Raw genomic sequence first — 72,089 nt, 5'->3', positions numbered from 1 at the left:
CCCGAATCATACACGGGCGATTAGGTTTTTTACGTTTGGTGGCTCGGGGATAAAGGGGGAGCCCTGCAGCATTCCGTCTGTGTCTACCATCTCGGAGTTTATTTCACAAGTCTTTTAAAGGAATAGGTACTTCAATGACACACACACCTGTATAAACGGGCGATGAAAATGGAATTTAAAAGAATTTCAGAATAAATGAATTTATCAATTAAAGTTTTTATTTGACGGCTTTGGATGTTATTGGCGTGTGGTCCGACATTATTTTGTTTTGACATTGGTATTGAATTGGCGGACGTTCAACCTTGAAATTCTTTGTGGAAGGAATATTGGGCTGAGGTTTTTCATTGATAATTCGCACTCATCTCTCATGTTCCAGTGAGTGACATCTTCATCTTGATGCTGATGATGCAGGTCACTACAGCAACTGGTATTGTGTGGAGTACATCGCAAATATTGCATTCCTATAATGTCTTCGAGCTAATTTTATTATTTTCAGGAGGGTAAAAGAGTCAGGTATTACAATCGGTCACACGTCACGTCTTAAGCCCTGGTCTCGTCTCGCACAGAGACCAGAAACTATGTTCAATAAAACAATCCCCCTATCATATTCTGATCGCATTCTCGACTGTCTCCTGCCCCCCTCTACCACCACCAACCCCTCCTTTGAAATTAAGGTACTCAAATCTAGAGACTTCATGTGCCCTTTTAATACTCGCGGGTTAACCTTTAAAACATATTTAATCATTCTGTTTCAGAACATATTTTCAGAAACTATATGTTACTCTGGTCATAATGTATAATGTGTCTAATTTATTTCTGTATTTACACCCAAGTGCATCTATTTGTACAATATTTTATCATATCTTAATATATTCATTAATCTGAATTTCAGGAAGCCTCTGATAAAACCAAATACTTTCCCTGTATGTTTTGCAAGAGATATTCTATGATTTAGACTTCATGTATTTCTCAATGTCTATATTTTACATTAATTAGTGTCTTCTCAAACATAACAGTAAAAGTCCCGTTATTCGACGGCAGTTACCAAGGGAGATAACCCGTGTGGGCTGAACACGCACCTGTTTTGACGGGCCTGCTGGTCAGTCTGACCACCCGGCAACATACGGAGGGCGAGGTATTGTAAACAGATTCATCTTGTCACGAATTCCTCGCCTATTCAAAATGTTTTAATTCCGTGGAGTGACCCTTGGCCAGGGGAAATTTTTGTGAAATTTACGCGAGTGTTGAAGAGCACGTGCTGGACATTCTGGTCAAGTGGCGCCCTCTCTCGGGGGAGTCGTGGCATCTCGAACGTGTCTGATATTGTCAGAGTCGTTTAAGAGATCAAAGAAAAGACGATTCCCGTACGATGTAATACTCACTGAGTCAAAGAGTTGAATGATAACACACTTGCACAGCTGATGATGGCCGACATTGATTGGAGGCCTGACATTACCAATAATAAACAACATTTAAAGCCCCCATCGAGTGCGAAATACGCTTTCTGTCGGAAAGGGCATGTTAGATCTCCAAATCGTCGTCGTCATCATCATCAGCAGCATCATCATCATAATCAGCAGCAGCAGCAGCAGCATCATCATCAGCATCAAATCAATCAAATCAAATATATTTATTGTGCAAACGTTCCATACAGGAACAGTGACAATATCTATAAACTACATGAACAAGATATATAATGAATCACATATATATGATGAACAACAAAGCATATAATAATACAAATGAGTATAATAATAATAATGGCTTAGCACAATCAGATCTTCTATATTTGTTTAAAATTGTACATGTGGTAGCAAATAATTTCTATAGTATTTGGATCATTATTTCTAAAAAGAAGGTGAAATGTTTCAGTGGGAGTAAGTCTGAGAAAGTTATTAATTTTAGAGGAAGGGGAGTTAAATAAGGACTTTCTTGCATCTGAGTATTTCGTGCAACACATGAAATGGTGTTGTTCATCCTCAAGGACAGAGCATTTGTCACACAGACGGTCCTCCAAAGGTGTAGGTGGTCTTGTTCTCCTACCCAGTTCAATTTTTTTAGTCTGTGATTACTCAGTCTTAGTTTTGTGAAGTGGATACGGTGTTTTTTTATTTTGCAGTGTTGCAGGTATGGTTCAAAGTTGATTTCAGATTTAAATTTTCTATATGTTCTAAGTTTGTTCCTTGAATTTAATGCGTTTGGATTATCTTGAAGAGATGAGTGGAACATGTCTGTAAATTTCAATTGGAGGTCCTTCAGTATAGAGGAGGAAGTAAGATTACTTTCCTTGATGTTAAACTTATCTAAGAGGCAACCGAGTTTATAGTACCATCCAATTTTGTGTTTGGCAATCTTTATTGATTCATTAAAGGCATGTTTTAAAATGGTATTTGGAGATTGTAAAATATGATTGTAGAATTGAAAAATTGATTTAATTACTCTGAATAATAGGGGAAACAAACCAAGTTCTGCTCTGCATGCCCAGTTATGCGTTTGCTGAGAAACTCCCAGGGTACGTTTACAGAATTTCGTTTGTAATTTTTCAGGTGGGAAGGAATCTATATGTCTCAGCAGAACAAAATCAGTTCATCATCATCAATGCCCCGAGACGGACGTCGCTGTACGAGTACATATGACATACTTTTAAGAACTATGGAGCAATACGTGCACTCCTCATCAAAACTTCAACTTCTTGTAACACTACGGAACAATTGCTTCGGAACAGAAACAAATATTTGGACATACTTCGGTAAACTCAACACGAGCAGGAATGTCCTCTTTTCGCGTGGGTGCTCAGAAACTTGAAATAGAAAAGAGCAGACTTCGTAAATTATGCCCAATGAAGATGATATTAAAGGTGAATTTCATATTATGTTGGCCTGTCCACATGACTTACAGTGCACACAAATTGCATACCTCATTACAAAAAAGTAGCTAGTATCGATGCAACTTTAGGGAAAGAAGATGCCCCAAAACATAAGTTTATCAAACAACAGTGAATCAGAATCATGGGATGTCATGTTTGTATAAAACCACACATCAATGTTGACACTATTGATAAAGGAAATTGATTTAAGACGATGTCTTTCTTCACAAACACGTCTACACCCCGAGACAATCATGTTTGATGTACCCATGGCCCGAAAGACAATCATGTTTGGTGTACCCATGGCCCCCAAGACAATCATGTTTGATGCACCCATGGCCCCAAGACAATCATGTTTGGTATACCCATGGCCCCAAAGACAATCATGTTTGGTGTACCCATGGCCCCCATGGCTCCCAAGACAATCATGTTTGATGTACCCACCCCTAAGACAATCATGTTTGTGTACCCCAAGACAGTCATGTTTGGTGTACCCATGGCCCCCAAGACAGTCATGTTTGGTGTACCCATGGCCCCAAGACAACAATCATGTTTGGTGTACCCATGGCCCAATCAATGACAATCATGTTTGGTGTACCCATGGCCCCAAAGACCCAATCATGTTTGGTGTACCCATGGCCCCAAGACAATCATGTTTGGTGTACCCATGGCCCCAAAGACAGTCCCCAAAGACAGTGTTTGGTGTACCCATGGCCCCAAAAACAGTCATGTTTGGTGCACCCATGTACCCATGCCCCCAAGACAATCATGTTTGGTGTACCCATGGCCCCAAAGACAGTCATGTTTGGTGTACCCATGGCCCCAAAAACAGTCATGTTTGGTGTACCCATGCCCCCAAGACAATCATGTTTGGTGTACCCATGGCTTCCAAGACAATCATGTTTGGTGTACCCATGGCCCCAAAGACAATCATGTTTGGTGTACCCATGGCCCCAAGACAATCATGTTTGGTGTACCCATGGCCCCAAGACAATCATGTTTGGTGTACCCATGGCCCCAAAGACAATCATGTTTGGTGTACCCATGGCCCCAAAGACAATCATGTTTGGTGTACCCATGGCCCCAAAGGTTTGGTGTACCCATGGCCCCAAAGACAATCATGTTTGGTGTACCCATGGCCCCAAAGACAATCATGTTTGGTGTACCCATGCCCCAAAGACAATCATGTTTGGTGTACCCATGCCCCCAAGACAATCATGTTTGGTGTAGCCAGATGATGTAGAGACGACAATTTGTGTATTTGTAGGCGCTATTTATCGACGTTTGAATTGCAAGCTTGGCAAAATGTCTGTTGTCGTGACGGTACGGTTTATAGTTTGAAATTATACACCGTTGTAGCGAACACATGGAAATATATCAAACGTCGATAACCAATAAAATTCAAGTACGTTGCACCTATGTTGAGGCATTATGTTTTTATGACAGTTTTTTCTTTCTCGATGGCAATAATACCATTCTTATTATTCCCAGTGTTTTCCTTCTGCTACTCGTGTTCTTCAAGTGGTTCTGTGAACTGCCTTCTAACACGGTACCGATTCCTCTGGACATTTGTTGGATCGCTTTTCCCGCGGGAGGCGACTTGGTAAGCCGATATCACTGTGGGGCTCCCTGCAGTGTGCCGAGTGTCCGACCAGTAATTCGACCACCATGCCGGACATGTTGCTTCCATCACCACTCCCTGACCAGTCACCATGCGTCCATTCACAGGGTCCAGTTACATTGACATTTGGTTCTTGGTTCGAACCCAGGTTTTGCTAATGATTCATAGCTGTAACGGAAGGCGAACACTGCTGTTGAGCATTGAACTGTTGTTTGCTTTTCTTTCAAGCAACCTGCTGGCACTGTCCAGTTTGTTATTGTTTCTCTTGAGGAAAGTAATATTTCTTTAGATGGGGGTTGTCCTGGCACTGAAGTTTCTCTGTGGTAATAGAAGTCAGTGAATAATTGAGTATTGCTTTACAACGCTTTTGCTATGTTCCAGCAATATCAGGGGCGGTGGGGTAGCCTAGTGGTTAAAGCGTTGGCTCGTCACGCCTAAGACCCGGGTTCGAATCCCCACATGGGTACAATGTATGAAGCACATTTCTGGTGTCCCCCGCCGTGATGTTGCTGGAATATTGCTAAAAGCGGCGTAAAACCATACTCAGTCAGTCAGTCCAGCAATATCAAGTCGGGGGACCGGATGACCGCAATACATTGTACCCATGTGGGGAATCGAACAAGGGCTTTCGGCGTAACGAGCGAACGCTTTGACCACTAGGTTACTCCTCCACCCCCATTTGCAAAGATTGATACTCATGACCTCAATCACCAGATTGTCTGGTCCAACCGCGGCATAAACAACAACCAAAACGCAAAACAGTCATCCGCCGTGCTAATATTAAGCAATTGAGTGATATACAGGTTAACACACAAGAATACAAAATTTTAATCAAATTTAAATTTAAATCTTTATTTCCGTTTTTATAACACTAACCTTGTTATATACACTCAAACATTGTGCTTTAAATACAACTTAATAACACCTCAATGTTAAAGTTTCAAATACCATTCAAACCCTTGTATTTACAAAGCTTGATCTGTTAAGGAATGTTTGGCGTTTCATTTAACGATCTTTAACCTTTACGCATATACAAACACGATATCAGTGCATTTCAAACTCCACAATTAACATGGTTTTATTGTATGCTGACATATATACGAAGAGTTAGAAGATAATATGTATGTTTTTTATTCAAGAACGGTTAACCAACGAACTACCTCAAAATCACCCTCAAATACAATCGTCTCCTGAATCGAGGTCAGCACGGCCACGAGGTGAAGTACTGAAGTTTACTATATTCACATTAATTGGCAAGTCGATAAATAGTACACACGTTCCATTCCGAAAACCTACTTATCGTGTTGATCAAAGCTTGGCCAGAGAAAAGAAACTATGCTCCATAATTAGTTCCCTTTCTGAAAAAACACTATCCGGTTACCATGTTCACAATGCAAGCGGCCTGGTCGTGTTTGGACGGCAAATATAGCACTTTATCAACAACACCCTTGACCAATTATCCAAATTAATATAAATGGATATACTTTATCAACAATGGTAGAAACGGAGTTTTCCCGAATGCAAGGAAGCCCTTGAAAGGGGAATGTATGTGGAAACATACTCCCTTAATGAAGACCAGAGCTCGGTGCCTTTGAGGTAAAAGTCTGTATTTATCTGCATCATCAAGGTAGACCTGGTTCGCATGAGAACCTTGCTTCACTTTTATTGTTAAGTACCTCAGTGCTGAGCCAAAGCCAAGAGTGCCAGAGCTAATGGCGGGATATTCAACGCACGGGTTTTAAGATCGGGTTTCGTCCGAGTCTTACGGTCCGAACAATACTGACAACTTTTGTTTCGTATTAAAAGCCGGACCCTATAGCTGAGGGTATTTGAATCCCCTGGGAACGGCTTAAGACCCGGACGTTTCCTTAATAAACCTTGATGTGATGCAATCAGGACCTTGTTATTAGTCAATTCGAGGTTGTGAAAGGATCTGTGGGTCAATAGAAGGTGTCTCCTTGTATTAGCATAGGCTACCTTAGGTGTCACTGGGCGTGCCCCTTGTGGGGAGGGGAGGGGACTCTCAATTAGGCGCCTATTGACTCCTGTGTTTATCCCCGTGGGCAGTGGTCACTGTATGGACACTGTATGGACAGAGGAGACACAGGACTCTGGGTAAATAAGGAACGCGGACTGATTATATAAACAACTGAGTTGTTCGTCCGGAGTGTTAATTTGCAAGACACATCTTGAAATGTAGTTCTGGTAATGGACGAGATGTCTGGAAACCCATTTTGAGATTACGTCACACAACTACTACTACTACACCTACTACTACTACACCTACTACTACTACACCTACTACTACTACTACACCTACTACTACTACTACTACTACTACACCTACTACTACTACCTACTACTACCTACCTACTACTACACTACTACTACTACTACCTACTACTACTACTACACCTACTACTACTACTACTACTACACCTACTACTACTACACCTACACTACAACTACTACACCTACTACTACTACTACCTACTACTACTACTACTACTACTACTACTACTACTACTACTACCTACTACTACTACTACTACTACTACACCTACTACTACTACTACTACACCTACTACTACTACTACATCTGTCTCACAGTCCCTGAACCACATTATTTTCCCCACTGCCAAGCCCTCTCTGCATTGCTAACGCCCTAAATAAAGCAAGTCTAGATTTCCTCAGGTTCAGGAATCTCTGGTCTCCCTGGCGCTCCTTTTCAATCTAAATGGGCTGGTTTGTTACTATCAAAATTATATATATTCAGCTACTACTACTACTACTACTACTACTACTACTACTACTACTACTACTACTACTATGTCATCATTTGCTTCTGCTAATACTACACTTGCTTCTGTCGCTGCTGCTACTACTACTACACCATTTACTGGTTCTTCTTCTACAACGTTTGCTATTACTACTACTACTACTACTTCTACTACTACTACTACTACTACTACTGCTGCTGTTGCAACATCATCATTTTCTGCTGCTGCTGCTACTACTACTGCTACTACATTTTGCTGCTACTGCTTCTACTACTACTACTTCTACTACTTCTGCTACTACTACTACTACTACTACTACTACTACTACTACTACTACTACTACTACTACTACTACTACCCGTGAAGGTCCGGGTTAGAACGAGCCGTCAGTAACCCATGCTTGTCGTAAGAGGCGACTAACGGGATCGGGTGGTCAGGCTCGCTGACTTGGTTGACAGATGTCATCTGCTAACTACGCAGGTCGATGCTAATGCTGTTGATCACTGGATTGTCTGGTCCAGACTCGATTATTTACAGACGCCATTTAGCTGGAATTTTGTGCGGCGTAAAACTAAACTCACTCACTCACTACTACTGCTGCAACATCATCATTTGCTGCTACTACTGCTACTACCACTACTACAACTACTATTTCAAACAGATTACTACTTCTTGGAATAACGGATTCAATGCATGAGCAACTTTGTCACTTTCTGGTTTTAGAATGGCATTAATTAAGTTCCTCTATACGCTCTGAACAACCTATGTTTTGGATACCGTTCTCTTTGAACTACCCCGAGGACAGCTATAAAAAAAAGTCCGTTTGGCTCAAAAGCGGACCGATGAATTGCAATCTAACTCGAAAACCTATAAACATAAAATACTCAATGAAACACTGATCATAATGAAAACGTCAGACCAACTCTGAGAGGTGTTTGCAGAATTTATGTCCTAAAAATAAAAAAGTTGTTTAACAAACTATCATTAAAATATCGACACAGTTCACTATTTGTTACGAGGGAGGAGTGGAGAGAAAGGGACAGCCGGGTGTGCGAGAAAGGATGGAGACGGCACAGCACAGGTTAATGAATCAATAACTTTGTCGGCACTTGTGCACGTGCTTTCTAACACCTGGCTGTCCCTTTCTCTGCACTCCTCCCTCGTAACAAATAGTGAACTGTGTCAATATTTTAATGATAGTTTGTCAAACAACTTTTTTAATTTTAGGACATAAATTCTGCAAACAAATCACAGAGTTGGTCTGATATTTTGATTATGATCAGCGTTTCATTGAGTATTATATGTTTATTAGTTTTTGAGTTAGATTGCAATTAATCGGTCCGCTTTTGAGCCAAACGCACTCTACAATCTGTTTGAGAATCCAAGAGTCGGCAAGGTTTCTGTAGATCATATCTACACTGTACATACTCCCCGTCAGCCTGGGCCTCGCCATGTGTCACTCCACCAAACACACCACCACAAAGTCTAATACAATGTCCGAATATAAAGTAAACTACAGAAGCTTTGATGTCCCGACCACGAGCGATACCAACATATAGTTTGATCTCGTGATTAACGCCACTAATTACAACCCACCTAACTGTTCCCCATCTCTACACCTGAGCTTACCTGTACCAGGTGAGAACGCAAGGTTCGTCTTTGTAGTTACCGCCACTGCATAACGCTAATGTTTCGAGTGTTTCTGTGTCTCGTTGTCACTGACAGCAAGCTAAGCTCCTCATCACGTTCGTCATTATTTGATGGTCTATCTTCAACATGATGAGCTGAACTCCTAACAGCGTTGATGAAGATGGCGACATTGCCAGCTGAGTGATAACGACGGTACGGTGGAATCGTATACTTCACCGCAGTGTGAGGAACGTTTGTGATGTACGTATCGGTTACAGAGATACACCTTCAAAGAAAATTATAATATTCAGAAAATGAAAGGATGGGTTGTTCCTATGTACACAGCGTAACATGTCATTGCTCTGAACAGAAAACAATGTGTTTATGACGCGTACAGGTCGAAAATGACAACAAACAAATCTCAAAACAACAAAAACTCATAATGATAATAATAAAATTGACAGACAGACAGGTTACTTATTCATTATTTAGTCTCTCTGTCTATAATAATAATAATATACGAAGACGATAATGACAACGATGGTGATGATGAGGATAAATAATGAAGGAATGATGATGATGATGATGATGATGATGATGATGAAGATGATGATGATTATCATGATTATGATGATAGGGCAAAACTGGACCCACGATGTCGTTCCCTGCATTGATAGGGGTTTAGCCAGGTTCCAGTGTGGTGTATGATATACAACTTCATGAGAGTGATTAAAGAAGATATGCCCTTATTTAGTCTTTATGGTAATTTCTATGGGTATTGTTTGACGAAAGAATTTATGCCAAAAAGCCAACTCTTTCATCGTCTTCTGTGACCTTCTGTCATTTCGATTGCATAACACGGACGTCAAATTTGACGGGGGTATAAGGGCGGGCTGTCTACCCCACCCCACCCGGCGAGCTAATCCCACCCTCACCCACCCTGTATTTTAGGGCTTTTTTTCTGACACTCTCAATTGTCGCAGAAACTACAGTCTAACAATACAGAAGCTTACGAGAGTCACTCAATGTTTAAATCTGTCAGAAGGAAGAGCAGTACTTAGATTGGGACAGAGAATGTAGGCCAAAGCTGAGATGGTCTTTGTAGGGGCAACGAAGCAGTATAGAAAATATTGAGTAATTGGACAGGCTCTCTCCTATATCACTGTGGGGTACAGGTCCTGAATACGTGAATGCTATGAAAAGGGTACATTCTTTCCTTGGCCACAGAGGTCGGCCCTGGCGATATCTGATAGATGTGGCATCCAGTGATCCTGCAATTGTTTTGTCACGGTTGAATCTGCGATTGCCCGTGACATCTTCCACTTGATTAGAGCTTAAGTGACTGGGATCGCGTGACGTGGACCGTGACGGGCGATGGGGTGTCTTCTTTGTTGACCTTACTGCTATCTGTGCAGATCTGTCTATCTATCTACCTATCTATCTATCTATTCTAGGAATTCTTCCATTCTTCCAACAAGCTCCTCGTCTCCTCTCTCACTCCCTCTCCTTCACTTAACCCCTCCCCATCCAAGTCCATCCAATCATCCATCCTTCTATTCTGTTGTGCTTGTCGGGACCCTTCCTTCCAAAAAAACAACATAACTCGTTCTCTCTCTCTTGATCACTGGATTGTCTGGTCCAGACTCGATTATATACAGACCGCCGCCATATAGCTGGAATATTGCTGCGTGCGGTGTAAAACTCAACTCACTCACTCACTCACTCCCACCCCCCTCTCATCTTGCCTCAATGTGTACAAGTTGACATGTGGTATTTTCAGAAGCTCTAAGAGGGGGATAATCCGATTTTACGGCCTTGGTAATCCATTAAAGGATCTTAAGTTTGAACTTCCGGGGAGAATGTCATGGTAGCCGAAAATCTCAGATCCTTTCAAAACACAATATGTGTCCAGAGACTGAGCTCTAGCGACAACAAAAACTCTTTTATCAACTGTTTATGGACTCGTTCCTGTCCGCGTACTGTAAGTGACATGAGTGGGTGGCATTACCCATATAGACAGCTGTATATGGTGACAAGAGACATTGGACGGGTGTGAAAAGTAACCTCTACATAACTATAGGTAGAACCGCAAATGTGGCGACCATCAGATCAAACAAGAGACATTAGACGGATGTGTTAGGATAACTTAACATAAATTTATCATAAAAACTATCCTGTTCCACAGGAGATATTGCTTGTGTGAGATCAAACGATCTGACAGTAGATTTTGTACAATGCCCTTACAATGCTATGACGTCATGAACTTCAGCGTTCAGAGATGTACATTTTTTTATTGAAAAAAATGAAGAGTGATTTTTGATGATAAATAGAATCTCACTCTCGTGTCTACTGATATCAATTATATCAACACGAGTTGATAAAGTTACAAATATCCGAGGATATTTTTACTTTTATCAACTCGTGTTGATATAATTGATATCAGTAGACACTTGGGTGAGGTTCTCTTTATATATGGTACTGCTAATGATGGCGACCATCAGATCTAACAAGAAACGTTAGACGGATGTGTTAGGATAACTTGATATAAGTATACATAGTACAGCTACTGTCGCGACCATCAGATCTAACAAGAGCCTTTAGACGCGTGTGTTAGGATAACTTGACATAAGTATACATAGTACAGCTAGTGTGGCGATCATCAGATCGAACAAGAAACGTTAGACACATGTGTTAGGATAACTTGATATAAGTATACATAGTACAGCTACTGTCGCGACCATCAGATCTAACAAGAGAAATTAGACGCGTGTGTTAGGATAACTTGACATAAGTATACATAGTACAGCTAGTGTGGCGACCATCAGATCTAACAAGCTACATAGTACAGCTACTGTGGTGTGGCCTTTAGACGTGTGTGTTAGGATAACTTGACATAAGTATACATAGTACAGCTACTGTGGCGACCATCAGATCTAACAAGAGAAATTAGACGTGTGTGTTAGGATAACTTGACATAAGTATACATAGTACAGCTACTGTGGCGACCATCAGATCTAACAAGAGAAATTAGACGCGTGTGTTAGGATAACTTGACATAAGTATACATAGTACAGCTACTGTGGCGACCATCAGATCTAACAAGAGAAATTAGACGTGTGTGTAGGGATAACTTGACATAAGTATACATAGTACAGCTACTGTGGCGACCATCAGATCTAACAAGAGCGTTAGACACATGTGTTAGGATAACTTGATATAAGTATACATAGTACAGCTACTGTCGCGACCATCAGATCTAACAAGAGCAATTAGACGCGTGTGTTAGGATAACTTGACATAAGTATACATAGTACAGCTAGTGTGGCGACCATCAGATCTAACAAGAGAAATTAGACGTGTGTTAGGATAACTTGACATAAGTATACATAGTACAGCTACTGTGGCGACCATCAGATCTAACAAGAGCCATTAGACGCGTGTGTTAGGATAACTTGACATAAGTATACATAGTACAGCTACTGTGGCGACCATCAGATCTAACAAGAGAAATTAGACGTGTGTGTTAGGATAACTTGACATAAGTATACATAGTACAGCTACTGTGGCGACCATCAGATCTAACAAGAGAAATTAGACGCGTGTGTTAGGATAACTTGACATAAGTATACATAGTACAGCTACTGTGGCGACCATCAGATCTAACAAGAAAAATTAGACGCGTGTGTTAGGATAACTTGACATAAGTATACATAGTACAGCTACTGTGGCGACCATCAGATCTAACAAGAGAAATTAGACGCGTGTGTTAGGATAACTTGACATAAGTATACATAGTACAGCTACTGTGGCGACCATCAGATCTAACAAGAGAAATTTAGACGCGTGTGTTAGGATAACTTGACATAAGTATACATAGTACAGCTACTGTGGCGACCATCAGATCTAACAAGAGAAATTAGACGCGTGTGTTAGGATAACTTGACATAAGTATACATAGTACAGCTACTGTGGCGACCATCAGATCTAACAAGAGAAATTAGACGCGTGTGTTAGGATAACTTGACATAAGTATACATAGTACAGCTACTGTGGCGACCATCAGATCTAACAAGAGAAATTAGACGCGTGTGTTAGGATAACTTGACATAAGTATACATAGTACAGCTACTAAGCATACATAGTGTGCGACCATCAGATCTAACAAGAAATTAGAGACATAAGATAATCCCAGATAAGTATACATAGTACAGCTAGTGTGGCGACCATCAGATCTAACAAGAGAAATTAGACGTGTGTTAGGATAACTTGACATAAGTATACATAGTACAGCTACTGTGGCGACCATCAGATCTAACAAGAGCCTTTAGACGCGTGTGTTAGGATAACTTGACATAAGTATACATAGTACAGCTACTGTGGCGACCATCAGATCTAACAAGAGAAATTAGACGCGTGTGTTAGGATAACTTGACATAAGTATACATAGTACAGCTACTGTGGCGACCATCAGATCTAACAAGAGAAATTAGACGCGTGTGTTAGGATAACTTGACATAAGTATACATAGTACAGCTAGTGTGGCGACCATCAGATCTAACAAGAGAAATTAGACGTGTGTGTTGGATAACTTGACATAAGTATACATAGTACAGCTAGTGTGGCGACCATCAAATCTAACAAGAGAAATTAGACGTGTGTGTTAGGATAACTTGACATAAGTATACATAGTACAGCTAGTGTGGCGACCATCAGATCTAACAAGAGAAATTAGACGTGTGTGTTAGGATAACTTGACATAAGTATACATAGTACAGCTACTGTGGCGACCATCAGATCTAACAAGAGAAATTAGACGCGTGTGTTAGGATAACTTGACATAAGTATACATAGTATAGCTACTGTGGCGACCATCAGATCTAACAAGAGAAATTAGACGCGTGTGTTAGGATAACTTGACACATTAGACGGATGTGTCAGGTAACCCTGTCAGTAAAATTACTGTAATAAGTAGTGCTAATGTTGTGACTATCAATCCTAAGTTAGAAGACGAGTGTGCTGTGTAACCTAACATAACTATGCCTGGCGATGTTTCTGTTCATAATGTTGAGAGCTAACAGCGTTCAGTGTACGGATGAGTTAGGCTACTTAATGTAACTTTGCCGGACGGTGGCAATGAGGTGACCGCTAGAATTCACAACAGAGAATAGGAACGGATGAGGGAGTCAACCCTGACGTACACCAATCTGTATCAAAATCCACTGTCGCCACAATATAAGCTTTACTTATAACAGAAATTGGATCATGGACACATAATGGCAAATTCGCGTTAATATCTATTTGAAGGAGAAATATAATCATCGTGTCAAATGGATTATGATACATCATTTCTCTGAAAATCTTTAACACATATGTACTATATCACGAGCTTAATGCTGTCAACTGAAAATTATAATGCATTTTTTTTATTGCCAACAATACATACTTGACCCACACAAAAGTAATTCATGCACTGACACCAACGGCCTTGTCTACCTGACACCGGAAGTCACGTGACCAGTGTCTGTCATTGTATCCGATTTGACTGCATGCCATTATCTGCGGGATATATAGTTGTTTAATTCTGACTTAGTCCTTCCGGCTTTGTAAGGAATAGATGGAGTGGACATCCTTAAGCCGAGGTGTATGTTACGATTAAGTAACCGGTTACTAACCGAAATAGTTAGATGGACGTTTTATGGGGTGGAACCCTTAAACTAATGACGCTTAAAGTTCACACTTTTCGGTCGAGCGGGATTTTATACTAGGAAAACTGTGGGGTCCCGATGGAGGGTATTGTTTCATTAAAATGTCAGTTACATTTTTAAAGAAAGGATACGTTTTATCATCGTTTTGATGGGTGCAAGCTGTTATTTGATTTACGTGTCTCTTAGCTGGCTGTTGTCTGGAATGTCCATGACATCTGTTGCCAATGGTCAGGTGGTTAGAGGTCACACCGTTGACAACGGGTTGTAATTTCTATTGCATAAAGCATGCTTCAGTAGCCTGCCTTAGTTAATATTCAGAAAATGATCTTTGGCATTTGACATTCCTTTTATTCAGAATAGGCGTGCTTTATAATGAAATATCTCAACAGCTGTTGAAGCGTTGGTCTGGCAAATGCGAGTCAATCAGTCAATGGTGGTGTTCATGAGTGAGTGTATGAGTGAGTATGGTTTTACGCCGCTTTTAGCAATATTCCAGCAATATGGGCTTCACATATTATGCCCATGTGGGGAATCTAACCCATGTCTTCGGCGTGACGAGCGAACACTTTAACCACCAGGCTACCCCGCCCCTGTTCATGATGAAGATGCTAGTGATGTTGATAACGAAGACGGGGATGATGATAACGATAATGCATGGTTGCGATGCTGATGATAAGGATGATGTTGATACGACGATGGTAATATTGATGATGAAGCCTGTAATGTTGACGATGATGCTAGCGCTACTGATGATGACGACGACAATATTGGTGTAGAGGATGAAGATGATTATGTTGACAATGGTGTTAATGACGTTGATAACGGTGACAAGGGTGATTTCGACGATGGTAGCGATGCTGGTGATGAAGATGGTGATGTTGTCGATGATGATGATGATGATGATGATGTCGTCAAAAAGAGAGACAGCGTTGGGGGAAGGCTAGTCTGTAGTACAGACCCTGAAGCAAATATATCCAAGAAAGCCAACGCAAATCTAGAAAATGTGGCAAGTCTAGATTTCCTCAGCTGAAAATGAAGAAAGTCTCAGGACTCCTTTTCATTATATTTTATTTTTGTTTTACTATGAACTTTTTTCAGTAAAATATGTTCATTTCAGAAACTAGTTGTTAGTCTAGGGGAAGGCTAAATGGACGAGATTCTACAACGTCAGAATGACACCTAGCCTTGTGGTGAAAGTGGTCGCTGATCAAGCAGCACTCCCCGGTTCTATTCCCACGATATTTAGGCTTCCTTTAAACTCATAAAATACATGTGAACACTGACATTGACGTGATATTTTAACACTTTAAGACTCATTAATCAAATGACTTTTACGAAATATCAAGTTTGAACGAAACCTGTTTGTAATTAGTTGAAAACCCGGAGCTACAATTCCTTCATTGGAATATCTCGACAATATTTTATGAGCAAATAATCGCCATGACCCATGTGCACTTAAAAAAACAGAAAAGACTTCGTCGATGACTAGTCGGCAAGTTGAGTGAGGCGGTGCCATTATGAGGGCCGAAACAGCCAGCGATGAGGGGTCAAGAATATGGTTCAACAAGCGTGTTACAAACCTAATCCTCTCTGCAATGATTAGACAGACATCAATCAACTGACCAAGTCTCTATATAGGCTGACCGTGCCTGACCCACCTCGTAATGGGCCAGAACTTCACCCACATTGTTTTTGACACAATGGATGGGTTTACTAGTTGGATTTATGATCTAAATTACTAAAAAATGTTCTTGTAACAATGCCATTTAAGGGAAAGTTCGTTTTCGGAATGGCTTTTTGAGTACATGTCGAACTTTAGTGACACTTTTCAAACAGTTGGTTAATGAAACGGGCAGCGCTACATTAAGCCTGTTGACCGCTTTAACAAGTTGGTCGGACGCTAAAGCACATGGGTTGTGGACAGCAGCCTTTATGTCCGGACGTATTATTCAATTATGGGATAAACTGACCAAGCCAGTGTTTTCTTAACGACTTGCTCTGAAAAGCTGGCACGATATACTCTACTCGGTATGGAGGTAGATTACAGGGTGCATATCAAGTGAAATCTCGTTTATACGGACACCTGCTGGTCCGGAAACCGTTTTATTAGGACGACAATGATGATGATGATAATAACTACAACGACGACGATAGTGATGATGACGAAGATGGTGATCATCATTATTATCGTATCAATGTCCTTGAGGGGCGGTGGGGTAGCCTTGTGGTTAAAGCGTTCGCTCGTCACACCCAAGACCCGGTTTCGATTCCCCACATGGGTACAATATGTGAAGCCCATTTCTTGCGTCCCCAGCCGTGATATTGCTGGAATATTGCTAAAAGCGCCGTTAAACAATACTCGCTCACTCAGTGTCCTAGAGCGATCTCGGGAGTGCGCATCAACAGGGTTCTAGTTTGCCAGATGTGAGAATAATAAACAATAATACAATTTCAGATTTTGGGACCACTATCAAAATGTAAATGTATTAATGCATGTTTCAATTTTGTTTCGCAAGCTTCCAATAATATTTGGAGCAGTCACCCACCCGCGCTGTCAAAGCAAATACTTCCGTCTCAGTGCATTGAAAAAACCCCATTGAAACTGCTTTCAAATTCCAAAAGTCCCTTTAACACAAACCTGAAATTGCAGGTCATATTGAATAGGTTCCACTTGGCCCACAACTAAAGAAACGCAAGAAACAGTTATGACGATCCAGATAAATATTTCAATAAATCAGCACAAGTCGTTGCGATGCATCCATATGCATAGAGAGTCGCGTACCTTCTTTCATTGTGAGGTATGAATGTCATAGTGCGATTTGTATGAACACATATGGGTAGCCACAGAGGGAATTTGTCCTATTTGATTGTTTAAAGCTACATTTATCAGTATTCAGCTATATCTGTCAGTGTCTGCAGATCTGTCCTCTAGGACAATCATAGGCCCGCCATATCCAGGGTTTGCATCTGTCAGTGTCTGCAGATCAGTCTTCTAGGACAACCACAGGCCCGTCATATCCAGTGTTTGCATCTGTCAGTGTCTGCACATCTGTCTTCTAGGACAATCACAGGCCCGTCATATCCAGTGTTTGCATCTGCATCTGTCTTCTAGGACAATATCCCGTCATATCCAGTGTTTGCATCTGTCAGTGTCTAGGACAATCACAGGCCCGTCATAGGACAAGTATCTGTACACAGGACCCCGTCATATCCAGTGTTGTGCATCTGTCAGTATCTGCACATCTGTCCTCTAGGACAACCACAGGCCCGTCATATCCAGTGTTTGCATCTGTCAGTGTCTGCACATCTGTCCTCTAGGACAACCACAGGCCCGTCATATCCAGTGTTTGCATCTGTCCTCTAGGACAACCACAGGCCCGTCATATCCAGTGTTTGCATCTGTCAGTATCTGCACATCTGTCTTCTAGGACAACCACAGGCCCGTCATATCCAGTGTTTGCATCTGTCAGTATCTGCACATCTGTCTTCTAGGACAACCACAGGCCCGTCATATCCAGTGTTTGCATCTGTCAGTGTATGCAGATCTGTCCTCTAGGACAATCACAGGCCCGTCATATCCAGTGTTTGCATCTGTCAGTATCTGCACATCTGTCTTCTAGGACAACCACAGGCCCGTCATATCCAGTGTTTGCATCTGTCAGTGTCTGCACATCTGTCCTCTAGGACAATCACAGGCCCGTCATATCCAGTGTTTGCATCTGTCAGTATCTGCAGATCTGTCCTCTAGGACAACCACAGGCCCGTCATATCCAGTGTTTGCATCTGTCAGTGTATGCAGATCTGTCCTCTAGGACAACCATAGAGCCGTCATATTCAATGTTTGCATCTGTCAGTATCTGCAGATCTGTCCTCTAGGACAACCATAGACCCATCATATCCAGTGTTTGCATCTGTCAGTGTCTGCAGATCTGTCCTCTAGGACAACCATAGAGCCGTCATATCCAGTGTTTGCATCTGTCAGTATGTATGGATATGTCGACATCAGTTTCAACTGATGTGTCTTTAACAAGGCATGATCTTTCACGTCTCCATGGTGCGGTGGGGTAGCCTAGTGGTTAAAGCGTTTGCTCGTCACGCCGAACACCCGAGTTCGATTCCCCACATAGGTACAAAGTGTGAAGCCAATCTCCGGTGTGCCCCGCTGCGATATTACTGAAATATTGCTAAAAGCGGCATAAAACCAAACTCACTCACTCACTCTTAACGCAATGAATACATGTGAACCACCTATCCACGAAACAAATTAAAACTGCTGACTACACATCAATTATTTTGGGGTTGCACTGGTCAATGGAAACGAGTATAATATTTGAAACGACAGCTATAGGACGATTTGGGTAATAAACCCAGACTGCATGTGACTTAAATACATTAACCACATTATATCATGTACGGCCAACGTGCCATGTTGACCTCTGCATCCACCCCCGATCACAAAAATGCGGAATTATGTCAGAGGTTTGTTGGGTCGTGGAGATAGTCTTAACAAACCCGAGGTCTTGAGATCTGGCTACAAATATTTAGCACAAGGTCCCGTGATAGGATAGATAGTTAACAATACGTCACCTTCTATATACCTTTTCTATATATACACGTGAAGATCGTGGGAAGGAAACCTCAGACAGCCCGTCTCCGGCATTGCTACATGCATTAACACACATCGGTGTGAATCATTTCATTGCATAGGTAAACAGTTTCAACAGCGGTTTTTTCATAAGTGAATCTTTATTTCATTTTAGTATGACTCAATGGTGGCAGAGGTCGGACCGGGCCACACTGGATTTGGAAATTTAATTGAATGTGTTTTGGGAGATGCATGACACGAGCAGGTTATTTTGCTGAGTAAGCAGCAAATAGAAGTACACACGAGCTGGTCGAGGTGGTTGTGACGGCGTGGCGGTAGGGTACAATCGACACGCTACCAAGCCATGTCTTGTCATAATGCTCTCTTTACATTGGGGGCGGTGGAGTAGCCCGGTGGTTAAAGCGTTCGCTCGTCATACTGAATAGCCGGGTTCGAATCCCCACATGGGTACAAAGTGTGAAGCCCATTTCTGGTGTCCCCCGCAGTGATATTGCTGGAACATTGCTAAAAGCGGCGTAAAACCAAACTCAGTCAGTCAGTCAGTCTCCACATGGGTACAATGTGTGAAGCTGGTTTGCCCCGCCGTGATATTTCTGGAATATTGCTAAAAGCGACGTGAACCTAAACTCACTCACTCACTCACTCTTTTACATTGCTCCGAGTTCGACACACTGACTGTGACGCTACCGCTAGCGTTGTCATATATGACTCTCATGACATAGTCTCTATGTATTGTCAAATGTGAGAATTAACTGTATTTAAGGCGTCTGATGTCGCGTATCTATATGACAAGCGCCTTTGTAGTGTGTTTTATGATTTTTATGCGGTTTGTTCCTGTTCTTTGAATGGATTTGCATTGGTTTTCTTTAGGTTGTGTTTGTTCCTGCAGCCATTCGATCACTCACTCCGCGCTATCACTCAATAACTGACTGTCACAGTAAGTTGCTACATGTTTTAAATATTGGTAAAATGTTTTATGCAAACCCTTTTTAGATAACATACGGTAATCGATAAACAATTATTCAGTGTGAGGAGCATGGTAGTATAACGTTAAAATATCGTATTCACCACTCACTCACTCACACGCTCGGCCACTCACTCACTCACATCCTCATCCACCACTCACACCCATTCCCTCCACAACTGTCGAAATAAATACATTGCTTGACAGATTTCAACCCAATAGAAAATACATATACTTTGAATTAAAACCCATACATTCGATTAACTGTACTGAATGCAGCCTTGCTCTAAGGGTGTGTTGAATGGAGCCCATGGATATATAGTAATTTAATCCTTTAAAGAGGCAAGTCCAGATAAGAGGACATTACGCCTGTTTGTTATTTTTATTTCTTTAAAAAGTGTTCTTTAAAATTATTATTTATTACCTTAGAGGCTTGTGCAAAACTAGGTTAGGTGTTCATAGCGCACCCACCGTCCCCCCTCACTCCGTCATTCAGTCGCCCCCTTCACCCCTTCCCCCCACACACCCTCACTCCGTCAATCACTCACCCACCTCCTCACCCACTCCTGACCAAACATTACACGCATTGCTAGACAGATTGTATATATCCATGCATTACATATTCAAGACGATAACATCGACTACACTTTTCACCTCCTACTGAACCGTGGTCGAAACAAACAAATTCGAGTTAAAAACGTTATTTATGAGAACGTATTTCTCGAAGACGGCACATGGAATTAATATTTTGCAAACAAAAGCATGTCTCATATCTCTCATGAGACACTGACAGACGTATATTTTATTGTCGGACACACTGAAATACTTAACGCCTACAGGAGCAGAGCCCTTAAAATATATATGCTGAACTCTGGAATTTTCCACAGCCAACCGTCCACAGAGTAAAACCACACTTTCTTTGAAACTCCGTAGGTATTCTGAAAATATGAAGTAGTCATTACTTTTGCCCATAACGAGGTGAGAAACAAATCAAAACTCATGCATCAGCGACCTTGTAAAACCCAAAACCCTTTTATGCTCCTCGCAAATGGCCACAACTCATTCGTGGCTTGACAAGCGCAGGGAGTCTAATACGAAACACTTTCCGGTGTAAACATGTTCACATGTGAACGGCCACTGGACAACACCTTCACACTGCCTCGCCGCATCTGTGTCAATATTTACTTTCTTCGAGAAACAGTAAGACACAACTAGTACGAAGGGGAATAGAACACAAAGTCACCTTTGACCTTGACATCAAATGTCACTTCCGGTGACTTAAAGCGAGGCCATTTTTAATTGAGCTGTTGGAAAAAATAATATGATTTCTTAGCATTGAGAGTAACGTTTCTGCTTTCGTGTTTTTGTTTTGTGTTCGTACATGACCCGTGGTGTTGGGTTTCCAGGAAGGTGAGAGGACCTTCGAATAGTCAATACGAGTAGGAATGCTGAAAATGTGTACTTGCCCGCCAGGCTGTAGCTAGTAATATTGACTGTAGTTGGACAAATTGCCGCCCTTGCAAGATTCGGGGTTAAGATATGACTAATGTTCGCGTTTTTACAAGAAAATAGTGTTTATAAATCGGCGTTAGACCATCATCATCATCATCATCATCATCATCATCATCATCATCGGCATAATCATCTTCGTCTTCATCTTCTCGGGGCGGTGGGGTAGCCTGGTGGTCAAAACGTTCGCTCCTCACGCCGAATACCCGGGTTCGATTCCCCACATGGGTACAATGTGTGAAGCCCATTTCTGGTGTCCCCTGCTGTGATATTGCTTGAATATTGCTAAAAACGGCGTAAAACATACTCACTCACTCACTCTACATCTTCTCATGTGATTGATTCTCACTGACATGACACATGTAATATAATCATCACTGCAGTTTAACCCCTATGGCAAGAGGCTATATACTTTACTTTGTTAGTTTATAATAAATATAAAAATGTATAAAACGTAATATAAAATGAAAGATTCTATGTTACATAAGTTCAGTAACTTGACACATCTCCGTGCTTTAATATCGGAAATTCCCTTATCTCGAACGACAGAAAATGCAATGTTTTCGATAGTCCAAGGACTTCGAGTTTACAGTGTTTCGTTTGCTTTGCTATTCAATCTGTCATTGAATATAAACAACCCATCATAGCATAATCCCGGAAAGTGTACACTGAAAACCGTTAGCCGCTTCTTGCGGAATTCCCATCATTACTTCTGTCAAATTTCCTCAAAGCATATTAGCTGAATTCAGGGCGAAAGGTGTACTGAAAGTGAGTGCTTCCTTGCCTCGAAGGTTCATGTTTGCGCATATGTTACGGACTTTACGTATATAGGGACCTGTTCGGTCCATAGCTTCCTGAGGCACCGGGATGACTGACACCTGAAGTCATAAACATACCATAACTCTCATATCACCCGTCTTTATCGTCATGAAATACTGTCACGGGGCATACTTGCCATAGTAAGCAGATCCACGTAACTCGGCCTTCCATAACATAACATAGTTGAACTCGAGCCGGTTATATTTACCTGCCGACTACTCCTGGTATAAATCGCCATCATGGACACTGATGACACATTAGGGTTTAGGTTTAAGTGGTTTTTTAAAAGTAGGGATATGTTATTGTTTTATGTCCGACTTTTATCGCTAGAGCCATGTACCTGCACGAGTGAGGGATATGTTTTAATATTAGGGCGGGGTCAGCTGTTTCGTGGTTCCGTCTTAATTTTGTGTGTTGCCATGGCCGATGGTTTACGGACATGATGATACTTAGTACATGCGTACTGATGAGCGAGTAAAATTTAGTCAAACATTTAAACCCTCACTCATTCCATGATTGCAAAAAATAGATGATGATGATGATGATGATGATGATTTATAATAATAAACGTACTGTGACTCGTAATGATTTGCGATATGATTTGCGGTGTGATTTTGGTGTGGTGATGATGATGATGATGATGATGATGATGATGATGATGATGATGATGATGATAACGATAACGATGTGACAAAACTGATGTGACCATCGGCTATCATTATATCAGCCTCACCAAGAAATCATTCAGATCTCGGGTTCTCGTCAAAAGGATGGGGTCACTTTTATATCTGGAAGAGTTAAGAAGCACTTTCGGGAAATGTTGAGTGAGTGAGTGAGTGAGTGAGTGAGTGAGTGAGGAACAGGGACAGTGCTGTTGGGTTGGGTTCATTTTAGCTATGAGGAACCTTTATTGACAGGTAATTGAAAATTTCATATATTCCGTAGTAATATTCATTTGTGCATCCGAGAAAATACAAACGTAAATACTGTACCACAAAACGTTAACCCTCCTGTTTCCAAATTACAGATTCCGGTTCCTGTATTCAAAAACATAATACGCCATCTTGATAACCTTGAAAGTAAAATACCGAATCATGTTCACAACATTTCATCCATATATCCTTGAACCCGCAAGAAAGTACATTCAATTTCACGGTCGTCGCAGCCACGTGTAAGAGAGTTGTCTCCCTTCCACCAGGTGCCCTGAAGTCATGCAGCACTTCTCAGGATGTGAGTGGTCCGGTCTAAGACGTGGAGCGGACGGATCAACGCTCAGAGGTCCTTCTTAGCCTCAATATGGTTTGTTTTGGCAACATAACATCCACCTCCTCTAGTATTTCATGATAATAATCCTGGTGTACCTTAGCAGCAGTGTATTTGGTACGGCCATCGCCAGGTAATGCTGTGAGACAAACATACAGGGGAATTTCCCAGCTGTCAACAATATAGGCTCAACCAGCGACCATATACTAATAGATGGGTGTGTAGTCTCTGGCTTATCCAATGTCCAGCTTGGGCCATGCAAAGCAGTGGTTGACCTGATCCCCGCTGCTGACACGTTCGCATCCACTTTGGCATTGTGGTCAGATTTGTTTATCGCTTATTCAACGATAGTCGATGAACATGAGAACAAAATAATACGCACTTCAAAACAGGATTATCTGTCGATACTAAGTAAGATGTTCCTAATGTTTCATATTTGTGGATAGTTGTGCTTACAAGTAATATTTGTGGATACATAGACCTTAGTTTCATCTTGAGAGCGACTGTGTCTGATTTGGGGCTTTGTTTGTGGGGATTTTCTTCCATATGATTGGGTTTTTTATTTGTTGTTATTTTAATAGTGGTAGTAGTAGCAGCAGCAGCAGCAGCAGTAGTAGTAGTAACATGTTTGGTTGGTTGTTTACCTTCGCATCCAGCAATATTCCAGCTATATGGCATCGGTCTGTTTTCAATCGAGTCTGGATTGTCTAATCCAGTGATCAACAGCATGAACATCGATCTACGCAACTGGGTTACGATGACATGTGCCAACCATGTCATCCCGTTAGTCGCCTCTTACGACAAGCATGACCAATTCTAACCCGGATCTGCACGGGCCTGAAGCTGATGATGCTGACTGGTCAAGCTTTTGGTCAAAGCGGTGCCTAATACTGCATTATAATCTCCCAGGACCTGCTACAGAACTGACTGAGTTTGGTTTTACGCCGATTTTAGCAATATTCCAGCAATATCACGGCGTGGGACACCAGAAAATGGGCTTCACACATTGTACCCATGTGGGGAATCGAACTCGGGTCTTCGGCGTGACGAGCGGACGCTATAACCACTAGGCTACCCCACCGCCCTCTAAGGTGATGTAAGTGCAGTATGCGTACTGCCCAAAAAATGACGACCATGTAGATTGATTATTCCCGGCTGACAAGAGCTGGTATTTAAAAGAATATCGTGGATCTTACATGACAATACCTACTTCAAGAACCATATTCATTTCCTCCTCGCACTCATCCCCCTTTGTGATTGCCGTTATCGTGGAGGCGTTTATCTTGTACACTCCGAACTCTGTGCTGGGAAATTCCATTAATCTACCTGTAAGGAGACATTACATGCAACAGGTGACACCTCCAGCACTGGCAGGTATTGTCTGGTGCATGTATACAGTTAGACTACACCTGTTTGTTCATCAGCACGACAGTATCTGTAGCGCTACGGCGAACCTCAGGAATGTGGATCATCGATAACCTGTGGTATGTCACAAAATATGTTAAATGTTGTTTTCCCAATTCCAAATAAAGGTTTTCGCCTACGTATGGAACCAAACCCCTATTTTCTGCAGTTGTGCGAACACACTAACCATTCGACTAACACATCCTTTAGAGGTGTCCGGTAGAAACAGACCTAGGTGGTCAAATGGTGTCTGGATGACTGCATGGATGGTCGTTGCTCACTGCCAATTGGATCGGTAAGCCCAGGCCTAGTGAGTGAGTGAGTGGGTTTAGTTTTACGCCACACTCAGCAATATTCTATCTACATGGCGGCTGTCTGTAAATACTCGAGTCTGGACCAGAAAATCCAGTGATCAACAGCATTAGCATCGATCTACATACAACTGGGATACGATGACATGTGGCAACCAGGTCAGCGAGCCTGTCCACCCGATCCCGTTAGTCGCCTCCTACGACAAGCATGGTACTGAAGACCAATTCTAACCCGGACCTTCACGGGTTCCCAGGACTAATAGTCTGTATCCCGGACCTAGAGAATAAATCAAGAAAGGAATCCGACTCAAGTCAAGAATGATTTGTAAAGTCTATATTCTGAGAGAAAGGCTAGCTCAGGGCCAAAATAGAATTTGGCAATGATATTATCGACTACGTTGTCAAAGCCTATAAACTCAATGGTAATCAACGGTAATCATCGAGTGCTCATTTCAAGCGCTGTTTAATCCATAAACGATTAAATTATACCGATAATCATGTTATATATGATACACGAAGCCATTTTGCACATAAGTCCTGACTGATAGGTGTAACAGTAGTGTCCTAAGGATGAATGGAATACCATGGTGATGTAATCAGGTCACGTGTTTCGCTATGTCTTCCAGCCTCTGTGCATCGCTCGATGCCTTCCTTTACGTTAACTGTAAATTGGGACAATTTTTCATGTACCGTGAGTGTCGAGCCGATGACAGTAGGTGACTGTACGGCATCTTAGGTATCTGGGTGTATATGGAAGATACCCGGTCATGTAGGAACGCTGGAATGTCGGGGGTGGCCAGTGACGGGTGATGGAGAGGCGTGAGAACGCGAGATGTACCCTTACAGCGGCCATGTGTGTTGTGGCGATATCTATACTAAACACCATTAGTCGGGGAGAGGTAGAGTGAGTGGAGGGGAACTGATTGACTGTATGGGCTGCGCTGGTGACAGTCCTGCTGGTGAATGGGGAGGTGACAGCATTGACGAACACGATTCGGGAACAACAGAGCAGAGAACAGCAGTACAAAGAAAAGTCAGCTCGACGTTATTTTAGAAACAGAGTGAGTGAGTGAGTTTAGTTTTACGCCGTTTTAGCAATATTCCAGCAATATCACGGCGGGGGACACCAGAAATGGGCTTCACACATTGAACCCATGTCAGAAAGGTATCTGTAGTTCGGACCAGTAAAATCATGTTGTTAGATCACAGTATGACGTGGCCTGCAGTAAAATACCCACATCGTCTACGGGGATATGACCGAACTTTAGCGTTGATATTTCTGCTCCTCAGTTGCATATGTATACATGGTAATATCTATATGATCAATGCTCTTCACAATATGTGAAAAAACCCAGCGATGACGGCGCATTATGTAAAATAAACCCATTAACAACATTTGCGATCAAAAGAACAGAGTACAACCAACATTGCGTACTGAAAGGTCGACGTACAGCCAACATTTGCGAAAATCATAAGATCAGCATATACAGTATATTGCTTTGGTCACAAGATCAGCGTACATTTGCGGAAGTCCAAGATTGGCGTGCACTGTACGTCTTGTAGGTCACTAGATCAACTTACAGCGTACGTTGCGTAGATCACTGGATCAGCTTATAGCGTGCTTTGTGTAGATCACTAGATCAGCTTGCAGCGTACGTTGCGTAGATCACTTGATCAGCTTGTAGCGTACGTTGCGTAGATCACTAGATCAGCTTGCACCATACATTTGCGAGAGTCCAAGATCGGCGTACAGCGTACGTTCCGCAGGTCAAATGGTCAGCTTATAGTGCACGTTCCGTAGGTCGCAAGATCAGCGTACAGCGTACGTTGCGTAAGTCACAAGATCGTCGTACAACTTACAGTCTAGTCAAGTGACCTCACGTTCATCTGAATATAAATGCATGTACAATTTGAATCTCATACACCCGACTCCGCTTGTCTTAATCGTCTTACACTGGGAGCGGTCGGTCACTCTGTGTCACTGGTCTGATTGTCTGGCATCGTATCACGACATCGTGTACGCCGACAACTAATTTACGTACCCCCAGACTCGTCTATTTAACGACTACCTGAATAAATCTGGAATCTTGCTGACTGTTCATGAGCAACATTTACTCATTGTTATGATTAGCGACAGACAGATCTTAATGAATATAATCACTCCCAAACAGCCTACAAGATCTTTTTATTTGAGGTTACTCGTGGACTTACGTTAAGTCTCTGAATGTACATGTATATAACTGTAGACACAAAGAACAGTTGGAATGACAGAAGTCCCAGTGAGGCGGGAGATTTAGTCTGTCTCACAGACCCTGAACCACATTATTTCTCCTGCTGTAGTCTGTCTCACAGTCCCTGAACCACATTATTTTCCCTACTGCCAAGCCCTCTCTGCAATGCTAAAGCCCTAAATGAAGCAAGTCTAGATTTCCTCAAGTCTCCCTTGGGCTCGTTTCAGTTCAAATGTGTTTGTGTTTTGCTGTCAAAATTATATATATTCATAGACTAAGCATTAGTCTACGGGACATTCTGAACCTGAGGAAATCTAGACTTGCTTTACTGTAGTCGTCTCACAGCCCCTGAACCACATTATTTTCCCTACTGCCAAGCCCTATCTGCAGTGCTAAAGCCCGAAATAAAGCAAGTCTAGATTTCTGAATCTCTGGTATCCCTGGGGTTCCTTTTCAATTTAAATGGGTTTGTTTTATTACTATCAAAATTATATATATTGTATATTCAGAGACTAAACGTTAGTCTACTCTTACTGCCTAGCCCTGTCTGCAATGCTAAAGCCCTAAATGAAGCAAGTCTAGATTTCCTCAAGTCTCCCTTTGGCTCGTTTCAGTTCAAACGTGTTTGTGTTTTGCTGTCAAAATCATATATATTCATAGACTAAGCATTAGTCTACGGGACATTCTGAACCTGAGGAAATCTAGACTTGCTTTACTGTAGTCGTCTCACAGCCCCTGAACCGCGTTATTTTCTCTTCTGCCTAGCACCTTTCAGCAATACTAAAGCCCTAAATGAAACATGTTCTGAACCATTTCATTTGGGTCTCCTTTTCAGTTTGATTAGAATTATATATTTCTATCAAAACTATACATAATCAGAGACTAAGCGTCAGTCTAGACGGAGCGGGGTCAGTAAGTGTATCTGGCCAATCAGGGCTGTAGAAATATGGACGAATATGACCACCGAATGGGGTTAATGGGAAAACGGTTCTTGTTGGTATTTAGTCTAAACAAACAAGGCCACTATTTCTATTCAAAATAGCTCAATTAAACTGTATTTTATAAACATGCCTGAAATTGGTGTTTCAAATTGTTTAAAGAAGCCTCTGCATTTCCAATTGACACTGGCTGTTTTTGTTTACTTAAAAAACATAGAACGATGTGTGCTCCCTGCCTATTTAAAGCTGTTTCTCTTCATTATTATGACATCTTCTTGAGAAACAGATTCTGAAAAAATCATTCTAACTGAAAAAATCAATGAATGTGTATATCGTACAGTTGCAATCCACGGTTATACTTCAACGATGCATCATCAGCTTAAGATGGGAAAATGGCGGCAGAAAAAGGTGACCTCTCTCAGTGTCAATATTTTTTTAGACAACAGCCCCAGTAGCCTCTGACACTTGCCACCAGAGGTCGCGTTAGCCTTGACCTGTGACCCGTCTTGGGCAGACGGTGATTAAAATAACAACACGGAAGTGTTACGTAGACGAAGTCTGAACACATGCGCAATACATTACTTTTATTTGATTGTGAAAAAAGTACCATGAAAATTTATACTCATAGAGACGAATAAGGCAACACATGAAAGTACAAGTGTTCCTGTATTTATTTCCAGAATTTCACTCACAGTGCAATACATACCTTGTGAAGAAACCTGGAAAAGAATAAAGGAACACTTGTACTTTCATGTGTTCCCTTATTCGTTTCCATTTGTATATATACAAGTTGATACTTTACCATCCTTAAAAGTTGTTTCAATGCAGACACAGGCACTAAAACTATTCGTCTAAAGACGAAAATTAAGGCAAGTGTTGCATTATAATGCCAACAAATTCATATTGTGGTATTTATCTGTGACGTATCTCTATCCACCGATGGACACAATCTCTGTGTCCTGATATCTCCGTGTCGGCTTTTACGTCCCTATATGAGTGTGTTGTTTTCAGTGCTCAGATCCATGTGTCCCAATCGCTGTTTCTTGTTTTCTGTCCTCCAGTCTCCGCTCTGTCTTCCATATCTGTTTTTCCATTCTATCGTGTGTGTGACCCGTCGTTGGGTTTCCAATCTTCGTGCCCTTTTGGTCCTGATCCATGTGTCCCTTTGGTCCTGATCTATGTGCCCTTTAGTCCTGATCCATGTGCCACTGTGATCCCAATAATGTACCATTGTGGCCATGATCCTTGAACTCCTGTGGTCCTGGTCCATGTGCCACTGTGATCCCAATACATGTACCATTGTGGCCCCTTGAACTCCTGTGGTCCTGGTCCATGTGCCACTGTGATCCCAATACATGTACCATTGTGGCCATGATCCTTGAACTCCTGTGGTCCTGGTCCATGTGCCACTGTGATCCCAATACATGTACCATTGTGGCCATGATCCTTGAACTCCTGTGGTCCTGGTCCATGTGCCACTGTGATCCCAATACATGTACCATTGTGGCCATGATCCTTGAACTCCTGTGGTCCTGGTCCATGTGCCACTGTGATCCCAATACATGTGGACCATTGTGGCCATGATCCTTGAACTCCTGTGGTCCTGGTCCATGTGCCACTGTGATCCCAATACATGTACCATTGTGGACCCTTGAACTCCTGTGGTCCTTGAACTCCTGTGGTCCTGGTCCATGTGTGGACCTGATCCTTCTACCCTGTGGAAATGTGGCCATGATCCTTGTGCCCCTGATCCATATTCCGCTGTGGTGCGGACCCACTGTGGTCCTGTATGGTCCTGATCCATTTGCCCCGTTTTGTCCTGATCCATTTGCCAGTGCCTGATCCATGTGCCCCGTGATCCTTGTGCCAGTTTTGTCCTGATCCATGTACCCCGTGGTCCTGATCCATTCCAGTTTTGTCCTGATCCATGTGCCCCGTGGTCCTGATCCATGTGCCAGCCTGATCCATTTGCCCCTCGTTTTGTCCTGATCCATGTGCCCCGTGGTCCTGATCCATTTGCCAGTTTTGTCCTGATCCATGTGCCCCCGTGGTCCTGATCCATGTGCCCCCGTGGTCCTGAACCATGTGCCAGTTTTGTCCTGATCCATGTACCCCCGTGGTCCTGATCCATTTGCCAGTTTTGTCCTGATCCATGTGCCCCCGTGGTCCTGATCCATTTGCCAGTTTTGTCCTGATCCATGTACCCCCGTGGTCCTGATCCATGTGCCAGTTTTGTCCTGATCCACGTGCCCCCGTGGTCCTGAACCATGTGCCAGTTTTGTCCTGATCCATGTACCCACGTGGTCCTGATCCATGTGCCCCCGTGGTCCTGATCCATGTGCGCCCGTGGTCCTGATCCATGTGCCAGTTTTGTCCTGATCCATGTACCCAAAGGTCCTGATCCATGTGCGCCCGTGGTCCTGGTCAATGTGCCAGTTTTGTCCTGATCCATGTGCCAGTTTTGTCCTGATCCATGTGCCACTTTGGTCCCGATGAACAGTATCTCAGTTGACATTTGACAAGGGTCATCGGCGGGCATGTAAAACATATTTGTATGTTGTGGGAATCTCAACCCATTTGAAACTTGCTTGATTAACAACCCATATAGGTATATTATCTCATTTGTATAATAGCACACTGGGTGAAAGGATTTTGAGTAAATATGTAATCTTTTGCACTGTGGACATAGCAGATCCAATCGATTTTTTTGGGACATCACTTCCGTAGTATAACAATCTCTTGAGTATGCAAGACACCTGCGGAATGGGAACCTGTTTTCATCATATACGACCAAAGGAGGTGATGTACGCCGACTTTTGTCATTTCCATGCCAGCCAATTCCAATATTGTTGGTCAGCCAAATACTGGACGTTGTCCAAATGGCGCTTCCACTCTTTGATACAACTTCAAAAGATTAAATCCTTGACGAGCTAACGATCTCACGGGTCTGCGGTGTTGTAAAATTCATTAATATCCCCGAACACAATGGAAGACGACTAGGTCTATATTTGACCAGCCCCTCTTCCCACTGTCTCTCCACGATGCCCACAAGTCTTGTATAACCCTTCTTCAGTTCCAGCCAGAGACACCCAGAGCATGTTTAACTGCCAAGGGCCAAACATTTAGACAAGGAATAGTCCATCCAACAAATACCAATGACCCACTGGCGTCCATTGTGTCTGACACGTGCAGACCCGCCGTGACGTAATACAAACATGACGTCACAAAACCCCGTGATGTTTTCGTCCAGGTTTATGTATGTTGAGCATTTCAGGGAGGATCGTGACACGATGCTTGACCGATTCAGATGAAAACATCAAATGTCGTCTGCTCTTAGCAAGAAGATTTTGGGAGCATTGTTGATCAAGAGTGTCTGTCAGACGTATAGGAGACATTCTCACTACACCTTTTAATCTCCAGACATCCGGGCATGTTTAATGGCATTGGTGACACGATGGTGGTGCACGCATGTGGGTGTCTTAATGTCGGTGGGAAATACTTCATCTGACCACTGGCTATATAAACGGATAGCAAGAAAAATATGACAATAGATTAGAGGGAGATTGACAAACCATGCTGAATTCTCCTTATCAAACACGTTCAACATCGTGGCAACCACTACCCCTTTCTGCCGGCGTATATCACCTCTGTTGTGTTTGTAGCGTGTTGCACCATTGTGTCACGTTGTCCTGTACACTGTCACGTTGAGTCTTACTACAACATTGAATATGTTTTAACATTCATAATATCCTGGCATGTCACGTTTCAGTTTAATACACTTCAGCGATGTTTCATTTTAGTCTTTATCACAATGGGTTAAATACTAATTAAATACATTCAATAGTTCAATAAAATCATTTGGCACTTAATTGTCTATAATCATCAACCGTGACTCCACAGCATTTAGGGTAGCTTAGTAGTTTAAGAGAAGAGAAGAAGAAGAGAAGAAGAAGAAAATATTTTTATTTTTGTGTCACATGTTATATATAAAACATACATAAACTTTAAAACATTCAATAAAATATAACATCCGACCATATGGCCTATGAGACACAAGGCACTATATTATATCTAAAACAGATAGTAGTAAATAAAATATAAAATTTAAGACCTCCTTCAGCATGCTGAAAGACGGGGATTGATTCCTTCCATCATTAAATTTGGGTACAGACCATTCCTGTTTTTCCTCCATTTTTTGCTGGAAATTTGCTAACGAGCGGGCAAACTCACGCCAACTCACACCATCAATTACGTATTCACTGAAGTCGGAGCCTCGTTAATGTTTTGTGGAGTTTTCTGTTATTAAGCATCAGACCCCGTTTACATCTTTTTACTACATTCCTGGAAATATTCCTGACACAACTCCTCATTCTTTATCAACAGGGATTAATTTGATAGATGCAATATCATATGAAAGTTATAGTATCAGTCTGTCATACAGACCCTGAAGCAAATATATCCATGCAAGTCTAGAATATGTGGCAAGTCTAGATTTTATCTGAAAATGAAGAAGGTCTCAGGGTTCCTTGTCATTATATTTTTTTACTGTGAATTGTTTTTTTCTTCTCTAAAATATGTTCGTTTCAGAGACTAGTTGTTAGTCTATTACAGTATTAGCTGCTTAAACTTGATTTACATCCTTAATTCGTTACAATTCGATGATTGGCTGAGATGCTTTCTGAGTCATTAATAAAAGACACATGGACAATGGAAGGCGTGCAGATAATAACCGGAAACGTCATTATGCGGTCTTTGTTCTGAAGTGGTAAAGGCTTACGTCGTCCCACCCTGTGACCTGCCGTATCCCGCTGGGTGGGTCTGCAGGATGGGGTGGGGACTCACTGATGCTGTCATAACATCATACGATTAAATATGCAACCACCTCATCACATATAGATTTGCATGGGGTCTAAAGAATAATGTGTCACTAGCGGGTCGCATATGACGTAAACAATGTCATTATCTCCCCGTAACATCCGGTACAACATGTCGACGTGGATCGGTGCGAGTCGGGAACAATGTGTGGTCAACTTCCCATGTTTTACTTCATTTGTGAGACGTGGTAGATTAAGTCTGTTTCTGTTACCGTCAGTGTCGGGGCGCTGTCTTGTTACGGGGCGGAAATGTCACGGGATCAACCTCACGGCTGTTCTCGCGAGAACCAACGATGACATAACACAGAGATGATACATTGTCGCGATCACAATAACGACGTCATCTTCTGTGAAAACACAGCTACCTCTGACCAATGCACATCGCCTGCAGGCATTTCGGGGAAAAAGATGTTTTTAATCCATATTCTAAACAGAAACACTACGTGTGTTTCTCTGCTTCTTTCAGGGAGTTACGAAACATCCTGCTTAACGAGTTTAACGAGTCCTATGTCAGAATACTTGAAGGTTCTGTACGTTTTAGAAAACAAAAGCAAAATATTTCCCCTTCTATACTTTTTCATATGCAGATCTTAAGAGTATCATCTTGTCTGAACATAGTTTACTGAAAAGAAACCATTTGTTATCTAACTTTGGCAAAAACGTATTACAAATGAGCAAAGAAATCAAGCTTTGCCAAATATATAGTATACACTTGCATGGACTGTTTGTGTTTCATTTTAGTTTGAGGGTCAAGATAGGGGTGTTTGGGGGTATGTCATTGGCTATATAACTTTCATTTTTTACTGAAGACCCCGATTTAAGTAACATTAAAAGTGTTTTTGTCATTATCCCTCTTCTCGACCCTCTAGCAATACTAATTCACCAGTCCCTAAAAACTGACCGAAATTGTAAGTGTAGTCATTGGATACACAGAACTGTGTCAATGTTACACACAACCCACCCGTCCCCTACTCCTTTCGTCCCGTTGCCATGTGTAGATCGATGCTCATGATGTTGATCCCTGGATCGTCTTGCCCAGGTTGACTATTTACAGACCATCGGTCATAGAGGTATAATATTACTATGTGCTGCGATAAAGCAACAATAGTGAGAGAGTCTAGTTTTACGCCGCTTTCAGCAATATGCCAGCAATATCACGGCGGGGGACACCAGAAATGGGCTTCACAAAGTGTGCCCATGTGGGGAATCGAACCCTGGTCTTTGGCGTGACTAGCAAACGCTTTAACCGCTAGGCTACCCAACCGCCTCAATACTGATAGTGATGACCACGAAGTGTAGTACTAACGTGTACTATCTTAATCTATACTGTGCTTCTAGTAAGAGTCGGGGCGGTGGGGTAGTCTAGTAGTTAAAGCGTTGGCTCGTCACGCCGAAGACCCGGGTTCGAATCCCTACATGGGTACAAGTGAAGCCCATTTCTGGTGTCCCCCGCCGTGATTTTGCTGGAATATTGCTAAAAGCGGCGTAAAACCAAGCTCAGTCAGTCAGTCTAGTAAGAGTCATTTAAGTGAAGGTTTCAAAATTTCTTCACGTCACTCTCTTGTGACTTCAAGTCTTGTAACGATTTAGGTCATGAAGAACCTGCTGTGACTATTTCCAGCTGAAATATGTGTGAGTAAGCAGTACAAGTCAGAAATAAAACGACGAGGACTCGTTACTTTGCAGAATTTCTCACCGGGCTTGACCTGGAGGTCGGATTAACACATAGCTGAGTGATGACTTGAGAGGATACCGGTCACCATAATGTCTTCTGTAGACATATGATATAGGTAAAACAACTTCCCATGTGAAGGTAGCCTACATCAACACATCAGCTGATGGAATGTCTACATTTAGCTCTAATGGAACAGCCTGATGAACCACGTCTATTGTTGTGGTGATGGACTGAAGCTGGGTGGATATTTCTGGGTCAGAGAGTTCCGGGTGTGGTTCTGCGGTTAGCTGAATAGGATATAAGTATAATACACCCTGTGTCATCTACATTCCTGGTCTGTGACCCACTGATACAGTGAACAATTTGCATGGTGTTTCTGTCACTGGTGGTAGGTGAGTTGATAGTCGCCATCAGTATACTTGGCTGATGAAGGGCCGTAGATAGGGAGACATACACGGGGGATTCAACACCTGGACACGCGTCAAGTGTTTACCTACATCTCCTCGGGCTCCTTGTTATCTTAACCCTTGGCTAATATTTTCTTTGAGAAGGAAATGTGTGTATGTCTGTTAAAATAACATAGAATGCTTGTGTTGAATAATATGAGGCCTGAGGAGGTCTTGGGAGGAGGGTAGCCAAGTGGTTAAAGTGTTCCCTCGTCACGACCGAGTTCGATTCCATTTGTACAGCATGTGGATCTCATTCGTATTATCTTACTGAGTTATTGCCATATGCAGCATTAACACTTGTTCACACTTTCCCATTGTTTTGATAGTTCTGTCGGGTACCCATGACTGACTGACTGAGTTTGGTTTTACGCCGCTTTTAGCAATATTCCAGCAATATCACGGCGGGGACACCAGAAATGGGCTTCACTCATTGTACCCATGTGGGGATTCGAACCCGGGTCTTCGGCGTGACGAAGCCAACGCTTTAACCACTAGACTACCCCACCGCCCCCGGGTACCCATGAACGTTGAAGGTACAGTTATGTGATTTGAAGGTCTTGGTTTGGGATCAGTACGTACGTACCCACGCATACACTGACAATACAATTTCGGGTTAAAACTTTAAACCATCTTGTTAGGTTAACTCGGAGAAGAGCAGGTGCACTAGCATTTAGGATAAGTCATCATCCTTCTCGTTGTTATGACACCGTTGAAACCATGACAAAGCAGTTGTCTGCGCTTAATGGGGTCGTGACTTTGCTTAGGACTGAATTAGTTACGTATAACGCCTATGTATTTTTTTCATATATATTTACCTTAAGGTTATGAAGACCCGTGAAGATCCGGGGTAGAATAGGTCTTCAGCAACCCATGTGCTTGCCATAAAAAGCGACTATCTTGTCGTAAGAGGCGACTAACGGGATCGGGTGGTCAGTTTCGCTGACTTGGTTGACACATGTCATCGGTTCCCAATTGCGCAGATCGATACTCATGCTGTTGATCACTGGATTGTCTGGTCCAGACTCGATTATTTACAGACCGCCGCCATATAGCTGGAATATTGCTGAGTGCGGCGTAAAACTAAACTCACTCACTCACTCACTAAGGTTATGAATGCCACATACGTTATCACCTTTGAGGAAATATGTTGCTCAGCAACAGAGGGTCATAATCGGCGCGATCTCGACTTCGTACCCAAAGCAATAGGATCCTGGCGCCGCTAAGGGAAGTAATGTTGTTCATGTTAAACTGTAACTTAAGATCAGTTAATCTTGACACATATTCTGACTGTTGACTGAACTGACTGATAATAAATGCATTTGTTACACGCTATTTTCCATTCGTTACGGTTGCTCAAAGCGCAGAATAACAATCTGATTATTACCCCGGATAACCAAAGCTGCCTATGAGGGGCTAGAAGGTTAATGATTACATGTGCTTCGTCCTGAAGTCCTAGAAACTCTTAGGAGTCAAGCTGCCAAGCCCGGTCCCCATCCAAAGACTCTCCGCGCCCAACGTTGCTTAACTTCTACTGATGTGTGACCTGAGCTTTATGCACAGGAACTTCCATTTACACTCAGACTACTATCAGCATCATCACAGGTATAGAATAGCACAATACGTTCCAACAACATAATACATATTCATATAGATACGGGATAGATATTAAACATCCGTACCGACCATACAAACAGATTCACCAACGTAGCGATATCTGTGCATACCAGTAATACACAGTTACATGATAGGTTTACACAATGATATGATGATTTTACAAAATGTAGACAATTTTCTCAATGTTCAAAGTGGACACCTACGTCAGGAAGTATACAAAGTGGACACCTACGTCAGTAAGGATACAAAGTGAACACCTACGTCAGTAAGGATACAAAGTGGACACCTACGTCAGTAAGGATACAAAGTGGACACCTACGTCAGGAAGTATACAAAGTGGACACCTACGTCAGTAAGGATACAAAGTGGACTCTTTCTTTCGGTTAAAGATATTTTTCCACCATCTCCCAGTTTCACTTGGCAGATTCTGGTTACGCATTCTAATTTTAAGTAAGCCTGCCAAACATTTCCCTGCTTTATTTAGTTATTGTTCAGAATTTCGACATTTATGTTTTATGATACTTTACATTATTGTCCTGCGTCTATCCAACACTGCAGAATTTTGTAATTTAATTTTTCATGGACTAGTGTTTAGTTCAGTAGCATTCTTAAAATTTTGTAAAAAAGCAGAGTTTAAAATGGTTCTTTGATGTATCTAATCTATTAACGTTCACACTTTCCATATACGTCGTCTTCGAACAATAACTTGTATACAAAAAAGATATTTTACATAATTTGTCATAGAATGTTATTCCTAAACAGGTAGAACTGTACTACTGAGCTGATAAATAGCGATGACGCAGCAGTATGTATTTGGGTGATATTGGCCCAGTTCTTGTGGAAACTCATTAAAATTACCAATCAGATCGTGATATGAAGCATTTGTATTGAAGAGACAGGACGGGGTGATTATGGAGACGGGACAGCCTCTGGCAAGGCCATTAATATGGGTAGGTGTTGTCAACTCTCTATTCCTACACTTTATAGACTATCAGTTACTTACATCAAGGATAAAAGCAAGGATATGGGACATATTTGAACCGGTTTTATAAATACCAGGCGAGTTATGAAAAATGATTTAAACACAAGAGAGAACTGCACTTCATCATAAAGAAATCTTCACGCTGTACTGAATATTTATATCAACATATTTTCATTCCAAAGTAAATGTGACAGGCATATAATTAATGGACCGATTTGTAAACATGGACGGGATTCACCGAGACTATATGTAAATGTGATGTCCTAATTCTGTGTCGACGTATACGCAGCTGAATTATTATACGTACGTAACATACGTACGTAAGATAGGTACACATCATACGGCATTTCGTGTATTTTGTGCCAAAGTTTAGCTCAAATTTTGTAGGTCAAATAAAAAACACTTGGTAATAAACTAGATTGGAAACATAACACATATGGCATGTGATATTAAACCTTCGACATGACTGCATAGATAAGTAAGGGTTCATGAGGGTAAATACCGCTTTGAACTCTATTTTAGTTCGATATCTCTATATGTTTGCGTTTGACTTGCACCTCTTCGATTCATTATGTTTAGTAGGCGAACTGTAGGAGCGCTACAATATGCTGACTCCTGGATTCGAACCGTCAATCAACAAATCCCTGCAGCTTAGCACAGCGGAGATAATCAGAACCAAACACGACCTATGGCGTCGTCAGGAAACATTACAGATGTCACAGTTACCCTGGTATTCGAACGTTCGAGGTTTTGAAACGAGTTAAGAACAAACGAGATCCTGGCACGCTAAGGGACATAACTCTGTATCGTAGATATCTAGGCCACACGTCCTTCCTGCTGACGTGCAGCGCACTTCCAAGATCAGTGCTCGTGATGTCAAACTCTTGATTGCCTGGTCCAGACTCGATTGTTCATAGACCACCGTCACGTAGCCGGAATATATTGAGTCTGTCCTCAAGCAACAAACAAGTAGACTTACTTACATCTGGTACTTTGGGTGGTGGGGTAGCCTAGCTAGTGATTAAAGCGTTTGTTCGTAACGCCGAAGACCCGGGTTCGATTCCCCACATAGGTACAGTGTGTGAAGCCCATTTCTGGTGTTTCCCGCCGTGATGTTGCTGGAATATTGCTGAAAGCGGCGTAAAACCCAACTCACTCACTATTTCACTTTGACTCCCAAAACGAGATGCAGATATCTGGTACTCTACACAAGGAAGAACCGCAGCAAGTCTAGCTTGATCATAATCTTGCACAATTTACGGGTATCCAAATGTAATCGCGCCAACGACGTCCCTTTCATCCCGCCTCCCCTTACGACGTTCCAACATTCCGTGAAGCCAGGTCTATGAGGGAGGTCCAGTACGTCGTGATTCCCATTAAAACAATAGTCTCTCTCCGACCACGAAGACTGCTCCACGCAAGGACAAAACAAGCTGAATAGGCGAATCAGATAAGACGTTACCGACGCTGCATTGGTCTCCTTTTCACAAGGAAATATGTCTCTGATAATTGAAGTATTGTGGTGTAATGAACTATGCTCCACAAAGAGGCGGTAGCTATGATCGGGTCGAGGGAGGGTAACTGCTTTGGAGAGTCCGATTGTGTTGGACAATTCAGATACTTGCCCCCGATCTCGATCAGCTGTTTTCATTTAAGAACGTGACTTGATGGATCGTAGCATGGAGTAACAAGTGCGTGACAAAATTTCGACATTAGTCTGAAACTTGAGGCTACGTGGAACAACCAACAACATGTTAAGATACTCAGATGCACAACCAGTAAGAAGTTAAGATGCTAAGATTGTTTTCGTGTGGTATGTGTGAGAGACTTGACGAAACGGGTGTGTGGGTGGGTGTTGTGGTGTGGTAGGGTGGTGTAGTTGTTATCGTTGTTGTTCTCTCTTCAGGGATTCGAACCCACACCCTACTCTGATTCGCCTAATCGTTAGCAGGTTGTTTTATGTATAACCAGAGACCATATAATAGATGGTCTATTATATGGTCTCTGGTATGACCTTTTAGATAATCGAAGAGTGTTGATAAAATAGTGAACATTACCTTATGTTAGACCTTAGAATTTCTTTGATAGAACAATCAACTTCCCCCACCCCTCGCCACCCCATTCCATTCTGAACTTGGCTCTGGTAGCTTACACTCGCTCCCCTCACCCCTTCTCACACACCCACACCCACCCTTGTTCAAGGGGCGGTGGGGTAGCCTAGTGGTTATAGCGTTCGCTCGTCACGCCGAAGGCCCGGGTTCGATTCCCCACATGGGTACAATGTGTGAAGCTCATTTCTGGTGTCCCCCGACGTGATATTGCTGGAATATTGCTAAAGGCGGCATAAAACTAACACAATAACTCACTCACTCTGTTGTTTGCACCTAACATGATCATCTTGTACAACATATACTGGATAAAACAAGTTAGGGATATTGGTATTTTAATGATTGATATTTTATCAGTGTGTCAATGAATGAATAGATAATTATTCAAAATTTTAAATTTACATATATCTATTTTTGTCCAGTATAGTTATATCGCAGTGGACAACGTTAATAACGAGATACCTCAAGCCGACTCCAATTAGCTATAACCGACTCTCCACGGACCAAATCATGACACAGTAAGGATGAACCTAATTCTAGTTAAATTGGTGGAATAGTGTCTGTGAAATTACTGTGTAACATGACCTCAGTCTACACTCAGTCAGTTTAAAGATTCACATGAAATCCGCTCTACCCCGTCCGCTCAAAACCTCGCATGCTCATTAAAAGAAATCCAAGTTACCCTACAACCGAAACACAAGGCGCAGGAAGGGGATAATTTGTTCCCCCAAATTGTGAAATAAGATGAAAAGCTTAGACGATGTGGATAGTGTTTCGCCAAAAGACTTCTTCCTCCGTCGACCCATCATTAATGAAGTGGACCAATCTTGAATTAACTGATGCCCTTCTCGTATCAGTACCCGTATCAAGGCTCCTACTAGGGACGTTATATCATCCCGGGTAGGCTTTGGGTATCATTCTCCTTAGACTAAAGTCCTTTGAAGTCCTTGTTAGGTTTAAGTGAGGTATTTAACGGGTGTTTATAGTGCTTGTGGAGGTCCCTGTTGGCGCATATCTTTTCGGGGATCGCTTCAGATGCTCGCTATCACATATCGCGTTTCCACCTCCCACGGGAAGGAAGGAGGCAAATAGGATTTCTATTTCTATGTCGTTTAAATGTGTTTTGTTAATTGCTTTATCTTTTTACCTGTTCATCGATGAGATTGTGGATGACGTCACTGGTGTTTACTTCCTTACATGGTAAACTGTGTCACGTGATTGCAGACATACTGAGATCGTTGATTGTGTAATTTAGACAGGTAGAGTTTCTTTGTTGGAAGTGTATCCTATGTGGGTCTTGGTAGATGTGTAATGTCTACGAGTATACGAAGTAATAAGATCTTGTCAGCTGTAGAGCTTAACATTGACACGAGCCGTCGTTTGTCTAAAAAATACAGAGAGAAAAATTTTGTGCTTGGCTGTCGAGTTACGGTGAAGGACAGGGCTGTATTCTGAAAGAGGTAGGGGAGATTGTCACATGATACAAGACCTCTATCATGCAGCTTGGGTGGTATGATTCCCAGGGAGCTGAGTATGTAATTTAAATGCACAGTGACGCATTGACGGGTAATATGTATATAACGTCATGAGCATGCTTTGGGGCTTGGACACGGTTAACTACAACATAGTAATGATGATGATGATGATGATGATGATGATGATGATGATCACGTGTCATGATGAGATGATCGTCATCATCACCATCATCATCTTCATCATCGTCACCATGCGTTAGGGCTTGGACACGGCAAACTACAAAACAGTAATGATGAGGATCATGTGTCATGATGAGATGATCGTCATCATTCCCATCATCATCATTATCATCAACATCCCCATCATCATCGTCGTCATGCGTTAGGGCTTGGACACGGTTAACTACAATACAGTAATGATGATGATGATGATGATGATCACGTGTCATGATGAGATATCGTCAAAATCACCATCATCATCTTCCTCATCGTCATCATGCGTTAGGGTTTGGACACGGTTAACTAGTTTAACAACATAGTAATGATGATGATGATGATGATCACGTGTCATGATGAGATGATCGTCATCATCACCATCATCTTCTTCCTCATCGTCATCATGCGTTAGGGCTTGGACACGGCAAACTACAGAACAGTAATGATGATGATGATGATGATGATGATGATGATGATGATGACAGGGTTAACTACAACATGATGATTCCCATGATCGTCATCATCATCACCATCATCTTCCTCATCGTCATCATGCGTTAGGGCTTGGACACGGCAAACTACAATACAGTAATGATGATAATCATCATCGTCCCCATCATCATCATCATCATCATCATAATTATCATCATCATGTACTGTCAACAGGCATGTTTACAGGTGGCGTATGATATCGCCAACACCTGGGAGACAGACAGACCTGTGACGGGACAGGTGCTTGCCGTTGTCAGTAGATATCAGACTGAAGTCGGATCACACCTGTCCATGTTTTCTCCCCTGGTCTCCGTATCCGCTTTTAATACTGCCCATGCTGCAGGTGCGCGAAATGTCGTCCATCAAGTGGTTTGTCCATAATGACATTGAGTTAATAGCAATGTCGGACTGGTATTATCAAAGAAAGATGGCAGAACGACAAGATCGTGGGTACTCGACACTTTAATGAAAAGAAAAGTGCACTGCGAATATCGTCGGCTAGTTAAAGAGCTGGAACTTTTCTCCTTGAAATGAGTGAGTAAATGAGTGTTATTCCTCTTTTGGCCAAATTCCAGCAATATCATGGCAGGGGACACCAGAAATGGGCTTCACACATTGTACCCATGTGAGGAATTGAACACAGGTCTTCGGCGTGACGAGCAAATGCTATAATCACTAGACTATACCCCCATCGCCCTCTTCTTGAAATGGTATGTGTGTAGACTTGGTCTCGTCGCTATATGGCTGAAATAATGCCGATGCCACGTACAATTTTAACTCACTCACTCTTCTTGAAATGAACATTACTGAACAAAACATACATTTCAGAGAAAGGAACTCCGTATATCAGTTGCCCAGCGTCTTGTAATCTTCATCAGCTGTGGAACCGTGCATCCATGTTCTGCTGGCCATCCTTTGTTGTGTCAGAGCATAAACAATCACTTTACTGATGTATGTTACCTGAGTGACGTGGGCACAATATCAGTCAACAATGATATTGCGTCACTAAATGATATGAAGGTGAGATATGACGTCACGACAGAATGGGTTTACAGGAGCGGTTAACATTCATTCTTTAAGGGAGGAACCTATGGGTGGGTGAGTGAGTTTGGTTTTATGCCGCTTTTAGCAATATTCCAACCAATATTCCAAGTTTGACAACCCGATCCCGGTAGTCGCCTCTTGAAGACCAATTCTAACCCGGATCGTCACGGGTATTTATATGAAGTAGTGTGGATCTTCTTAAGGACAATTCTAGTTTCAATATATGTCGAGAGTTGAATGGATAACCAAACATACATCCGGGAAAAGAAAGTGCACACCCATGTTTGATGGTGGAAAAACAATAATAATAAGAAATATCCTATAAATATCTTTGTCACAACAGGCGATTTTTTTTCAGGTTTTAAACTTTAAAATTCCAATTATGAAGCGCTTTGTTTCTTTGACCGTTTAGTTTCCCATCAGTTTAGATCCCCAATTCACCTTGCTTGAAGCTACGTATGGGTCTCCATTCAAAGAGCTATCAAGACTTATGTCAGCCAATAGTTTGAGGCACTCTCTTCCGCACAAACAAGCTTCGAAATGAGAGACAACATGTGGAATGAATATCTCAGGTTTGTTCTCACCGCCGAGGTAAAAGTATGCAAATGATTTATTACATATTAATGCAGATAAACAAACAATCAGCAATAGGACGCACGTGGAGATATGGGGACCGTCACAGTATAACAGTAATCATTTCACGGAGCAAGATTTATCAAACACACGGCGGAACCTGACAGAACGTTAATCTTGTAAATGACTCAGAATCACCGTTTGTTTATCATGGGACTTCCAAAGAGAAAACAGAATTTTTCCTGCCATAAATATCAAGAGGTAACCTGAATTCCCACACTTCTTCCCTCATCCATCTTCTCCGAGGGTGACGGACGGACATTCCATCTCACACCCTCGTTATCCGGTCACATCTAAAGTAAATCGGACATTACCAGAAGCTAATCCGTGCGACATGCCCTATGTCAGCGAGATTGCATGTCGGACCTGTAGCCACACATTGGGAACGTCCAGGACTGGATTGTCCGGCGTGTCACCGTCCCGTAGCCTCGGACCTTTACCCGCTGACCGACACTTCTCCCTACTGTCCACACAGATCGGTCAGCTGATAGCGCCATCAGTATCAACGTTGATAGAAATGCGAGTTGGGGTCTTTGGGTCATTGGCCAATGTTTTTAATTTATATTTCAATTCCAATAAAGTTTGATGACATTGTAATCAGAGATAAATGACCAGGATGGAGGGATTAGTACTGAATGAATTCACGACAATGCTTGTGTTTAATAAATTTTCTGAAAAAGCACACTGTTACACCCAGAAGGTGTTGTGTATGTGACAAGGGTCAGGTTGTCGAGGCCAGCAGGTGTATGACGTGTCGCTCGATGTTAGGTGGGAACACCATCATGTATTTCGTGATCCAAACAGTCAGTGCATAGTCAGTGGCCGGCAGGGTAACCACCGACGCTGGAGATGTTGTAGACTAATGCTTAGTCTCTGAATATATATATAATTTTGATAGTAACAAACAAGCCCATTTATATTGAAAAGGAGCCCTAGGGAGACCAGAGATTCAGAACCTGAGGAAATTTAGACTTGCTTTATTTAGGGCTTTAGCACTGCAGAGAGGGCTTGGCAGTAGGGAAATTAATGTGGTTCAGGGACTGTGAGACAGACTAGAGATGTTGCAACTACTTCTGATACGTGCTCACGGCAACACATCCTTGACCTATCCAGACAACTGCTGCGGACAATTCTGCTTCATTTCCCCAGTAAGCTCGTAAACAAAATCATCTCAACAACAACTACTACTTCTACTACTGTTATCACTACTGCTTCTACTGCTGCTACTACGGCAACTGCTGTTGTCAGTTCTGTGCTGCCGCCGATTTTCTACCGATGCTGACGTTGCCGCCATTGATGCTACCTATGCTGTCACTGCTGCCGATGTTGCCGGGACAGTGTTACTATTACTGTTATTATTGTTGCTAGTGCTACTACTACTACTACTGCTACTACTACTACTACTACTACTACTACTGCTACTACTGCTACTACTACTACTACTACTACTACTACTACTACTACTACTACTACTACTACTACTACTACTACTGCTGCTACTACTGCTGCTACTGCTGCTACTACTACCACTACTACTAGAACCACTACTACTACTACTACTACTGCTACTACTGCTGCTACTGCTACTACTACTACTGCTACTGCTACCACTACTTCTGCTTTGGCTTCACTACTACTACTACTACTAAACCACTACTACTACTACTACTACTACTACTACTACTACTTCTACTCTACTACTACTACTTGCTCACTACTACTACTACTGCTTCTACTACTACTACTACTACTACTACTACTACCACTACTACTACTACTACTACTACTACTACTACTACTCTGCTACTTCACTCATCTGACTACTAACTACCTGCTACTACTTGATCTGCTATCACTACTACTACTGTGACTACTGCCTTTACCACTACTGCTACTACTTTTCTGTTTTACTGCTACTGCTAATGACTACTACTACTACTACTACTACTGCTGCTGCTACTAATGCTACTACTACTACTACTACTATACTACTTCTACCACTACACCACTAATACTACTACTACTACTACTGCTACTACTACTACTACTACTACTACTACTACTGCTACTACTACTACTACTACTACTACTACTACTACCACAGCTGTCATATCTGTGCTACCCGGTTCCACCAAAGTGGTAAAAGTCTGTGACCAGCATTACTTCAGGTTTTTCTTCCATATCAAGCCTGTGAAGATCCATGTTAGAATTGATCTTCAGTAACCCATGTTTGCCGTAAGAGGCGACTAACGGGATCGGGAGGCCGGGCTCGCTGACTTGGTTGACACATGTCATCGTATTCCAGTTGTGTAGATCGATGGTCACCACTGGATTGTCTGGTCCAGACTTGATTATTTTCATTCCGCCGCCATATAGATGGAATATTGCTCACTTCTACAATCATCACAACCACAGCAACCACTGCTACTACCAGTACCCCTCTACGTCTGACCGTTATATGTAGGTCATATAGCGGTACTCTGGGTGTTTGGACACCGGACTTTACATAAGACCCTCTGGTGACAAGCAGGGCGGACATCCTATTTAAGTGGCTGACCCCTATATGAGTATTGATTGTCCTGAGCTCGTGATGTGAGATAAGGGTCCCCCTAGATGGTCAATTTGTCCACCCCGGGTCCCCAACAGTAAATATCTAAACACCCCAGGGAATTGTCAGCTCTCAGGCTTTTCACCAGTCTTCATTTTGATTTCAGGTTTTGTAAACTGTGAAAAACAGGTAATGAGTTCAATCAGCAGGTACAAGAGCATCCACGTGACCCTCAGGGCGAGGGTCGTGACCTCAAGGTCACTGTCATTGACTTGAACAATACGGAAGAATTCCTGACCCTCGTGTCTGGTAGGGTTGGCAGGAGGGAGGAGACAGCAGACATACACACAGGGGTCTTCCCCGGTGGGGTGGGGAAACTCTAGACGTACACACGGAGAGGGAGTGTAGTCTGGGAGCCCATTAGGCTGATGGCAAGATTTCCATGGGGGGAGCGGTGACTGAGGTACACAATTATTATAGATATTCACTTGGGACGTCCGAAACTGGTTGACTTTCAATGTATAAATGATATACGTTACAGGGGTGGGTAACTTGGGTACTTTGAACAGATACAGATATACAATTTAGTGCGAGTAACTGAAAGACTTTTCATATACAGATACACACTTTAGAGTCAGTTAGTGATGGACTTTTCATATACAGATACACACTTTAGAGTCAGTTAGTGATGGACTTTTCATATACAGATACACACTTTAGAGCCAGTTAGTGATGGACTTTTCATATACAGATACACACTTTAGAGCCAGTTAGTGATGGACTTTTCATATACAGATACACACTTTAGAGCCAGTTAGTGATGGACTTTTCATATACAGATACACACTTTAGAGCCAGTTAGTGATGGACTTTTCATATACAGATACACACTTTAGAGCCAGTTAGTGATGGACTTTTCATATACAGATACACAGTTTTGGACTTTTCAGAGCCAGTTAGTGATGGACTTTTCATATACAGATACACACTTTAGAGCCAGTTAGTGATGGACTTTTCATATACAGATACACACTTTAGAGCCAGTTAGTGATGGACTTTTCATATACAGATACACACTTTAGAGCCAGTTAGTGATGGACTTTTCATATACAGATACACACTTTAGAGCCAGTTAGTGATGGACTTTTCATATACAGATACACACTTTAGAGCCAGTTAGTGATGGACTTTTCATATACATATACAGATACACACTTTAGAGTCAGTTAGTGATGGACTTTTCATGTACAGATACACACTTTAGAGTCAGTTAGTGATGGACTTTTCATATACAGATACACACTTTAGAGCCAGTTAGTGATGGACTTTTCATATACAGATACACACTTTAGAGCCAGTTAGTGATGGACTTTTCATATACAGATACACACTTTAGAGCCAGTTAGTGATGGACTTTTCATATACAGATACACACTTTAGAGCCAGTTAGTGATGGACTTTTCATATACAGATACACACTTTAGAGCCAGTTAGTGATGGACTTTTCATATACAGATACACACTTTAGGGCCAGTTAGTGATGGACTTTTCATATACAGATACACATTTTAGAGCCAGTTAGTGATGGACTTTTCATATACAGATACACACTTTAGAGCCAGTTAGTGATGGACTTTTCATATACAGATACACACTTTAGGGCCAGTTAGTGATGGACTTTTCATATACAGATACACACTTTTCAGAGCCAGTTAGTGATGGACTTTTCATATACAGATACACACTTTAGAGCCAGTTAGTGATGGACTTTTCATATACAGATACAGTTAGTGATGGACTTTCATATACAGATACACACTTTAGTGATGGGACTTTTCATATACAGATACACACTTTAGAGCCAGTTAGTGATGGACTTTTCATATACAGATACACACTTTAGAGCCAGTTAGTGATGGACTTTTCATATACAGATACACACTTTAGAGCCAGTTAGTGATGGACTTTTCATATACAGATACACACTTTAGAGCCAGTTAGTGATGGACTTTTCATATACAGATACACACTTTAGAGCCAGTTAGTGATGGACTTTTCATATACAGATACACACTTTAGAGCCAGTTAGTGATGGACTTTTCATATACAGATACACACTTTAGAGCCAGTTAGTGATGGACTTTTCATATACAGATACACACTTTAGAGCCAGTTAGTGATGGACTTTTCATATACAGATACACACTTTAGAGTCAGTTAGTGATGGACTTTTCATATACAGATACACACTCTCTGGACTCTACGTACACGTCCACACCATCACCTCTAGCATCACCAACACCAACAACAAACACCCAAATCTCTAGGTATATATACATTTATATGATTATGTGTAACTGATGGACACACTTCAGACGAGTACAAATGACAGACCTTCTACATACATTTGCATCGGGTTATGCGTTGATGCTCTTGAGAGGTACTGGACATGTTCTTGAGGCCTTGGGTTGTATTTTAGGCAAACTGCTCATTGTGATATATATGCTGTGTTGACGGAGAGTAGTTGGATGGGTGGTTGCGTGGCTGATCATCCGACAGCTTGGTTCCTGAGAGTTGCCACCACTTCGGCCTTGTTCTAGACCGAACGTGAAGTGTCTTCGTGAGCATATGGCTTTGTTTGAAACATGCTTCTGTTCAACCAGCACTAAATGGGTACCCGATAGAAAGAAATGGGACTATTAATGCTAACAGCCTATACGCTAACATGCTTATTGGGTTGTATATTTGAAATCTGAAATCCAACCATCCGTCCTTTGACTGTGAGGTATATTGATTGCATTTAGAGATATACTTCGGAACTTGAGTTAATAGTGAGGTATATTACATATACCAGAGAATGGTTGGACGAATGACTGGGTGGGTGGGTGATTGAGAGAGTGAAAGGACGGATGAATAGTTGGGTGAGTGAGTGAGTGTATCTGTAACATGTAGCAGATCATTTAGAGGTGACACACATTTTTTGTATCGTGAACTGGTAACAATATTCTTTGTTTATCAAATCTGAGACCGACTCAACTTGACTTTAAAAGTAAAATAGCAAATGAGACATGCCACAGACTGGTGGTTCCTCAACCCCTTCCAACCTGTTCAATCCTAGCACCTGTATTTTACCCTCAAGAGTCTCCAGGTACGTGGTTGTGACGGCAGCAAGGACAAGGCGGCCAGGTCAAGCTGGTCAGTCTATTAAAGATAATGGTGTAATTCGAGGACTAGACACAGGACTGCTTCACTGACAAATTGATCCACAGACGGAGCAACAATAGTCTCGCCTCTCGCGTTGATCTCGCCTTCCATGAGATCTCGCTCTGGGTGAAAGGGACTCAAATCCCTACACAATGCCTCTGTATTCATGCGCTGATGTTAACAATGTTTGCGCCTATTGTTCAGGAAGTGTGTATACTAATGTTTGTATATTGTTACTCTTCGGGATCAATTTTCCCAGTGCACTGCGACAATAAGACTTTTATCTGGACAGAGGTTTGACAGGTACTTGTGGATCTGCCCATCCGATCTCAGGGTATATCACTCACTAACTGTGGGAAAACTGCAGTGGAATTCCAGCGTTTTGCAAATTATAACCGTTGCTATAGACAGGTGTCTCATCACTGCCAGGCAACGGTCGGGCTACACTGAACATTTAGTAGATTCTTTAGGATCAAAACGTTATTGTGATCTGTGATTTGCATTTGTGTCAACAGGTGTTTTTATACACCTGTGGGCCCACTATTGTGTTGCAATCCATTTGGAAGATATTTTCCTGCACTACACTTTGAGAAGCAGCCGTCCGTTTGTTCTTATTGTTCGTGATATTTAATCAATGGTTTTAGCGATAAATTGGTTATTAATAAGCGATACATTTAGTATAAAAACGTTCTTTTAAGATGTGAATATTTGCATATTCACATTATATCTACATGCATTCACGTTATATCTACATGCATTCACGTTATATCTACATGCATTCACGTTATATCTACATGCATTCACGTTATATCTACATGCATTCACGTTATATCTACATGCATTCACGTTATATCTACATGCATTCACGTTATACATGTGCGTTCATGATGCATTTGCGTGCATTTACGTCAAATACCAATATATCCACATAATAAGAACGTGTATTGATGTTATATCTTGATGGTTTCGCGTTATACCTAGATGTAGTCACGTTATATCTATACTAGTCTGTCATGCAGACCCTGAGCAAATGAACCCAATGCAGCCCATGCAAGTCTAGAATATGTCGTAAACCTAGATTACCACAGTTTCTGGAAAGAAGGTGCTATTTATTATATTTCATGAATATTATCTAGGAAAGTTTTTTCTGTAAAATATGTTCATTACTGAGATAAGACATTGATCCATATCTTCACGTATTCACGCTATGTCTACAGATATTCTACAACAGTGTTGTTAATGGTGGCTAAGAAAATAGACATTGATGACGATAAGTGCTTTCGTAGCACAGATGGAAGCCTTGTATCTACGTGTATTCATTATATCTTCATAGTAGTCATGTTACATCTACATATAGTCACATTATATTATATGTGGTCACGTGTATATATGTACAAAGTGTTGGGTCATTATAGTTCTTCCATATGCTGGTGAAATCTGCATGTATATGGTGCTAACAAACCAAGCTTAACGATCAGGGCAGATCTGGGAATCGAACCTCGACCAGCTGTTCGTGGAAGTATTCCGAGACAAGTTGCCCGATTATTATATTGAGTAGGGCAGTGGACGTTTATAAATCCCGACATGTAGCTTGTCGATTCTAACTTTGCCCATGTTTGACATCAACTGTCCTCATGACTCGGTGAAAAGTATCCTAAACTAAAGGATATAACTGCTAGAAATGGTCAACCAAATAATCGTAACTTGAAGTAGAACAATACAGACTGCCAAGCAAAAGAAAGTACATGTGTTTACTTGAAAATTGGATTTGACACAAAATACAAATGATATAAAAACGTTACCGAGATGAAAACTGAAAAGTGGGTGAGTGCGTCGGCTTGAGGTATCTTGTTATTAACGGATATAACCATGTTGTACAAGATAATCATGTTAACTGGAAACAACAGAGTGAGGTAGTGAGTGAGTTTTACGCCGCTTTTAGCATTATTTCATCAATACCACGGCTTTTGGACACCAGAAATTGGCATCATTGTACCCATGTGGGGAATAGAACCCGGGTCTTCGGCTTGACGAGCGAACGCTTTAACCACTAGGCTACCCTACAGCCCCAAAAACTGAAAACACATTTATGACGATAAGAGAATCAGCATCACAGATGATAGAGTGATGAAGTGAAGAGCTTGCGATTTTAACGTTTTAAAAAATGTTGTTGCTGTATTTCTGTCATACAGGAAAGTTTAAGTTGTCAATATCTGACATAACCCACAGCTATGGTAGCTCTTCACTCCCCTCAGCCCCACCCGCCCCTTTTGTGTCCACGGGGCGGTAGCCTAGTGGTTAAAGCTTTCGCTCGTCACGCTGAAGGCCCGGGTTCGATTCCCCACATGGGTACAATGTGAAGCCTGTTTCTGCTGCTTCCGTGATATTGCTGGAATATTTCTGAAAGCTGCGTGAAACAATACTGTCCCCATTAAAGCTAAAATAAACAACACTATAAATTGTGCCCCTTTTGCAATTACATGTACCTACAATTAATTTCAAGAGGTTCGGGGTTTCCCCCAAATCTACACTTTCAGCTGCCAAACAAACTCTTAAACATGTCAAGCTTAATGTCATGTTGTGTGTTTAGGATCTAAACATATTTTTCACAGTGTGTCAATGTGTTCTGGTGGTGAAAATAATAGCTAAATATCCAGGACTTCAACAGTAATGTCAAAAATCACGCCAGGGTAAAATAAACTGGTGGTTGATAACACGAACATCTCTTTCTGTCATAGAGTAGTGTGAAGCTTTTCTGATTCGGAAGCCCCGTACACACCCTCAGAGAAGTCTGCAGACAGTGCCCAAACGATGTTACTACCCCCTTCCAAACTCTCGGTGTAAATTTATCGCCGTAACTAAAGCAAGACTACATGCTTTGCATCTTTAGGAAACTCAAGTCTTCCTGTGTAAATGGAATTGCTTTTTCTATCAAAATTATACATTTTAGGGTTTTACTCCATCTCTCAACCCTGGGGTACAAAGCCAGATGAAGACGTGTGTCAGTACCGCCACAACGATCACCATCTGGCGACCACACAAGTCATTCGCTTCCTCGCGTCATCGTGGTCGTAAACCACAACTGCAGCATTCACCGGAAATATGTATGATATGCGCGCGCAGCCTGTCAGTGACATCCGCTGTCAGCTCAGTAATGTGTTACCCTACGACATCGGCATTTGCCATTTATCCAAACTGCGGAATGAAAAGATGCACGGAAACAGGAACTGCAAATCTATTTATCATTCCGGTGGTTCGAGTACTGACCGCTTGACCAATGACCCAGTCTCTGGCCATGTCGATGACAGCGGTGGCTAGACATAGGCCATACATCAATATGTCACGCCGAGATTTTTGTCAGGATTGTAATGTTTGAAAGTTTTCGCTGATGAACGAAACTGAATTTATTTGAGTGTTTATTGAAATAGGGAAGGCTCGTGACAAAACCTCGTTACCGGGTTGTTCAAATCCATTGACAGAAATGTGAAACGGCCAAATGAAAACGCATACCATCTGTTATTAGTTCGCCCTTCAAGTGAATATTTTTTTCTTCACATTTTAATTGTTTTGAAAGGGGTGTGATATTTGAACATGTATGATCTGCCTGGTTTAATGAAATGCAGTGAAACTCCGTTAATTCAAAGCGCACATAGTTCCCGTTGAAACCCCGGGATTAACTAAGGTTGTATGTAAGGAAACTGACATTGCCTTTAAAAAGCATTTGAAGGGTCTAAATTTAAGTGCAACTTCAGGGGTTCACTCACTAATAGTATCGTGAGTGATATTCTCGTTTTCCCTCTCCCTCTCTCTCCTGTCTTCCTGTCTCCCTCTTTCTCTCTCCTCTCTTTTTTCCCTCCCTCTTTCTTTCTCCTCTATCTTTCTTCCTTTTCATTCTCTTTCTCTTCAACTCCCTCTCTTTCCCTCGCTCTTTCTCTTTCTTTCTCTCTCTCTCTCTCTCTCTCTCAATACCCATGCTCATTATTATTTTCGTCCCCCAAAATGTATTCGTCGCAGTATTAGGAATGACAATATTTGTGAGCACGTGTATCTAGACACATCTGGCAAAACTAAGCAGAGATATACAATGAAACGTGAGCGGCGTGGCTACCGGTAATGTGTCAATACATGCCCAGTATATTCACTCATCTTGGGTGATCTGAAGTTGGGTTTTCAGACGTAATGGTTGTAAACTTGGCGAACAAGCAAGATATTTAGCACCTTGATACACTGTATAACTAATGTCTCAACACTGAATAATTGCTGAAGATTTGTCATTTTATTATAGACTATAGCCTCTCTCACAGTCCCTGAACCGCATAATTTTCAGTTCTGCTCTGCCCTTTCTGCTTCTGCGTTAAAGCCCTAAATGAGGACAGTCTAGATTTCCCCCTTCTCATTGGGGCTCCTTTTCAATTTAAAAGGATTTTTTTGTTTCTTTCAAAATTATATAAATTCAGAGACTAACTGCTAGTTTGCCAGTTTACCAATAGCCTGATATGCACAGGCAGTTTAGAATCCGATTTGTGCGACTGACTGAATTTTGGCACTGATATTAATCATACATCTCTACCCCACTGTCAGATGCATGAAACCTCAGTTCACAGTAAGGCCGGATATTGATGACATGCATGCATTGTGATGTTTTTACCCGTTGACCAACGTGACTGAATAGCCGGACAATATAACCCATATAACCGGACACCGTGACAGCCATGAAACAGTTTGAAGACGTGACTCCAAAGGGTACTGTGGAGAAGGAAGGGGATATTATGATGTATTGGGTGATATGAGGTGGAAATGTTGAACCTGTGCTTGTATACATCTCACTGGTCAAATACCTCCCCGAATCAGCTTATTGCTCGGGTGATGCTGCTTGTAAAGCCGTACCTCGACACTAATCCCCCATTCCGGCCTCACTAGATGTCGCACATACACCGTAGTGATCTCTTTGGTAAATCACTGGAACAGAAGATAGTTTGACCCCAGCTGGATGGACATCTAAACTGGTCTGAATCAGCCAAGTAAAAAATGAATTCATATTTGTTTGTTTGCAACCAGCGGAGTATTAGTGTATTGGGGTGGGGAGGTTGACTTGCGGGGGTGGGGTGACGGGGTGGCGAGAGTGGGGTACAGCGGATCGCCTCTGTCGCTATGGCTTATTAACTTTGTGAAACGCATACAACCATTCATAAATAGTAATATTGTACTTTTCAAATGCCCATATGTTCCGGTTAGAGTACATTCATCCACGTGCATTGTATTCGGAGATCGTGCATGTCACCTGCTAACTTGACCTGTGTCGTGGCGGGTTCAATCATACATTTATTCAAACTAGCAAGATGTGTAGTAGAATGTAGAGGCGATGTGTCTATAAGGGAGGGGGAAAGGGGTGGGGTGAGAGGGGTACATCTCGGTATTTATGTTAAGGCTGGACAGCGTGGTCAGCATCGGTCAGATGAGTTCACGCAAATATCAAACTGATGGGAGATCCCCCGACACCCCATCCCCACCCCACCCTCATCCCGATACTAGATATTGATGCTAAATTCATATTCTAAATGTAGTATTTTTATGCTAAGGTATTATTTTAATACTATTTCAATAATTATTTTTACTGAGTGACCAGAATTATTATGAACCTAATTTGGTATTTTTCGTACTTCGTAACCAGGATTCGTTAATCCCAAACTACTCTGATCCTGAGTGCCTCGCTAAGGATTAGATTATATCATCCGAATTAATGAGACTTTCTATATAAGTATAGGAGTCCACATTACCGACATCTTTACTCTTTTTAAAATGAATAGGAACGTTTAACTATGATTTAGATTTATATTCATTTCGATTTTCAAACGTTTCCCAACTTCAAGCACAAAGGTAAACGAATTAAATTCAATTAACATTTAAAACATGTAACATTCCTGATTTGACAAAACACGAATGACACACATGATTGTCAGGACGGTTTTATAAAAAATACAACTTCGAAATGACTCGAAATCAGATCCGAATGAGTAAACGTTCCGATATTTTCGGTCGGCGATAAGAAACGATAAACTGTTCCCCGTCAATCACACTAAAGAGAATCATTGACGTTGAGACTGATTTTGTCTGCGACATCAAACATCTACCTGTGGCGTAAAACTCTCTATTCATCATCATCATGAAAACAGGCGTTAGCATCTCACAGTGATGCGGCCATTCCGTTATGCAAGTCTGTCCCTTAATAGAAGTTAAGTACAGACTCCAGCTTTCTCAATAAGTCCGCCGGACCAAACCGGGTGGAAAACGACTTCCTTTCTCGAGAAATAATTATCTATAATTTGTAGACGGGTGTCCAGTTCAATTTATTGGGTATATGGGTGATATCGGGGTGGGGGATTGCGGGCATTAGTGTATCCCCTGGGGGTAAGGGGTAGGCTCGTGCTCACGGTAAGCGTTCAGGTATACGCTGTCTGCTTACATTAGGTATACCAACTACCGCGGTCAGTGTTTGTCCGAACACCAATTGTCCAGCATAAGATGTGATTATGAGTACATTATCGGCCATTGTGGACCTGTCCGAAGTCGGACCTACCTTGAATGAGGTCTTTGACAGATTATTATTGTCAGTGTTGTATACAGTGGAATATTGAACATCGTATGCATACAGCGCATCATTCTATTCAGTGTATATAATCTACGGAGCGAACTCAATGTATTGTTGGGAAAAATTGACCTCGCATTGATGGTAGGTAGATTTGGACTGATAAAATAAGGCGGCGTTTTCTCGCGGTACTGGGAGCAGACAGGAGAAAACACGAAAAGAATTAAGGATGAAAGAATAAAATACAATGTATCCATTAGGAGGGTTCCATTATTGAAGGGACAGTGGGAGCGTGAATAGACTGAATGGATTAGTCTGTCGCAGACTTTATATAGATGTGACAGATGGACATTGACCACAATGATATATTGTCAAGATATACTTATTAAATGGAAACTATGAACGGGCGAAAGAATGTTGTACTTAGCAGTAACGAGTGTTGGTGAGTGCATCGGGCATAAAAGTGCTACTGTATGAATCCCATGAGAGTGAGGTGAGGTGAGGTGAGGTGAGGTGAGGTGAAATTGGGTTTAACGTCGTGCTTGAGAATATTTCGCTCATATGACGACGTGCATGCGTGTGTATGTGTATGTGCGGCTGCTTGTACTAGCCCAGACTTAAGCTGGTTTTATAGTGCTAGCTCACTGAGATACCACGCCGCAGTGAAGCATGAATACCCCACTCAGACACATTATACTGACACCGAGCCGACCAGTCCTTGTTGTACCCATTAATGCCGAACGCCAGGCAGGGACCAACAAGTACCATATTTTAACGTCTTTTGGTATGACGCGGTCGGGGATCGAACCCGCGAGCTTCCGCTCTTCGGGTTGACGCTCTAACCACTACACCACGGAAGCGGTCCCCCCTGAGAGTGAGTGAGTGAGCGTAGTTGGCTATACCACTACAACGGTACGAGATACCAACAAGGGTCTTCAAAAACTCTACCAATCTGGTTCCCAGCATGAAGATCACTCGCTTTAACCACCAGGCTATCATCACAGACACACACCCTACACTTACCAAAATAATTTTTTAATGATATCAGAGTTCTCTGAAGATACAAACCGTCTTATTTCTGATCACATTTTTAAGATGATGATTATTATTACGTATGATTGTAGTTATAAATACCAATGAAATAGATGCTTAGCACAAATGAACAACCTTTTAAGAACTTTGTGTCAAATATCCAGCATTTAGTGTCAGCAAAAAAAAAAATACAAAATCAGTACCAACCAAGCCATCACGAATGCGTCTCACGTCGTAGAAGATGAGAAACGTAAGAGAAACGTGAAACTCCCACTTTACGGTCCTGGGCCCCGTTTCACAAAGCTCTCGTAAGCCTAAGATCTCGTAATTTTTCTCGTAGCATTCGTACTCCCTATGTTACAGTATAGGAGGTACGAATGCTACGAGAAAAGTTACGAGATCTTAGGCTTACGAGAGCTTTGTGAAACGGGGCCCAGGCTAGCTATTCTCGAAACGTTCGTAGCCCATTCTTAACACATTGGCTACGATCAAAGTTACGAATTCTTAGGGCTACGGACGTTTCGAGAATAAGGGCCCAGTGAACAAACTTCAAATAGCAGATAAGAACACTTCTACTTGCATGTGTTCCCTAATTCGTTTTATCAATTATATACGTTCCACTTCCAGTTTGCCATTTAAGTCATATTTTAGCGGTTTTGTTGGATCATAGAGACCGGTTATTGCCTGGCATTGCCTTTTCGTATTAATTCTTTTACTGTGTTTTGGCAACACCACCACCACTATCCTTATTTACCTACTTATATTGACAAGTACAGTGTTGGATCAAATTCGCAGAATCCTTTGTTCGTAGAACGAAGTTAATCATAGATCTACTGGTAATAGAGGTATGTGAGATGGGGTTAATGCCAATTTTCTGTATTTTATAGTCTTCAGGGTGGCTTGCTGGTCTTAGCATCAGTTTGTCACACTGAACACCCAGGTTCGATTCCGCACCTGGATACAAGGTGTTAAGACCATGCTTTGTCGTCAGCCTGGAAACATTCTTGAACTTTATTAATATTTGTCGAACAATAAAACGGATTTAATTTTATATTTCTGAAAAATGCTTCAGTTTATCAACAACTGTTACCACTGCAACATACGAGCACGGGCATGATAGCTATAGATCCATTTCCATGAAATCTGACAACGTGATATTAGAATTAAGTTAAAGCTTTCCGTTTGTGGCTGTTTGGTTATGAATATGATCCGCAGGTCATAATGTGGCTTGTATCATCGCCCTAACAGATGTCCGGATCACTGCTGCGGGCGTCATACAACGCCGAGGCCACCGCTCTCATTGAACACTCTAGAAGAATAGTCTCATCCGGGAGAACATTTGTAGGTTACCGAAGATTGAAGTTATTCTAAGAAATTGAAAGCATTTCGGATTTTCCCAGAAATGATCACGTCCCGAGATTGAGCACTTAGCCTTGGCCTAATATCAGGCTCCATTAGACTAACTCTTAGTCTCTGAATATATTTACTTTTGATAGTAACAAATAACCCATTTATATTGAAAAGGAGCACGATTGAGATGGACGATTCAGAACCTGAGGAAATCTAGATTTGCTTCATTGAGGGTTTTAGCATAGCAAGGGACAGCTAGGCAGTAGGGAAAATAATGTGGGAGACAGACTAAGGTTTCATATGCAATGTAATGTGGAGGAGTGAACGGACTGTACCTAGACTCCCGTTTCGTCAATGTAAATATATAATTTATAATAAAAACAAACAGCTACATTTAATTTGAAAAGAAGCATATGTGGCATGGGGATTCAGAACATTAACCTGTGGAAATTCTAAACTAACTCCATTTAGATGTATATCATTATGTTAAGGACTGGGCGAAAGAGAATAATATGGTTTAGGGACTATGAGACAGTCTACAGTGCAGCTGCAAGGCCCAAGATTGTTTGGGTTGTGTGGAGGTAGAGATACATGCATTACGACGTGTATGTACGTTCCCTTTTGAAATATAATTGATATATTCCTAGAAAATCGCAACTGACAGTATGTCTGTAAGACATAATATACTGCCAATCAAAACTTTAGACTCACTAGTGTAAATATAGCCACTTACTTCAGGCAACCGTTCTAAACTAAATTTTGCAAAATATTCCATATTGTTTAAAGGTACTGTTTACACATGAACTGATGTATTATAAAACAAATTTGTAACGTTGAAAAGATTATTGTCATGAGTTCAATAAAAGATAAAAATCAGTGAAAATTGGCGAATTCTTAACAAAACTTTACACCAAAACACAGCTGTTCACATGCATGATATTTGCATATGCATTTCAGCAATTTGATGCATGATCCTCGTGCAATTTATATGCATAATGTCTGCAGTTGGTTCCCCTAAGTTAGCAGAGAAATCAATCTTCGATGTAACCATATATATATACATAACATATAGTGTGTGTTTTAAGTGAGTCTAAACTTTTGATGGGAAGCATATGTCATATATAGCTAGTCAAACGTAGCGACATTTTCCTCTGTTTCGTTACTGGCCTGCAGTAATTGTAGCCTGACATTTGATGACCGTATCTGAATCTGATTAGTTATTGGAAAATCTGAATTATCTCCCCTCCACCGATACGATAGCATTCAGCATTGTCGAGCTGACCGAACAGGGACGGCCGACATGCCGAATGATAGTCACCGGTGTTATATGAACCACAAGCATTAAACACTTTTATGTGAATTTTAATGTTTTAATCACCCCGCTACTGTCATGGGCGGATCCAGGAATTTTGAAAGGGGGGGTTCAGTGTGGGTGTCGAACCCCTGAACCCCCCCTCTGGGTCCGCCAATGTACTAGTATACAAGGTCTACATGCGACGAGGAAGAGTGATCCGATGGCCTTTGGGTGTATATGCCACCGGTTACAAACAATACAAATTGTTGCAATATGTGAAGCCCGTTCCCGGAGTTAACCAATTCCATGTACATGTAGTTCCCACCCTCTCCTACCCAAACACATACACGAGTTAGTTTTACAATATATAAGTCTAATTTCGGAGCACTCTACTATTAAGAAACAGCCAGGAGATGAAACTTTAAGGTGATAAGTGAAGTTTGCTAGAGTTGAGACGGGGATGTGAGTTGGATGGGGTGTTTGATCGGATGTATGATCTAGCTGATCCTAGACTAACGCCTAGTCTCTGAATATATATGTAATAGAAACTCCTTCCAACTAGAAACGGAGCCCCTGTGAGAAGGGGGGAGATCCTGACCCTGGGGAAATCTAGACTGTGAAACAGCCAAGGGGTTCCCCCCTAATATGGGACTTCAACGGTCATGCTGCCCCCACTCCTATATTCTACTGAAATTGACGTAAAACACTCCTTATACCCAAATACTAGGGCTACGACAAGGAATGTATTGTAGCCTCTTTCGTTTTATTGCAAATGAAAACATTTTTGTGTTTTTTAAACAACAAAACCAATTTCCACGTCATTCGAAGCTTAAACTATTAAGCAATATCTGAAATTCCTGATAACTACATTATATTGATCGTGGCAGTACTCCGTTGTTTGAATTGGTATTCTTGGTGAACTTGTTGGCCATTTTATCCAGTATTATCATGTTAATAACGTAAACAGTAATCCATGACTATAACCACCGGTGTGGACGGTATACTCCACAAGGAGTCGAGAATGCAATACTACTATTTGAACTGATCTGCTGATGAGAGAATATGTTAATGTCTTGCACTTTTAATCTCAATCATGTGGATTTACTTCTCTCTCTTTCTAAAGTTTGCTTATTATTATCATCACTATTGTTGTTGTTGTCATTATTATTATTATCAAAAGGTGCCCCCTCTAAATGGACAACCTCCGTGGTGTAGTGGTTAGAGCATCTGCCCGGAGAGCGGAAGCTCGCGAGTTCGATCCCCGACCGCGTCATACCAAAAGACGTTAAAATATGGTACTTGTTGGTCCCTGCCTGGCGCTCGGCATTAATGGGTACAACAAGGACTGGTCGGCTCGGAGTCAGTATAATGTGTCTGAGTGGGGTATTCATGCTTCACTGCGGCATGGTATCTCAGTGAGCTAGCACTATAAAACCAGCTTATGTCTGGGCTAGTACAAGCAGCCGCACATACACATACACACGCATGCACTTCGTCATATGAGCGAAATATTCTCAAGCACGACGTAAACCCAATTTCACCTCACCTCACCTCACCTCACCTATTATCAAAAGACATGTCCCATCCCAGTAAGTATTTCAAAAGGAGCTCATATGTCCTCAAAATGATGTATGAATCGGGGTGAGGGACAGGGAAAATATACTTTTCCCGATTTGGGATCGTAAAATGGTCGTGTCAGTGTTTTACGGCGTAGATTGCTATCAGTGTTTATAAGTCGGGCATGTGTGAAGCATGGCCCCCAACCACTCCTCCGCGTTCCTTCCGAGAACTCTACATCACCTCTGACCTCGACTCCGGTCACTTTCCCATACCCGAACGTTGTTAACAATCGTCCCGACTCGTGTCATTCCGTTAACATTCACGGAAACTACCGAAAGGTCGGCGAAAGTGTGGGAGAAATTTCTCGTCAGTGAATAGTGTCTATGACTCTATGTCGTTGAATGTTTCAATAAAAATATATTGAAGTAAAATAGGCTATTCCGGCCACGTTTTTTTCTGAAGATATGTAGATATCCGACACATGTCCACTAACACATAAATATTGCATGGTTGTATTGTTCAATTGTGTTAGGTGTCATAGCGACTTCTGAGGTCTGAATGTGACACGGGACGGTGGGGTAGCCTAGCGGTTAAAGCGTTCGCTCGTGACGCTGAAGCCTCGAGTTCGATTCCTCACATAGGTACAATGTGTGAAGCCCATTTCTGGCGTCCTCAGCCGCAATATTGCTGGAATATTGCTGAAAGAGCCGTAAAACTAAATTCACTCACTCAGTCACTGTGTGAGACATTATCCTCTCTGTTTTTGTTCTAAATGTGTATTAAATGTTTCAGACGACTGTTAATACACTATCTGTGTACTGAATTATTGAATGTTTAGGGTCTCTGTCGAAGACTATCCTTCCTATGTGGAGTACAATACATTCGTACCCAGGGTATGCGTGAGACCTCGTCATTTTATACGTCATTTAAGACATCGAACAAAATCTGTACACCCTCAAACATGTTGTATTGAAACCTATCTCTAAATGATTTTTGGGTATTGTTTATATAAATGAGTGAGTGAGTGAGTGAGTGAGTTTAGTTTTACGCCACCTTTAGCAATATTCCAGCAATATCACGGCGGGGGGACACCAGAAATGGGCTTCACACATTGCACCCATGTGGAGAATCGAACCCTGGTCTTCGGCGTGACGAACGAACGCTTTAACTACTAGGCTACCCCACCGCACTCTCTATTTAAAGCTGACACATATTTATTCCAAAAGTAACTTAAAAATCAAAATGAAGTATGTAGCACAACTTCTGTCGCTCGGGATTTGAAAGGGGCATATTTTTACCTTTTTGACAGTAGGTGTTATCAAGGCGGAATAAACACGGCCCATAGTAGGGTCGTCATGTGACAACATGGAGAAAATGCGGAAGTAGAAAGTATTATTACCTAGAGGAGCTATCTGCCACTGATGCGTCGTGTCAATACTGAGCTGGGAACTTTCATCTTGAAAACAGGTGGGCGTTCAAAGATGGCGTCGGTCAAGAATTGCACATGTCTATGAGCAGTGTTATCGCACAGGAAGATAAGTGCGTAGAAGAAATAATGACCTGGTAGACAGAAATACTTTGGTATGTTAATCAATACTCAGGAATTACGACCGTAACACGGAAGGTGTGTTGAACGTGTTTTGGGCTCAGATATGGAATTGCAATCACGTGATGATGGCTCACAGCGTCCTGTATAACTTCGGATTAGCGTGCAGTCACGTGGTCTAATCCGGTGGGTGTTTTGGTGCTATGGTGTGTAAATATATACATACAATGTAATCTTGGTGTAATGATGTCATACGAAATTATATATGCCCTTGTAGAAGTAGTTGTTTGGACGTTCTTGATAAATGGGAGTGAGTGAGTGAGTGAATAGGTGGGTGAGTGAGTGAGTGAGTGAGTACACACACGCACCTTCAAGCACACACAAACATAGACACACATACACATCACACGCATGTACATGGAAAGAATACTCCCGACAAGACCACCACCCCCCCCAATAAATAAATAAATAACTTTAAATAAATAATAATAATACACACACGCACAGAAAAAATATAAAAAGAAAAGAAAAACCAACTCAAAAACACCCCCAAGATCCCCGAACAATAAAACAAAAAAAACAAAAAACAAAAACGAGCCGAACCCAAACAGAAAAACCAAACTACGTATATCCATTTTTACTTCATGATTACCAAACAGTCATTAATCACTGACCCCCTCCCCAATATCGAGACATAATGTCGCAATAACCCACGTCAGCTCGTGCATGAAGTGGTCTTAATATAACGCACCCGATGACACACCCAAAGATCTGTGCATAATTCTTACACAGGGGATTATGGATAATCTCGTTATGAGCGATATCTCAACGTGATTCAACATCGTAATTATAAAGCAATCGCTGAACATGACCTTCACTGCGCATGTTCTCGAAGTGCGGGGGTGGCATACGTGTCACGTTCTCCACTGATAATTCCCCGGCAAGGATTTGCTTTGTTTCCCTGTTCACGGTGCAATGGATTTCGTATTCCGCGAGCTACTCAAGCCCTTGCACGAATGTATCTACTATAATAGACTGTAGACCATAGAAACAGACATCAATAGGGCTAAAATCTAATATCTTACAATATTCATGTACGCGCATTGTCTGAACAAGTGAATTGTGGTCTTGAATGGTGGAACCCTTTTGATCATCACGCGGATATGTAGTTCAACAGATAATATTGATCACACTAAGATATATTTTAAACATGTCTTTCTCTTTTTGCCAGTTCCCATTGTCGCCATCAACGGCGTTGTATCACACCTTCGTTACATCCGAGAAGAAGAAACATTGCATCAATAGACATATTATCGACCTCTGTACACTCGGAACAAAGGTGCCTGGCTATTTTGATTAGGGTTCGTGACATACAAGTGCATTTTTGAAAATGTCACGAAATATATACCTTAGTTTATTGAACAGCCTGTATATCTTGGCTTTAAGTAACCTCCTTCTGATGTATTCAACCAGATAGTTTTCGGAAATGCGACGCGGAATATTCCACCGGGAGCTTATTAATTTGTTTTCTAACACAATGATTGTTCGGTGTCATGCAAGTACGTTATCGATGACAAGATGTATCACAAGGTATGTCCTGTTCCATTGTGTGGATGTACAATAATGGTATGCTATGTATTGAATGGAGGCCGGTCTTTGTCAGACTGTGCAGGAATCAGACAGAGGGGTCTAACAATGGCAAGAAGGCCTAATACCCTGGGTATTTGGTGGTATATTGTAGCTTCTGTTGGATCAGTCGCAGCGAGTGAGTCGGGATTGAGAGAAGTTTGAAATGTTTCAGTAATTTCACGACGTGTAAGCTTTTGTATATGGTAGAGACAGTTATCATTTTTGGTAAACCAGAGTTGCGGCCCTTAGTCGTGACAGGATCAGCTAGTTGTGGGTTTGAATCTGAAATCCATCCGAAGAGATTCAAGGTATTTTATCAGAGGCCAGCTTGACATTTGACACTCGTCATCTCCCCACCACAAAACACACACACACACACACACACACACACACAGAGAGAGAGAGAGAGAGAGAGAGAGAGAGAGAGAGAGAGAGAGAGAGAGATAGATACACATCTGGCTCCACATCCACGCCCACATCCACAATCACCATCACCATCACTAACCACAACCAACAACAAAAGCTAAAACACGATCTTGTTTTAAAAAACACATTTTTATTTTACACGACTTTCCTTCTGTGTCCAATTCCCGAGAAAGTCCACTTGTGTCTCGGCTCTGCACTGTACACCAGCATAAACACCTCACGACAACTAGATATTTAACCTGTAACCTGCTGTTTCCATACACATATATTAACTGTTGTTTTTCTAACAATAAGATAAACCGTGTTTCATATGTTGGTATTGTTCGTGACAAACAGCCAAAGCTAATCCTCTTCAGTCCCTGGGAGTATTCCGGGAGCATGACGAGGCATACAAGATTCCTGAAATCCCGGAACCAGTTCCGTCACAAAACCCATGGCACTAATTATCACCCATGGAGGACAATCAGCCGTGACGATGTCAATCACGTTTTGAACAGAGTCGTACTTTGCATTCTGAATTAATTTGAAAAATAGATCCTGCCAACGGACGTAGATGGACCATATACTACACTCCCCAATTTCAATATGCAAAAGAAGCGGCGTAGCAATGTTTGGTGCAAGTGTTTGCATATCTATCCTGACTCTACTAAACTATTTGACATAAGAAAGAATACACTTGGTAACTGGGTTTTCCTCAAGAATTACCACCGTTATCAACGCATAACTGAGCTGAAAACAGCCGCCTTCATACTGCAACGTTGAAAATTGAAGACAAGAAAATGATACACGTGTCAAATACACCAGAATCGAATGACCATTTATTGATTTATCTTTTGTGTCCACCATAAAATGTAGGGATTCAGCACCATTAAACATGGGTAAATATTTCCTTTGTCCCGGTAACTTATATACACTATCTACCTTCCAAAGTTAGGAATGGATGAGTTTAGTTTTACGCCGCAGTATTCCAGCACTATCACGGCGGGGGGACACCAGAAATGGGCTTCACACATTGTACTTATGTGGGGAATCGAACCCGAGTCTCGGCGTGACGAGCGAACGCATTAACCAGAAGGCTAACCCACCGCCTCCTTTCCAACGTAGGCACACCTGGGTACCGTTCCACAAAGCGATCGTAGCGCTAAGGTGATCGTTACTCCCATACTTTAACATAGACTTACGACAGTCGTAGCGCTAAGGTGATCGTAACTCCCATACTTTAACATAGACTTACGACAGTCGTAGCGCTAAGGTGAACGTAACTCCCATCCTTTAACATAGACTTACGACAGTCGTAGCGCTACGATCCCTTTGTGTGGAACGGGTCCCTGGTCCACATGACTACGATTTGGCTGTGCAGAGTTTCGTCTTATACTTGCTCCAGGATCTGCTGGCCATGGGTTTGGAACCCTGCAAATGATCCTTGGTATGTCGTTATCGTGTCATGGTCTTGGATTTCACTGATGACTCCAAAATCTTCGGCCTGCGTCACTTGGGTTACTTCGGACCTTTTACCCCCTTTGGACGCCAACCCGTTCAGTCCATGTTTTATCCTTTAAATTCCGAACGCGAGACAGGGTAACAACAAGTACCTTCTTTTAACATTTTGACGTACGACGCGGCTGTGAATCGAACCAAAGACTTTCTTCTCAGAGTGCAGACGCTGTGTCCACTACACCACAGAAATGACGTTCTATGTCCAGAACACGAACCAGCCTGACCCTACGAGACGATAGCTTCAAAATTTATAAGCTATTATATTCCTGTTTGTGGCAGATCATAATAGATCACGACAGTTTATAAGTTATCAAATGATCTTTGTGCGCAGAAAGCTGATACTTACGTTCCATTGAAGTTGCGATGCTGCAGCAAAAGCAGCTCTTGACAAGCCCTTATCTCCACTGCTGATCCCGTACAGTGGTTTCAAACCCACTATCAAAAAGCTATACTCGGGACCTCATGCAAAACAGTTGGGACACTCAAGTAGGAAAAAATAAACTGTATGAATTGAAGCCAACAATTGGTTATACCTACTTGGGTTGTCAGTCAAGACTTGATGAGGTAATTTTACGACGATGTCGTATTGGCCACAGTCGGTTTACACATGACTATCTGCTGAAAACGGATGGGGATGGAGCCCCTTGTGTGTCTCTTGCGATGAGGTTTTCACCATCAACCATATTCTGCTTGACTGTGTGGACTTATCGTCTGCAAGGAACTCCCATTATCAAGCAACAAATCTGAAAGATCTGTCCTCCCGCGTGAGCGCTTATCTGATAGTGAACAACCTGAGGGAAGTTGATCTGTATCATAAATTGTAACTACCGTGAAATGTGACTAACACATTGCCTGCCATTAAATTTAGTGCTAAGACTTTTTCTGATTTTAAATGACAATCAAATTAATATATGTTTTTGAAATAAAACTCATTTTGACTCTGTACTTACAATGTTTACTAATGCAGACTTGTTCTCGTAACTATATGGCTGGAATAATGCCGATGTGACGTAAAGCCCAACTCAACTCAACTCAACTCAACTCATTGAAGTTGAGGAAAGCTCTTTCGTTTCTCAATAGGAACTCTCTGGGCTGGAAAGTGTATATGGGGTTGCGGGGAATAGGTTCTTCCCCCGGGTCCCACCCCGCCCATCCTACCTTACGTCTGATGTGAACCCTCATAACTCACACCGACTCTCAAGTGTCATATTACATTTTAACTCTGTGAATTACATAGACAGTGTTCGTCTGACAACTGACCAACTGACCCGCACGTGAATGTGAAGGTCGGGCGTTATACGATACGGCGTTTGTCACAGGGTGACGTCAATAGACGGCATGTTTTGACGTGTCCTGTACTTACCTATGTCTGTTCAACGCGTAGACCAACTTGAACAAACCCATCAGTATGTTGTAAGTACATTTTTCTATTGTATTGAAGCAAATCGTGTAATTCGACACGTTTACCAATTAAGCTAGATACCATTAGTTCGTGGAATCTCTGTTAGACCATACCCTAATTGTGGGTTTCGCCAAATAAGTAAATGTCTAAAACCTGTACGACTTCGGGCTTCCCTCCCACGTCAAACATGACGTGAAAGACGTTAAACACTGTTCCCCTAAACTCACCTCACCTCACTCACTCACTGTAACACTCACTCACCCTCTCACTCATCACTCACTGTAACACTCCACTCACTCTATCACTCACTAACCCACTCCTCACTCAACCACTCCTCCTAACACCCACACACTCTATCACTCCACACCCCCACTCCTCCTCCTCACCCACTCACTCTAACATCAACTCACTCTAACACTCCTCTCTCTAACACTCATTCACTCTAACACTCACTCACTGTAACACTCCCACTCACTCTAACACTCACTCTCTCACTGTAACACTCACTCTGTACTCTATCACTCACTCACTCACTCACTCTAACACTCCTCACTGTAACACTCAACACATTCTATCACTCACTCCTCTAACACTCACTCACTCACCCACCCACTCACTCACTCACTCACCCACTCGCTCTAACACTCACTCACTCTAACACTAACTCACTCTATCACTCACTCACCCACTCTGTGATATCGTGATTTGACGCTGGTGAAATCTGACAAAGATATGACGCTGACTACCTTTATGATGTCATTATATGACGCTGACGACCTCTGATGTGACGCCGATGTCCTCTGCAATGTCACTCACTCTATCATTCTATCACTCTCGTTCACTCTATCACTCACTCACTCAGAAACGAATTCATAACACCTAATGTCTCAGTAAGTCTAAGTATATTAAATATAATCCATGAAAACCCGTAATGTTATTTGTTAATAACATATTGTAATCGGTAAACAATAATTCAGTTTGTATGATGGTATAACGGTAAAATACCGTAGGGCTAGTGTGATCAACGTCGAAACTGACCTCCATCCAACGCACGTAACATAAGAATCAGATTACTTAACTGATATTAAACAAAGATAACGCTGAATTTGATAACATTTAAATAAATCAACATTTGAAAAGCCATCAATTATGTGTGCGTCATTGACTCCAGCCAGTAGCTTGTCTATCAGCACAGTCATTGATATGAGTTGATTAATAGCCAGTGTTGACGTCACAGCGCACGACGTGCACAATCATGCACGAGTTGTTAGTCCGGTTCCCGAGAAGGGAGTTGCTGGTGGTCATTACCCAGAGAGGAATGTGGGTTCGAGGGTCTTGTTTGCTGTCTGAGCGTGTGGGTACAAGAGTGCGGATTATACTATGCGTGAATACCAAATCTCTTTAAAGCGAAAGTCAAAACTATAGATCTAGCGTACTTTATAACCTGGCTAATAAACAGATTGTGCCTAAACTTACGATTCGGTGCTCGTAGCATGTATATTGTGACCAGCTTTATAGTGGTTCTAGATATATCTTTCGTTATCGATTTAATAAAAAATATGATCGGGGCGATACAGTCTAGATTCCGCATACCAAAACCCGGGTGGCTCTACAGACACTTGGGCAACCGAATGGTTAAAGCGTTCGCCCGACATGCCAGTTCACTCACTCACTCACAGACTTCATAGATTTGAACTGATATTTTGAACCTCCCCTTTTTGCCCTGCGATTTCGTACTGTTATAGGTCAATAAGGGGCGGTGGAGTAACCTAGTGGTTAAAGCGTTTGTTCGTCATGCCGAAAACCCGGGTTCGATTCCCCACATGGGTACAATGTGTGAAGCTCATTTCTGGTGTCCCCGAAGTGATACTGCTGGAATATTGCTAAAAGCGGCGTAAAACCATACTCACTCACGTGAGGTTGACGTCGTGATGTGACGCTGATCTGGTCGCCATAGTGATCAGTTACCAAGACGAAAGATAGATTTTGGTCAATTATATTTAAGGCCTAGCATCCATCACAATCATATATAATGAACAAGCCCTCTGCAGTAAAGTAGGACGGTGGGGTAGCCTAGTGGTTAAAGCGTTCGTTCGTCACGCCGAACATCCGGAGTCGATTCCCCACATGGGTACAATGTGTGAAGCCCATGTCCGGTGTCCCCGCCATGATATTGCTGGAATATTGCTAAATGCGGCGACAATAACTCACTCACTCACTTTGCAGTAATGTACTTTTGTAAATATTCGCTGCCGCTTTGACATTCTATACCAGGATATATGTCTGTGTTCACGCTATCAACCACAGGTTGTTAGCTGACATCAGTATTTGCTAACATCAGGATGTTATAGCAGTCATATTACTGGATGACGCATTAAACATCGCTCTGACGTCGACACAAACACAAGCTCTATTTGAGCTGTTTGAGTGAGTCAATGAGTTGGGTTTTACGCCGATTTTAGCATCATTCCAGCAATAACACGGCGGAATAGGCTTCACACACTGTACCCATGTGGGGAATCGAACCCGGATCTTCGGCGTAACTAGAGAACGCCTTAACCCCAAGACTACCCAACCCTACCGCTGTTTGAAGATACGTCACTTTAGCGTTGCACGTGCCTGGTAAAAGCAGCGATCTGTCGTGTGTCCACATAACCCACAAACAATGTTGAAGATGTCGTAATTCTTATCGACGTTACTCTTACACAGCCGCCGACAGCACTTAAACTAAGATTTACTGCACCTTGCAAGACTAACCCTGTCTTCTTGCACAACAGTTAAAATCAATAAATTCCCAATGTAAGTGCAGAACGCTTTAACGTAAACTTAACGCCTCCAAAGGAATTTGTGAACTTAAAAAAACAACAAATTAAATCTGGACTGTCGTACAAACAGTAACGTGATACTTGCTTATCATGGTGTATTTAAATCTAATGTAAATGCCGCTGTGTTTATGGAAGGGTATTCTCGCTTTGTTTGAGGTCAATTGAGGTCAAGAGTTGAGGTACCCAATTACGTCGTTGGACATATATATGTCTCAACACGGCCTGGTTTGTAAATACAATGTGTACCTAATCATAATAGTCTATGGCAATAAACGATATTGAAGGGGTTGTTATATAAATTTGATACCCACTACGCTTTCCCGGAGGGCTTCACTTTTGTTCGCTGTACAAGCTATTCAAAAGGACTGCAATAAAATATTGATAGGGTTTGAAGTGATTTATCCAAGCTTCCCGATCAGTCTGGGATCTATCTCAACACGAAATTCTTTCAGCAACTAAACTTTTTTTCCAAGAGTGTCAAACGTATGAGTGTGCTTGTCATCATAACGGTACATTCTACAAGTTGGGCAATCACATGTACGATTATGTTCGGGTCATGCCGTTCGAAAAAATAAAGATAACATTTGTAGATATCCTTTGACTAGAGTCATAGGGTTTAATGAGAATTTAGTATCCTTTATACGTGGAGACTTGAGAATACTGCGTTGTATTCTCGATCTATATAGGTCCTATATGTAATATTTCAAGTACAGTGTTGGGGTCACAATTGTCCCCGTAGAGCGCGGTATTGGTGAGGCTCTAGCCTTGCTCCAGGGCTGTACTGAATGCTGAGCCCATGGATGTATATCCTTCGAAGAGGCAAGTCTAGATAAGCGGATAGTACAGGACCCCAGTCTGTATTTATTATTTTTTTTAGAAATTATCATTTAAAGCATTAATTTTTACTTTAGAGACTTGTGCAAGTCTAGTGAGGCTCTAGTTTGCTGAAATACTGGCGTACTGTTCCATATTAGCATCTTTT

General features: G+C 41.9%; 1 long non-coding RNA gene across 1 annotated transcript; it reads right to left on the bottom strand.

The window, feature by feature from the left end:
- Window positions 1-37,080: 37,080 nt before the first annotated feature.
- LOC124276403 lies at window positions 37,081-63,002 on the bottom strand. Its single transcript, XR_006898537.1, has 3 exons — window positions 62,991-63,002; window positions 58,311-58,323; window positions 37,081-37,207 (listed from the first exon to the last, which is right to left on the bottom strand). It is a non-coding gene; the product is annotated as an uncharacterized LOC124276403 (long non-coding RNA).
- Window positions 63,003-72,089: the final 9,087 nt, after the last annotated feature.

The sequence above is a fragment of the Haliotis rubra genome, unplaced genomic scaffold (assembly GCF_003918875.1).
Source record: "Haliotis rubra isolate DU_JTF1 unplaced genomic scaffold, ASM391887v1 Scf209, whole genome shotgun sequence".
NCBI classification, from domain to species: Eukaryota; Metazoa; Mollusca; class Gastropoda; order Lepetellida; family Haliotidae; genus Haliotis; species Haliotis rubra.
This window is presented reverse-complemented; position numbering and strand designations above follow the sequence as displayed.